The sequence below is a fragment of the Cryptomeria japonica genome, chromosome 1 (assembly GCF_030272615.1).
Source record: "Cryptomeria japonica chromosome 1, Sugi_1.0, whole genome shotgun sequence".
Classification (NCBI taxonomy): domain Eukaryota; kingdom Viridiplantae; phylum Streptophyta; class Pinopsida; order Cupressales; family Cupressaceae; genus Cryptomeria; species Cryptomeria japonica.
Window position 1 is genome coordinate 496,471,103 of NC_081405.1, and position 72,089 is coordinate 496,543,191.

General features: G+C 34.6%; 1 protein-coding gene and 1 long non-coding RNA gene across 2 annotated transcripts; one reads left to right on the top strand and one right to left on the bottom strand.

The window, feature by feature from the left end:
• Positions 1-10,486: 10,486 nt before the first annotated feature.
• Positions 10,487-41,210, bottom strand: LOC131073504 (NADPH:quinone oxidoreductase). The gene is made up of 3 exons (XM_058009947.2): positions 41,005-41,210; positions 40,733-40,924; positions 10,487-10,956 (listed from the first exon to the last, which is right to left on the bottom strand). The coding sequence occupies exons 1-3, from the start codon at positions 41,102-41,104 to the stop codon at positions 10,643-10,645; spliced, it is 606 nt and encodes a 201-aa protein (XP_057865930.2). The 5' UTR covers positions 41,105-41,210; the 3' UTR covers positions 10,487-10,642.
• On the top strand, positions 10,951-35,494 carry LOC131073505 (uncharacterized). The gene is made up of 2 exons (XR_009112886.2): positions 10,951-11,100; positions 34,972-35,494. It is a non-coding gene; the product is annotated as an uncharacterized LOC131073505 (long non-coding RNA).
• Positions 41,211-72,089: the final 30,879 nt, after the last annotated feature.

The window sequence follows — 72,089 nt, forward strand, 5'->3', positions numbered from 1 at the left end:
GATTTAGGTGATTGATCTCATGTTTTTGGTGAATGGGAAGATCCTTAGGAAGCGTGTGATCATACTCTTTTGGTATTGTGCTATGTTTTGTTCGAGATTGAAGCCAACTTGGAGCTACACATTACACTTCTTGAAGCCAATTTGGAGGAGATTATTTTTATGTTAAGACCAGATATATAAGATTGATTTGGTGATTGGTTTTTGGTGTAATACCAATAAGTGGTCATCCATTTTGGTGTGATTGAGTGCAGTTTCACATGTGCATTTGGTTTACAGATAATCCGATAGCTGACTAAGACAGAAATAGAGTATTGGCAGAGCGAGTACAGTCAGAGACTTAGTGCTTAACCGAACTCATTCTTACATTGTCAGATGCTATTTCAGAGTTCATTTCATTGTATTTTATCATTGTAATCAAATTGTAAGTCAGTGAGACTTCCCTGAAGGTCGTAGCCTTCTGGGTCATTGTAATTGAGCAGTGAGCTCTAGGCATTGAGTCTGAATGCAAGTGCATTCCCCATCTATGTAATATTTATGTACTCCTGGCCATAGTATATGAATATTGTGGGTTCCAGCCCCACCATGGTTTTTCCCTTTCCTGGTTTCCATGTAAAAATTTCGGTGTTGTGGATCTGCGGTTTATTTATTGCATGCTTATGTTCTTTTCTGTTATGCATTGCTAATCGATGGTTAAAGAATAAGTTTATGTTATTTTGGTATGTGAATTATAACATCTTTCATTCCCAAAAAGGGATACATAGGCAAGACCATCTTGAATGAACCCTTGAGGATTAGGTCTTAGTCTAGGGATTTTTCATGTTGTGTGATCTTACCTTATTCAATGCAAGATTGCACATTTGTGGTGTAGAGATATTAATCTTGTTATGGTTGAGTAAGCTAATGAAACTAGCTCTTCTAATTGAGAAAATGTTGCTTGGTCAATCATGAGAATATTGAAAGTGTAACAAAATTCACAAAAGGAAAAAATGATAGTAACCAAGAGTATTATATTTTTGTTCCCTCTTTCTCCTCCATTTCATCTTCTTAAGAAACAAGTTCTACAATCTATATTGTCTTTCCTCATCCTAATAGTGAGTCATACTGTATTATCTAAAATATTGATAGAAAATTATGTCTTAAAATGTCTTTAAACCATATATAAAGCTAAGTCCTAATCATTCTCAATTAATTAATCTAAAATAAGAAAAACTCAAATTAAAAAACTCAATGAACATATATATATATATATATTAAGAACAATACAAAACAAGTCAAATATAAAAATATAATTATGCCGAGAGGCGTAACCTACAATGGCATCATATAGGGGTCATCACCAATAACGGTGTAAGAAAAAAGAAGTGCTTTGTATTGCTAGGGATGACTGGGATATTCATGGACATTCTATAACCGATGAAGTCGAAATGATTGGACATTCTATAACCAATGAAATCTAAAAAATTCGAAAAGAAACCTTTCGTATTCTTGTCAGTTACCAACCTTAATTGAATCGGTGATTTTCACCAATGGTGATGTGGAAGACCAACTGGTTCATGTTCATCTTCAATTAAGATGTGACTGAGATGTATCGATTAGTTCTTAATTGAATCAGTGAATTGCACCAACAGTGATGTGGAAGACCAACAGGTTCATGTTCATCTTCAATTAAGATGTGACTGAGATGTATCGATCAGTTATAAAATAAAAAGAGATGCAACTTAAACAATTCGAAAAGGAAGCTCAACACCATTTTCTTTATGCATTGGTCGATGTAAATGAAACCATAATGTTTTCCTTTGTAGCTGAAACATTGGTCACCTCCAACCTGCAAACAAATATGATTTTGCAATATCAACATTGTTGAGAGCATGCCTTAATTTGTGCTCAATCTTATGGTAAGTCACTTCATATTGAGATTTTACTGCTTCATTTTAAATTTGTACTGAATAATTTCTGAGACAACGATAGGATTGGAGGACATAATTAAATTTTGTTTTTGTTTTGGAATCTATTAGTTTTAATATAATCTCACATATTTCTACATATGTTGTTACGGTTTTGCATTCCTTAGTGTTTAGTAGTTTTGTATTTGGTAGTTCTCATGGATTTGTATTTTCATTTAATAGTTTCATGCTTTATTTCATCGTGTTGGCTACCCAGATAGTAGACACTATGTTTTTAATATTTGAGGGTTACAATTCCAGTAAATCATAGATCACGTTTGTAGGTCCTTACATTATTAATTATGCTTTTAATAAACTGACATAAATGTTGTGGATTTCTGCAATTTTGGGGTGTAGCTTCAACTGTGTATTCTCATGGTGGATTACTTTGAGTTGATGTTTCAGTGGACTTAGAGAAAATGATTATGCATGAGAATTTCCTATTGAGTAGGATTAATGAATGGCTGCAAAATTATTATTTTTTCATGCAAAAGATCCTTGATTTACATTTAGTTTGTTGCATTAGTAATTTGTAAATAAAGATCAAATGAATACGTAGATAACCACATCCTTCTCTCCTTCGATACTGCACCACCAAAAGCATTAAGGTTTAGTGTTCAAGTTGAGCCAATAATTGCATGCTCGAGAAGGCCAAAGTGTGTTTTCTGATGGATCTATTGTGCATCTCCAAAAGATAGTTTCCATGTGGTTTATGGCTGGAATGAATTTAGCGTCTATGCATAATAGTGAGTCATGCCTTTTGGAGAATTGATGAAACATTATCTACAGTTTTGTGTATCAAGTGAAGCGAACAAGATAAATAGCTCTCATTAGAGTAATTTTGAGAAAAGAGTTACAACCTTTTTGTTGTCTCAAAGCTATGACCCGAATTATTATTTATTAGCATTATGCATCATTTCGTGAAATTTAGATAGCTATTTTATGCATCTTTTCTAAGGATAACTGTCTTTCTTCATGATTTATGCAAGTTTGAAATATGGAGAAAAAGAATAAATTAAAGAATATGAGTGATAAAATAGTGAATCCTATTCCTTTTTACAATGCATTAAAGATATCGATCATGTGACCTTTATTTATTTTATAGAATCCTTACATGATTACTATTTTAATTGTTGTATTTCTTAGGAGAGGAAGATGACATCTAACCTTTTGCTATGTCTATGATTACACATCTTGCATGCATGTCTATCAGATTATTTCTAACTATAATATCTGATGAAAATCCCCATGCCATTATGCTTTGATGCATCTCCATGCCCTATTCAAAAGCTGCCATTTTCGCACAGGCAATGAGAATGCTGGCAAAGAGTTTGGCTTTATACCTGCAAGTTGCATTTGTCTCAAATATTTGAAAACCTTTTCAACAAATTCATTTTCTTTAATTTTTGCAATCATTGCATTCCAAGTGATGACATCTCTTGAGCCTTTGAGGGATTCTATCAAAAAATTTACATGCACCTGCCATATACGTTTGTCAGACCGTTTTGAATTAAGGACAGTATGTTATTCATAGCCGACATTGCATACTTTATAGGGACTACTCAGGTCAGCCGGTCGGGGAATGAATGGGTTTGAAACAATATCTCAAATATGTGTGTGAATGGGAGAGCGACAATACTATTTCTTGACTTTCTTGCCTTCAAATACCCTACGCCTTGCCTTACATACATATAGTCTTATATTATCCAATATGAATAAAATAAGATGGATGTATGATTGGATGCACTCCCTCCATTGCTTCATTAACTCAGTCTCGTATTCCTCATTGACCCAATCAAGGGAACCACATCATTCAATAAAATATTTTTTAACATTGCACATTAATGTGGTACGCCCAATTACCGTGTCCAAACACATATTTAGATTCATTCCAAAGAATTTCTGCATTCTAATATGCTTGCAGTGCACATCACCATCTCATGTCATATGGTTGATAAAGAATATGAGGCATTTAATACAATTTTAAAGTATTTGTTTAATTAAATATTATTGTTGTTATATTATTTTTAAATGTTAGTTAAGAATTATATTTAATTGTTATCTCACATAAGTTATAGTTTTACCAATGCATAATAGAAGATATTTCACTCTATTTATCTTAAAAGATATTAAAGTCACAATTTTGAATTGATCATGAGATGTCAAACTATTGGATGAAGTGTACTAGGACTAGCTAAAATTTGAAGCATAATTTAAAGCATAGCTCAAACTTAAGTAGCTAAAGAGGTATTAATAGTTGGAATGGAATTACCATTGAAGAGGAAATTGAAGTTCTCAAACTTGTCTTACATTTTTACAGGTAAAACTCACAAAACACATAATCATGATCTATTTACAAAGTACTTGACCTAAGGAAATACCATTGGAAAAAATAATTTATAGTCCTATTCAATTAAATAACTAGAAGCCCTATTGGATCAATATCTCTAAGAGAAATAATATTCTAGGTGTGTGCCCAAATTTGTGGTGATCAGAATATCAACATGGAGATCAAAAGGCCAACATACCAATGAGACTTTTGAGTGAAAATATTTTCTTATCATTATGCTTCGATGAATCTCCATGCCTCATTCAAAAGCTCCCATTTCCGCACAAGTAGGGAGAACGCTGCAAAAGAATTTGGCTTTCTACTAGCCAATCGCATTTGTCTTAAAGTTTCGAAAGTCTTTTCAACTAATCCATTTTCTCTTCATTATATATCAATAATATGCATTTTGAAAAAAGAAACATTTCATTTAAATATAATAATGTACAAAAATAGTGTATTAAAGTGGTTCGTTTCAATTTGATTTCAACAATTTTTCATTTGCATATAATTATAAAATATGACTTAAGTAATTTTGTTATGTAGAATGTTGTTTTTTTTAAATTATTTTTTCTCTATAAAAGTTAAAGAATAGGAATTATAAAAATAGAAACAATATTTTGACAAGTAAAGGAAGGAAAGAATTTTAATTTTCAATTTAGAAATATTAAGAAAGAATTTCCATGTTTCTAAATCTTAAACATAAAAATACAATGTTTCTAAATTTGATAAATAAAAAATAAAATTACATACCAACATAATTATTTAAAAAATAATATATAAATTATTGTTTTCAATTAAGAAAGATCAAATAGAATTTTAATGTTTCTAAATTTCAATCATAAAAATATAATGTTTCTATATTCAAAAAATCAAATTAGGTACCTACAAAAATATTATATATAATATTTAATATGTAAAAATATTTATTATTAAAAGTTTCTAATTTATCATATAGATGTGATATTTCTATTTATATAAATTTCTATGTTAATATTTTAGTCATAAATTCAAATTGGGCTTATAATTTTATTATAATCCTACCAATATGATAGCTTTGGCTATAATGAAGTTAGATTCTATTATAATGTATCTATTATTAAAAGTTTCTAATTTATATGTGATTTTTCTATTTATATTCTATTTATTAGGAGCTAAACAAATATTTTTAAAAATAATATATAATTTTTAATTTTTAGTTTAAAAATATCAATAAGAACTTTATGTTAATAGTTTTAATCATAAATTCAATTTGGGCTTATAATTTTATTATATTAATCCTACCAATATGATAGCTTTGGTTGCATTGATCATGCAAGTTAGATTCTATTATAATGTATCCATTTAAAATAAAATGTATTGGATGTTAATGTTTTGGGTTTCATGATGAATTAAGCAGTGAGTTATTTTTGGTTGAGTTGTATTCGAGTCCTGCATGGGAGGTATACTTTTATTCTAAACTCTTTTTCCTAAATATATTTTCTATTAAACACAACATATTTAATGTACATTTTTTATATATGATGAATTAATATAATAGTTATTAAGGTTATGATCAAATTTTAACACTAACCTTAACCTTAACTAATTGAAATCTAATTGAATTATAATACTAAATAAAATCCTTATTCAACCCTAACCTAAATAATATTCCTAAAAGGCTAACCGTTATTATGATCTAACATAAACCCTAACCCTAATATAATAAGAATTGATTCCTAACAAAAACCTAACCCTAAAATTAATCCTAATCATAATAAAACCCTATATTGAAATTAAATTCTACCCCTAAAAGAACCTTAACCCTAAACTCAACCTAACCTTGATTGTATCCATAGCCTAAACCTAATTTAAAACCCTAACCATAATTAAACCTTTACACTAAAGTAAACTATGCTAACCCTATTTGAATCCTAAAACTAAAGTTCTAAGCTTAATTTAATCATGATTGAATTAAATTATAATATTATCTCTAATCCTAATTGATATTGAAAATAACCTAGAATAGTAACCTTAATCATAGCCTAACCTTAACACTAACCCTAATTGAAGCATGATGTAAACCCCAACCCTTAAGCCTAATCCTAACCCTAAACGTAACCCTAACCCTAACTGTGATGTAAATGATAACCCTAACCCTAACGACTATCTACATTATAACCTTGAAATTAACCCTAACTCATACCCTAAACCATAATTCTAACCCTAAACCTAAGTGTAACCCAAACACTAAACATAACCCTAACCCTAACCATGATGTAAACCCTAACCATAATCCTAATCCTAATGCTAAAACCTAACCCAAACCCTAACCCTAGCCTTAACCATAATTTAAACTCCAACACTATCCATAATCCTAATCCTTAACCCTAAACATAATCTTAACCCTAACCCTAACAATGATGTATATCCTAACCCTAACCATTACCCTAATCATAAACCTAACCATTGTGTAAACCCAAACCATAATCCATACCCTAACCATGACATCAATGCTAACCTTAGCCATAAACCCAAACCCTATGCCTAACCATAACCCTAACCCTAACCATTATGTAAATCCTAACCCTAATCATAATCATATTCCTAACCATAATCCTACAATAATCCTAACTCTGACCCTAACCCTAACCATGACATAAATCCTCACCCTACCCATGATGTAAATCCTAACCATAACCTATCCCTAACCCTAGCCCTAATTTGTACCTTAACCCTTAACCCTATCCCTAAACCTAACCCTATCGCTAGCCATCATGTAAACCCTCACCCTAGCAATAATCCTAACCATTGAACCCTAAGCCTAACCATAATCCTAATCTTAATCATAACCCCAACAATGATGTAAACCATAACCCTAACCCCTAACAATAATCCAAACCCGTCAAAACCTAACTTTAACTCTCGAATTATTGCTAAATATGAGATAAACCCTAACCCTAATCATAACCATAATCCTAACCATAATCCTAACCCTAACCATGATGTAAATCCTGACCCTACCCATGATTTAAATCCTAGCAATAACCTATCCCCAACCCTAACCCTAGCCCTAACCCTAACCCTAACCCTTAACCCTATCATTAACCTTAACCCTATCCCTAGCCATCATGCAAACCATAACCCTAGCCATAATCCTAACCATTAAACCCTGAGCCTAACCATAATCCTAAGCCTAACTATAACCCCAACAATGATGTAATCCATAACCCTAAACCCTAACCTTCATCATAATCCAAACAACAACCCAAACCCGCCAAAATCTAACTTTAACCCTCAAATTATTGCTAAATATGACATAAACCCTAACCTTAATCATAACCATATTCCTCACCATAATCCTACCATAATCCTAACGTTGAACCTAAACCTAACCATGACGTAAATCATGACCCTACCCATGATTTAAATCCTAACCATAACCTATCCCTAACTCTAACCCTAGCGCTAACCCTAACCATAATCCTAGCCCGAACCCTTAACCCTATCCCTTTACCTATCCCTATCCCTAACCCTATTCCTAGCCATCATGTAAACCCTAACCCTAGCCATAATCCTAACCATTAAACCCTAAGCTTAACCATAATCGTAACCCTAAACATAACCCCAACAATGATGTAAACCATAACCCTACACCCTAACACTCATCATAATCCTAACAATAACCCAAACCTACCAAAACCTAACTTTAACCCTCTAATTATCGCTACATATGACATAAACCCTAACCCATAATCCTAACCCTTACCCTCTCTAATTGTAATCTTGACATAAATTGTAACCTTTACCCTAATTATATAATCTTAAACCTAATCCTAAGGCGTAACCCTTTTCATAATCCTAACCCTAAACTTGACCATAATCCCAAATACTAATTCTAACCCTAACTATTAACTTAAACCTAATAATGATGTTGACCCTTACCATAATCTTAACCATAAACCTCAGCCTAACACTAACATATAATTTGAACCTAACAATGTTGTTAACCCTAATCGTAACCTTGATCTTGATGTAAAGCCTTACCCTAACTATAATTATAATCCAAACCCTATACACTTATTATAACCATAAACCAAAACTAAAACTAACCATGCCCTAAACCAAACCCTAACCCTAGCAATATCCCTAGATATGATATAAACCCCAATCTTGACCATATTCCTAACCCTGACTATGAACTCTAACCCTAGATTCCTCATTGAACCTTGGCCCTAACTATAACACTAATTTTAATTGAATACCAACCCTTACCCCAAACATTATCCTAGAATATTAACCTTAATTGTAAGATAACCTTGACCCTAAACTTAATCTTACCACAATTGAAACCTCACTATAACCTAACCTTAAATGTAACTCTAATCCTAGAATTAGACCCTATTAAACTATATGCCTAAACTTAACCCTAACCCTAACTGAAATGTAATTTTAATTGAACTCTAATCCTTGACTAACCCTAACCCTAATCTAGCCCAAAACCTAACTATAATGATGGTTACACTAATAATAAATCCTATCCCTAACCATAAACTTAACATGAACCATAACCCTAACCATAATCCTAAACCTAAAGCAAAACCTAACCTTGATGCTAACCCTATCCATTATCATAACCCTAACCCTAGCAATGTTGTAAACTTTAACCATAGCCATAATACTAACCTTAACCCTAAACCTAGCCCTAACACTACATTGAATAATCATAAATAGAATTATAATCCAAACGCAACCCCATGTTCTAATTATAACCCTAACCCTAACTGTAATTATGGTTACGCTAACCCTAAATTGGATATAAACTTTACACATAACTGAAACAATAATAATAAACCCTAACCCCAACCATCTACTTAACCCTAACACTAAAACCTAACCATAAGAAAAACCCTAACCCTAATTGTATTCCTTAATGCTCACGCTAACGATAATCCTAAAGCTAAACCAAACCTTAACCTTGATCCAAACCCTAACCATGATATAAGCCCCAACCATTATCATAACCTTGACCTTAAAACCTAACCCTAATTATAACTGTAACCCTAACCCTAACAATGATGTAAACCTTAGCCTTGACCATAATAGTAACCTTAACCCTAACCCTAACCATAAACTTAACCCTGACACTAAATCCCAACCCTATCCCTAACCCTAACCCTATCCCTAACCCTAACCCTAAATCAAACCCTAACCTTGATGTGAACCCTAATTGTAGCCCTAACAATGATGTAAACCTTAATTCTAACTATAATACTAGCCTTAACCCTAACTCTATTTGTAACCATAATATTGAGCATTGAATAATGTTTTATACTACCATTAAATAAAGTCTAATATAAATCTTACATTTAGTATATGCTTTAATCTTGCAACACATATATATTTATTAAAAATAATCTAAATGGATATATAAAATTTCATATATCTCCACATAATAATATAATAATATTATAATATAATTCAATTCAAAAGAAAGATACTATATAATTATATATTGCATTTATTTTATGTTTTCCATGTCGCCAAGCGCCACTGCCACTACCATATATATCTTCAATTTTAATTTAATCTATATAAAATACGCCGTGAGATATCCTTCTCGAGGCGCCTAAATCTTCAATTTTAATTTAATCTATATAAAATACGCTGAGAGATATCCTTCTCGAGGTGCCTAAATAGGCGCCTCGAGAAGGATATCTCTCGGAATATTTTATATAGATTAAATTAAAATTGAAGATATATATGCTAGTTTTATAATTAAGTATGGTAAAGGAAAGACATTATATATTTTTTAAAAGTTATATGTAATTGCTATAATATTTAATAAACACATTCTGAAAACAATTGTTTGGTGCATTCAAAATATTTGAGATTGTATGATTTATTTGAGGCGCCTCGAGAAGGATATCTCTCGGCTTAGTTTATATAGATTAAATTAAAATTGAAGATATATATGCTAGTTTTATAATTAAGTATGGTAAAGGAAAGACATTATATATTTTTTAAAAGTTATATGTAATTGCTATAATATTTAATAAACACATTCTGAAAACAATTGTTTGGTGCATTCAAAATATTTGAGATTGTATGATTTATTTGTATTTTTTATATAAAGTACAATCAGATTTTTTTTAAAAAAAATTATCTAATTTTTTATATAAAGTACAATCGGATTTTTTTTAAAAAAATTATCATATAAAAATAGAGATTCCAAACATACTGTCGTAGTCATATAAAATTGTTTTTATAAATATACTCAGTTTATATATAATTTTATTCATAACAAATATGTCTTATTTTCAAATTTAGACCTTAAATGCATTAAATATCCCTAGGGGGAAGATTTTTCCACCTGCCTCGCTTTGTCGCCCTGTTAACTTAGCACTACTCTGTTTTGAATTCTGCGAGTAAATGCAGACAACGATAGCAGAAGTTCTTTCACCTGTTCCTTTACTTTATCATCAACAAGATTTCCATCACCATCAAATTTTGCAGGAAGTTCAAATGCTCTGACACGAAGCTCAGGTTTGTTGATAAAATGTAAATTGAGGAAAACCCCAATTTGCCTCAAATGGTATTGAGCTAGTCCACCGCCAAATCCTCCCCCAGCACTCATTATAGCCGCAGGCTTGTCGGCCCAAACATTGGGAGGTCTGGATGCCCAGTCAATGGCATTCTTCAAAGGACCTGCGAATATGGAGCCATATACAATAAACATAAGATTTTTATAAAGCAAACGCAAAAACAGGGCTAGGAGACGGCAGAGGGTGCTGAACAGAAAACGGAGCTGGATGAGGTTGAGCATAAGAAACAAATTAGTAATTGTTTCAGGTAAATGTATGCTTCATATTTTTTTAGCAATTTGTTAAAAATATGATTGTGAATTACAATACGTAATAATCCTGATGGTACATAATGTTGAAATGCGAAAGAAATGGGGATTCGAGAACATAAAGATGGGAAAAGAAAATGCTAAGCGGGTTGGTTCTAGCATCCTCCTGAATTGTGGGCTGCAGGCAATGGTTAAATTTGATGGTTAGTCCCCTGCCTGTCAAGACTGCTATCTCTTAATCATTGCCCTTCAAATGTTAGGAATGTTCTGAAAAATGAAAAGTCAGAGACCAAATATATGTTATCAACAGTCCTTTAAACCTATTCACAGTCTGCTCAAAATTTCGCTTTTCATTTGATATTGCCTTTAAACAAAATGATTCTCCCACATTCCCACCACTATTGTGTTGAGGAGTTTGCTCATGGATCAGTTAAAATAAAAATTCAGGATCTTCTATTTGCTGTTGTAATGCTCATGGATCAGTTAAAATTCGAATATAGGATCTTCTATTTGCTGCTGTAACGCTCTATCACTTAGTTACTGGCTTCCTTTGTGGTCAGTTTGTTGTTGGTCCAAACATGGCTTATTTCAAACACTCCCTTTCATAAGCCACACTACAGGTGCTTGGGGCGCTTAGCATACCCTGACTCTGATACTTGAGCCATTAACTAGGACTCAAACCCAGGACCTTTCATTTGCTGCTTAAGTGCTGTTACCACTGAGTTACCATCCCCTTTGTGATCAATCCATCCTTGGTCTGAGTGTTTTTTATTTCCAACATATTGTATTGCAGAAGGGTAGCAACCCAAAGGATGTGAAATAGAACCCGCCCCCTCACATTTCTTGCAACATAGGATTCTACAAAGAGCTGATAAATGCTGCTCAATCAACTACATACAAAAAAATATTGACAAAGGTCTGATCAATTAAGATAAATAAAAAATTTGCAAGGTATGAATGGGATTAGAAGTGGGTAACTGACGAAATGCCACATGCTGTCCTCAAGAAGACTGCAATTCTATATTGCAGATTTTTTTCCCAAGGAAATTGCAATATGTAATCATCATCTGAGAACCGTTATGATACATGGCATGCTAAACAAGCATGTAAGTTGGAAATGAGTTTTACATAACTTTGTTGATCTCTATAAACATATCTTTGCCATAAAAACTTGCATCCAAATCATATATTGAGTGTGGCATTAAGCTAGGTGACAAAGGATAGCAATCATAAGACTCACATTAAAACAATCAAATCAGGGGCAAATAAAAATTCACAAGCACATGTGCGAGATTACCCTTTGAAACTTGGGTTTGCAGGTAAAAACTTCAAGCGCTTAAATTCAAATCCTCTAAAATTTGAACCCTTCTAGATACCACTCATTTAATCATAGGAATCCATGTGCGAAATTTAAATTACCTTTCTTGATGAGTAAAAAAGAATCAGTAGTGTTATTTTTCACCATTTTAAGATTAGTTTGGATCATATGTCAATGTAATGTTCCCTTTTGGGATAGCCCTAAATCTTGCCCTAGATTACTATTCTCAATTGATAAGGGAGGGTTAGAGAGAGGGTGCCTTTATCTTCTTAGAGGGAAAACAGTTTGCCAGTCCCTTTATTGTTTTCTGTTCTGCTAAAGTATTCTCCCTTTTAATTCTTTTTTCATTCAGATCAGAGTGTAGATCGAACTTCTGTATATATCTACATATCAATCTTAATGTAAGTGTTTTCTATCTGCATAAGGAATTCACTGGTAATCATACCCAGATGCTGTTATAAGCAATCAGTCAGTTTCGGTGTGGCTTTCTGAAGGTCTATGTCTTTAAGTCTGATCCGCCTGTGACGTTGATGTTGATGTAATTCTGAGTGCAGTCTATTTCTCTCCAACTGATTCATGTGTTATGGGTATATATGAAATTAAGTATGTCTGTCATACATATTGCATTCTATATTAATATTACTACCGAATTGCATAAGAAAATTATCAGGCTTCATATGTTAAGTATATATCCAACCAAGAACAAAGATGTTACTGCCTGTAACTTAATAACAGTTCTGTTCTGATCTGATTGATGGTGATCTCACTGGATGCTTGGATTCCTTTCCTTTATATCTCTCAATGTGAAGGAGGGGTCACACCTCTTCATCATGTATGCCCTTTGGCAAGAGGCACACCCTTTCACCATCAGCACCCTTTGAAAGAGTGCAACTCTTAATTATTTCTGCCCCTTTGAAAGGGACACAACCTTTCACAATCAGATCTGCACTTTTATTTAAATTAGATCTGCACCTCTGATTCCGAAATTATCCCCCTCAAATGAGGTTCTCTTCTCCCTTTTATATCTCATGTTTGAGGGAGTCACAACCTTTCATTTCATGCCTTTGACCATTCATTAACTTAATTAAAATTTAATAAAATTTAATTATATTCTTTTATATTTTAATTTTAATTTTATTATTATCATTTATCATTAAGTTGTATTTCAAAGTGGGGACATTACAGTCAATTACATTTTCTCTTTCAATTAACTATAGCTTTTAATTGAAGGGTGATTCATCAGAATGCATGCATTTGATGCAAGGAAAACTATTATGCGAGAAAATAGTAGTCTATTTTTAAGAATAACATTTTATAAATCCTCAATTTAATGGATTTCATTAGGTAAAAGATGGCTTATATATCATTTGAATTGGACAAAGTTGAGGACGGAAGCATTTATAAATAAATAAAAGTGGATTATCGTCTTGAGCAAAATGAAGCTTAAAACTAGATTCATGAAGAAGAAAAAGATGAGGAAACCCCAGACTTGGATCAAAAAAGCATGAAAAAGGTTGAGGTACTTGGTTGGCAAACAAAAAACTTCAACGTTAGAGAAATATGTATTCATTCAAGAGAAGAATTTCATTATCTCAATAATCCTAGCAGCAGGCATAACTTCATCAACAATGAGTAGGCAATACAACTGACATTTCAAGCAAGGAACATCAAGCAGATATGATTTATAAAGAGAAGGCTCAAATTTTTGAATACTGAAAGCTTACCATGGACAAATATGTTTTGAATTCCAATTTTTGGGCCACAGCTATGGATCGTTTGTATATTGTTCTTGAATATGGTTAGAAACTTCGAGAAAGTTGCCAATCTTGATGTCTACAAGAAGTCATGAGGGAACAGTGGAAGAAAAAGAAATTAACTTTGAAAGACAATTGAAAAAATTAAGTGAGGAGTAGGGCACAGGCATATGGTGAGAACGCTCAATTATGTGAAGGCTTGAAGCTTACTATTGATAAATATGTTTTGTATTTTGATTATTATGGTGTAGATATGGATGGCATAGATATTGTTCTTGGATATCCTTGGTTAAACTTAAAAACTTTTGAGTGCAAAAATTTGTGAGGCTTGGTATTGGAAGAGAAAGTAACCTTGTAGGATATTGCATAACATGAGCAAACAATTAGAGTAGCATTTCATTGAGCAACAAAGAAGCAACAACAATTGACATACACGGTATTAGAAAAGCACAAAGAAAGTAACCTCATTAATATTGCATAAGATGAGCAAACAGTCAAGGTCAAGAAATGCATTTTATGTGATTTGGACACAATTTTGCTCCAACATCCAAAAAATGAAGAGCTTGAGGAATAATAAGAAGAAGAGCATAAGATAGAATCAGAAGAGAGTGTAAGCAGGTCTTGGTTGCTTGTGAAGGAATCTCAAACCCTTCACCAAATCAAATGACAAAAGAACATGTGTAGGAAAAGTTGAAGAGTTAATAAAGGTTGCAGGATATCAATATCCACATCACCATGAATGACAGCAATTAAAGAAGCATGTAATGGAGCAACAGAGAAGCAACAATCATGCATAGATACTTGATACCAAAGGAACAGCTATGGGTATATACAATATCAAATAAACAACAGCAGACATGCACGATATTGGAAGAGCAACAATTATGGCTACTGCAACACCATTGAAGACCGTTGTGTAGGAAGATCTCATATAGATGGATAGACAATCAAGCTTGATAACAATTGTCAACAATTCACAGAAATTGCCAATGTTTAGTTTTTTCAAAGACTTTAATGGCGAACCATGCTAAGGAGGTGGCATGTTAATGTACCTACACCACAAATATTATGGTATACATTGGGTTTATGGAGTGGGTGACATGTGATGTGCATAATCTTTGTCTGGTTATATTAGGTCAAAAAGGTAAGTGGTGGGTTGTAGCTGGTCAAATGGGTTACTTGTGGGTTACGAGTTTATCCTTCTTCAGTATTATTAAATTTAATACAAGAGATTCAAATTGTTTCATTGGGAATGATGTGAAATACTGAGATAATGTATTTGTCTTAGCTCTCATATTTTGAGATATTTTGGGAAGTATTCTTAAAAGGGTGTTCTCTTGAGTACATAGAGTATATCTCTTGCATCAATAACTTAAGGGATTAAATGTATTCTCTTGAGTATATTGAATATTTCTCGTGTGTATTCTTTGTTATTCTAGACACATTTCTAATGTTGATTGCTTAGTTCATTTTTAAAACACATCAACCACATTTACTATGAATTTGACTGAATTCCATATTCTTTTTCTGTTTTGTGTTTTTTTGGGGGGATTAGGGTTTTGGAAGTATGATATTATTTGTTGAGATGCATTTCGGATATTTTTTTACATGTTTGGAAATGGGTTAAGGCATACATTGGTGGAGTTGAATTATGACTTCATTTTTCTGCAACTTCAGTCATGGCCAGCACATTCGCTGTTAGACACATAAAGTGAGGTAAATAACATGACTAGTCAGCATTTATAGTTTTAGTTTTCTTTGTCCCATATATTCCAATGCAGTTCAAATATAAGTATTTTTCAAACAACTTACAGTAATATTTAATGAACTTTGAATGTTTCCATGACTACTTGTAATGCCAATCACCGATTTGAGTGTTCAGCTTGTCCACAAGAGTAGACCACCACAAAACGTTGATTTATAGACCTTATAATGTTGACCATTGTGTTGATGTTATAGCAGCAGGAGATATCTTTCCGCTGACTGCTGTATTAGTTGTTATAATTACTTTATATTACAACTTGTGTTTATTCTAGCTAAACTTTCGGATTAATATCGCACCCCTTGGTTTTGACTTTGAGCCTCCCGATAAGAGTCATGTCTGTTCGTTGTCTTGCCTTAGCCGAGTATATAGTTCCCTTTGATCGGGAGTCTTGGTGGGGGTGGCGTGGTCATAGAATATGCTATGGTTGCATATGCGATACCAGTGGATAAACAACATGGTATCAGAGCAAAATAGATTTTGTGCCTGCTATTTAGTGATAATGACCAGGAGATTGAAAAGTATTAATGAGTTATGAGTATTTGTGTATACTTGATGGTGTACGAGTGTCACTGGAGCATCCACCCAAGTATAGTGTTGCAGATTTACCGTTTTAGAGGCCTGTGATTGCAAGGGAATATTGTGGAATAAACCCACGGGAGTAAGTTGGAGGTCGTGTAAGCTGAAAAATCAGGCACTTCAAGTATTTGCACTCTTCACGTCACTCTCTGCTGTAACCTTAAACTTGTTGAGAACAAATCGTTTCCATGTTATTATTTGCTGATGCAAGGTGAGTTTGTTGAAGTTGATACCTGGCGTGGCATGAGTTTCTTCAGAACTTTCAGGGATATCTCCGATTCATCTGCAGCACTTGTTTTGTTCTCCTAAGCGGTAGCACCAGTATTCATAGTTGAGTGAGATGGTGATGCCAAAGCTTGATTCTTCTGCAGTGAAGGCGTCTAAAGATCGGTCTTAATCTCTCTCTCATTGATCTTCTGTATTTGGAGGTTCATGCTTCTTTTTCAAGCCACGATTTATCACTCGGGATTGCAATCTGGTCTAAGAAGCTAGCCAAACCAGATCTGAATATGAAAAAAAAATAAATTATTTCTTGATTCAACCTGATAGTCGATTCAGAAGAATAAGACGTGCCTTGGCATCATTAGCCAGCCTTGTTTGAGCATAGTTAGCTTGATCATTGATTGATTGGGCATTAATTTTTTGGTGCTTTCTATTGTTTGAGAGATCGTGAATTTGAGGAGTAGTTTGCTACGAGTGAGATAAAAAGAGGATTATAGCATTGTGTGTTTTTTCAAAAGCCATTGTAGTTGCCATTGTTAAGAGAGCGCACTTCGAACTTGGGTTGCCACAGAACCCCGTGCTTCTTGACAATGAGAATGGTAATGAGAAGTGCGTTTTGGAGCGCGAAAATTGCGTGCAAAATGAGGAAAATAAGGTCGTTCCGAACTTCAACGTTATTGTTATTGAGAGCGATGACAATGAGGAAGAGTCGAAAGAGGCAAAAGCCGCCGTGGAAGTCGCTCGGGAAAAGGTCGTTTCTTGTCGCACAAAGAAGAGCTCGATACAATGATTGAAGAATCCCAGTAGCGAAGAGTGAGCCCTAGGCTCTAGACCACCGAAAGGCCTCTGTACTTCCCGCGTCCTTGGATTGTGCAGGCCAAAGCTAAGCAAAATAATAATGATGTTGACTCACGATGATGATGATAGAAAGCAGGGCTCTTGTGAGAAACCTGAAAGGGCCCCTCGAAATGGTGTTACTCAGTACGACAGGGTACTACCACTGGCAAATGGTTTGTAGGAGATATCTTCCGGTGGCTTTGGTCCGCATGCCATGAGACTAAAGGACCAGGATATGCTAATTCCCTTGGTTGCTGCAATCGGCCTAAAGCCAAATGGCAAAGAGGCTACTCAGGCCGAAGGGAAAATCCAGTCAAGCGATGCCCTGTTGGAGGAGTCTCCACTGCAGATAGCATACTTACTCCTGAGGCTGTTGCCATATCAGTGAAGACAAATGGGGGGTCTAAGCACACTAGGCATAATAAGGTTAATAATGTCAACAGTTCAGCTTCCCTGAACCCTTCCAGTAATTCGACACAAGCAAGGAAAGGAAAATCAAGAGAAAATCAAATTGAACAAACAACTTTCGTACTTAGTGGGTAATATCATTGAGATATTGAAGATGAACCTTGAGGAAGAAGCCGATCAACTTCTTCAAAGAGGAAGAACCTATACAAATTGTGATTAGTTTCTTCAAAGAGGCAAAAATTACATTCAGAGGGAGTCTAACAAACCAACAGAAGCAACCTTGGACGAGGAGGTCAGGGGGTTGATGCAATAACTTGGAGCTTCAAAGGGAACCACATCATCATAAAGCCCTTGTTAGTGTATATTTCTCTGAGACGGAGAAGTATGAGGTGAAAGCCCTTGTTAATGTATTTTTCTCTGTGATAGAGAAATTTGAGGTGAAAGCCCTTGTCTTTCCACCCTCTGGGAGTAGCCATGGTGGACGTCATGTTGAGTAACTCCACAACGATGTGTTTCCTTCCACTAATGGGAGTAGCCATTGTGAAATCACATTGAGAGATTTTGTGATGATTCTCTTGTACTTGTGTTTATCCACCCTTTGGGAGTAGCTATGGTGGACGTCATGTTGAGAGACTCTATGACGACATCACGTTGAGTGACTTTGTGATGGACACTTGTGCCCTTCCACTCATGAGAGTAGCCATGGTGGACATCATGTTGAGTGACTCCATGATGATATCACGTTGAGAGACTCCATGATGGGCACTTGTTCGTGTGTTGCATTCCACACATGGGAGTAGCCATGGTGGACGTCATGTTGAGAGACTCCATGACAACATCGTGTTGAGGGACTCCGTAATGAACCTTTGAGCTTTCCACAAATGGGTGTAGCCATTGTGGGTGTCATGTTGAGAGACTCCATGACACAAGTATCTGGAAAGATATCTCCCTAGCTAAGAGGGAGTGTTGATGTTATAGCAACAGGAGATAATATTTCCCTTGACTATTGTATTAGTTGTTATAATTACTTTATATTACAACTTGTGTTTATTCTAGTTAAACTTTCGGATTAATATTGCACCCTTTGGTTTTGACTTTGACCCTCCTGATAAGAGTCATGTTTGTTCGTTGTCTTGCCTTAGCCGAGTATATAGTTCCCTTTGATCGGGAGTCTTTGTGGGGGTGGCATGGTCATAGAATATGCTGTGGTTGCATATGCGATACTTGTGGATAAACAACACATTGAACATACATTTATGGTTTATGTTGTGATGTTTTCACATATTGCCCAATTGCAAATGGGGACCCCTACTTTTTCTTGCTTTCTAGGTTAGTTATCATGGTTTAGTCGTCTAGTGGTGTCTTTAGCTATTAACCTTTTACTTGAGGAGGTGCAATGCCTTAGGTTGTCAGGAAGTAATCAAGTCATTTCTTTCTCTTTAAGTGGAATTAAGGTCAATGTGGCTTTTCAATGCCTTAGCAATGGACAATATATGATGATCATTTATTTTGATCATCATCATCAAAGATGGAAACAATAGGGGTAAGTGTGGAGGTCAGTCATAGGAATTGAGATGTTTGATGAATGCCAATAAAAAAGGAAAAAACTTGGAACCTGGGGGTTTTGGGATTCCAGGGTCAAGAAGGAAAACGGCTTGGAACTTGGGGGTTTCAGGATTGTTGGTTGAAAGTTTTGTACACTTGGGGAAATATACAAAATTGTGGCTTCAACCACATTGTGTGAGTAAAACTCTCCTAATTAAGGGAAGGCTCTCCCTTCTATATCTAATCTAAAACTAAATAGGATGAGACAATAGTCTTTCTTCTTTCTTCAAGAAAGCCAATATCCTTTTCTCTCCACAGAAAAGTGATAGCAAGTTAACTTAGAACAGCAATAACAACTTTTTGAAATAAGATGAGAGAAAGGAAATGAAGTTTCCTGAAAGCTCAAAGACTTCCGTCACTTCCTTCGGGATGAGATAACAATATCAAGCTCAAAGACTTGAATATACGAAGTCTTATCTACCCTTTTCTATGCTAATAATATCAAGAACAAATTATAGCAGCACAAAGTATGAGCTCAAAGACTCACAACTATTTCTTATCGCAAAATCTATTTCTATTCTCTTTCAAGAACAAGTGTAAGCACAAAGTCTTACAACTCTTCCTAGAAGAATGTTTACTCTAATTTATATTAACCTCCAATACTTGCAGCACAAAGATTGCAAATCAAATTCGATTAAGCTCTCAAAGAAACACTTGCAAGAAAGATAATATGGAATACAAACTCAAGAATGTAGCACAAAGACTCAACACTTGAGTAATCTTTTTCTATTTCTTTCAATTCTTCAATTTACACGTAAAAGCTCAAAGTCTTCTTTGCTGCAAATTTGGTAGAGTTTTTGCTTGCTTTCCAAAGATAAAAATTACAATAGACCCCCTCAAGTATTTATAGGGGAGGAGTCTTGAGAAAAAGTTGGGAGGATCCTAACTAACTTGAGAAATTCTCTCAACCACCAAGACTTATTCAATAACTCTTATTCAATAACTAACTATGACTTATTCAAAGTCACAAGTCCTATTCTAAATTGACTTGTAACTCGTCTACATGTAATTACAAAAGCGCAAGTAATGACTTAACTTGCAATTTACAAAATGTTTTTACAAGTAAACATGTTAAAAGAGAAACTACAACTAAGAGATTACAATTCTGAAAAATGCAACTACATGTTGAAAAACACTTAGGTTGCAGCATGTGAAGACATGAATCCTTTGAACTTTTGGATGATCATTTGCAGCTCATTAGGATTTGGTTCATGGGTATTTTTTGCCACGATCATGGTTTTCACAATAACATCGTTGCAAAGAAGGATTGTGGCATTATTCTTCTCAAAGGAAGATTGAATTTCCTGCAAGAAGACTTGATAGGCAACCAAAGCTTGAATAGATGCAGTTGAAAATGGTTCACTCCTCCACTCATGATGAATCTTCAACTGTAGATCTGAGAGAAACCTTTCTTCTGATAATAATTCTCCATTGTGATCCATGGTATTGCAAGAAGCTTTCTCACAACGAGAAACAATATCCTTGAATACTTCCAATCACAGTCTCATAGAATCATCAATGTCTTCAACAAGTGACTTGAGAACAAGGGCTTTGTTCTCCAAGAGCTCCTGGTATTCTAGATACACAACCCTCAAAAGAATAACTCGATGTTCTAGAAGAACACTCAACTTTTGTTGGGGAACCTTGAGCCATGCTGTCAAGCTATCTTCTACCTTTTCCAAGTTCTGTTTGAAAGCGTCAGAAACCTGGTTCAATTGTTTCTCAATGGTCTTCAATTTGACCATCATTTGAAAAACCTCCTGCAAGACCTGTGCACATAAATCATGAAGCTAATCCACCCAAGATTCCAATGCTTGTACCTTTTGAGCAACTCTCTCAACTCCTTGAATTGATTCTTGCGGATCGGAAGAACTTGAAGGATTGCTCCCTTCACTAGCAAATTTGGTGATCTTTTGAATAGCTGCAACAAGTTGCCTATCCTCTTCTAGCTTGTCTTTCTTGGCTAGAAGTTCATCATATCGCTGTACTAGTGAAGCTACGGACTGCTGGGCATCATGTTTGACTACTTCATGTGTTTGCTTACCCAACTCTACCCTTGTGACCTTGTAATCAGCAACTTGCATCTTCTCATGTGGCTTGTCTACAAGAGGTTCAACAATTTCAGCCACCTTCATCTTGTTGTTGTCAATAATTACCCTTGAGATTGTCTTGGCCCTTTTAGCAACCTTAGGCCTAGATTGCTTAAGTTGCTGATAATCAAAGACATCAGGAGAAATTTCTTGCTTCTTTCTCTTGGGAGTGAAAGAACTGAGCCATGGAGGTAAAGCCATTAGCTCTTCTTCAGTAGTAGCTGAAAGCAGAGGAGAAGCAGTTTCTGTTTGAACAATCGTGGTCATCCTGGGGGAAGTATCTGTCTGGATAGCAACCATGGCTTGCTCAGTAACCAAAGGGCATGAAGATTGTTTCATAAACTCCTCAAAGCTGGAAGCAGAGGTATCAATCTCTGACAAATGAATACATGCAGGAGTATCCTCGAAGATTTCCAACAAACTCTCTTGTTGATGATCAAGAGGTGGCTCAACTGCTGAAATGGGAACGACATTCTGAGGAGACTCATCCACTACTGTGTCAGGAGGAGATAAAGGTAGCTTCATGGGGATTGAGGAAGGAACCTCATGAGGTGACTCCGAAGTTAGTGACTTAGGAGCATCATTTGACTGTTGTTCTTCCTCTGGATCTTCAGGATCAATCACATGAATGTGAAGCTGGGATTTCTCCTTCTCACGAACTGCCGCCTCCTTAGGAGGAAGTACCATCGCCTGACTAACCCGCAACTTGATTCTTGTGCCCGAAGATGATGCACCTTCCTTGTTATCTATCTTGATTTCAAACTTGCGTCAGAGGGGTCTTGTAGAATCATCTTCTCTTCCAACCTTGATCTTGATGAGTCTAACACCATTACCTTTGAACCAAGTGTTGGTGTTAGCTAGGATAGGCTGAAATCTCTCAAGAATGGAAGTGCATCCTTTGTGTGACCATTGAATTAATGGAAGTGGAGCTTCATCAACTCTTCGTGAAACATATTTTGGATCAAGCACATTCCCATCATCAATCATTCCTTGTGGAATGTCCATCAAGTTCAAATCAATAATCTGTTCAAGGGTGAGCTTGCAATAATCCATCTTATGAACCTCCTTTTTTGTACGAAGATCCACCCAAATATCCTCTATGCGATGCACATGTATGAAGGGCTTTTTGATTCTCTCCTTCATACCTTGGTAGTCAAAATCTGCTCTTGATTTAAACCTTTTGAGTTCTATCTCCCACATTTTGGTCTCCATAGCTTTGGCTTTGGTGGATGCAACAAGGGAATACCGGCCAATCTTCAATAGGTTAGTTGTAGAAATCCCCATCCCAACCTTATGCTTGACAGATTGATGTGCATGAACAACCATGATATGTCTTCCCAACTCCATAAGAATAATCTTATTAGTTGAGTATCTAGGAGCATGTACGGCTGCCCGCTGTAACATCCAACTCTCATGTAAGTGAAAGTTGGGAGTTGAAGGAACAAGCAAGCATATTCATTCACTCTTTCCCATGCCTCGTTTGATACTCTTCTATTCTTTAGAGTCTTATCAAACCGACACATGAAATAACCAAAGAATGCATCCTGAACCCTTCTGAAATGTAATTTGCTGAGTCTCAAAGGCACCTGATCATAGTACTCCCACACAGGTATAAGCGAGCGATCACCCTTGGTAGAAAGACCAAGGAAATGTCTAAGTGATGCTGCTAAATACACTAAATATGAATTTATATAGAATGTCATGGTAGTAGGGACTGCTGCAAGTTGTTCACACAAGGCATCACTAATAATTTCTCCCCATGAGATGTGATGGGACTGCCTTATGAACATGATAAATTGATACATCAGAATGCTCTAGACCCAACATCTTGCTGAGAAGAGTAATGATGTCTCAAATTTCCCACTTGAAAGTGGTACGTAGCTCATGAATCCACCTGTTAATGTGGCGTTTGCAATCCCTTTCCCTCTTGACATGATAATCAGCTGCACTATCCTTGGAAATCTCCATATACATAGGTGCTGACGGTATTCTGAAAACTTTGTCAATAGTATCCACATCAAGATGGATTATTGCCTCCCCATCATCATTTCTGATAGTTCTTGTCTCATAATCAAAATGATGAGCACAAGCAAGAACAAACTTAGGCTCTAGGGCAGCCATCGAAAAAGAAGAAGCATGGTGAATGTGGCTATCCAACAGCCGTTGCATATTACTATCTTGCGGATCCTCCACCCTTTTGATGAAATTTGACATGTCAACATGCCTATTTCCGTATCCTTGATATGATCCATAGTAGAGGAAACTTGTGAAGGAGAAACCTCATTCTTGTACTTATCAAATTTATATTTCATCTTCTTTGGAACGGAAGATGATGGTAAAACTGACATTGAAGAACAACCTGGTACACTGCGATGAAGACTTAAAAGTGTCAAAGCAACATCAAGGTTAGCTGCAACTATCATCTTCTCTTCTTCAAATGGGAAAAATTTTAACCCTTGCACTTCACAACTTTGTGAGAGGAAGATGGGAAATAAATAAGGATGCTTGAAACTTGGCTTTTGACCAATTTCGGATCTTGGGGAATGTTTTACAAGTATACAAGTGGGAAAAAACAAATGTGCAATCGGACTTTTGAAACTCGAATGCAAGTGTACTTGTAAAAAAGAAAATGAAGAAGTGGGTGAAAAATGAGATTTTGACATTTGGGAAATGGCGGGAATGGTAGGTACGGATGATGGTAATGAGTATGGATGAAAATGGAAAGATTTTGGGAAGATCATCTTTATGAAAATGGGAAGAAGTTTTAACTTGTAATCAGATTTTAAAAACTTGATTTTGAAACGATGAATATTTTCCAACTTAGAAACTTGGAATTTCACCAAAAAAAATGGATAAGATTTTCCAATCAAAGGGGAAGATCAACTATTTTCATCTTATTTGCAATCGGGTTTTTAAATCCCGAATGCAAGTAAAGAGGGAAAATGGGGAAAGACAATGCAATTCACAAATTGCTTTGCAAACTTGGAACAAAGGGGAAAATCTCTCACAAAACCGATTTTAGGCAAGAACTAACAAAACTGACATATATACAAATTGACCAAGGAAATCAAAACAAACCAAAAACAAGAAATGAAAACAAAGAAGAAAGGAAAAGAACATACCTTGATCAATCAAAATGTCCTCCAAGAAGCAAGAAGCAATCCTTGAAAGAAGCACGAAAATCTCTTAAATAGACAATAAACCACACTCCAAACCCTAGCCACGTTTTTGCCAAAATGCCATATGGATCAAAACACCCATCCAAAGCATGAGGAATCGGTCAAGAGAAGTATTCAAACCCCACACCTAAGCAAGACATGCAAAAATGATTTGGAAGAAGTAAGATTCATGGCATTCCAAGGAGCAAAATCGTGGTTTTCTACAAGCACGTGTTTTGCTGTTTGAAGGCATTAAAACCAGCGAACACGTCCTCCAAATGGCATGTAAGGAGTTGAGAAATGCATGAAAGTAGCAAAGAAACCTAAACGCCTTCTTCCTCCTTGAATCTAGCCACAAAAATCATTGGAAATTGTCAACTAAATCCTCCAATATTGTTGGTCGGGTTCTTGAGGAGGAATGACAAGTTTAAAATGCATAGAACAAAAGAAATCGGGTTTCTTTCACCTATTTGCAAGTTAAAAATGTTCACTTTTTCATGCGCAAGGCAAAATTGGGTTTGTGAGAGCAAACAAGAAGTTTAAAATGCATGTAAAAGGGAAATAAAACTCCCTTTACAAGTTTTAAACAACTCAACAAAAAACTAGTAAAGGGAAAATAAAATTCCTTTTACAAGTCACAAAAATAACTTAAAAATAAAACTTGTAATAGGGAAATAAAATCCCTATTACAATTTAAAGTGACTTTATAAAATTTGTAACGGAGTAGAAAAACCCCTACCAGAACTTAAAATCACTTAAATGGAACTTTTTAAATGAATTACAAGTTTTATTTAAACTTTATAGTTTAAAGTTCACTTGTAATATGTCCAAAAAGTTCCTACAATAACTAAAAAGCCAAAAAGCAACAAGGGGGAAATAAAAAGTAAGTTACAAATTCTATTTTTCATAAAGTGCACTTGTAATTAACTAAAAATTTCCTTACAACACTAAAACAAGAGAAATACATAAAACTTGCAACTTAAGGAAAATTTCCCACTTGCAGACATGGAGAAAAAACTTGAAATTGAAGGAAAAACATAGCAAACAAACTCAGAATGCGATGAAATTTGAAACGTGGTTTGAGGATGGATTGAGGATTAGTCCAGTACAAGGGTAAGGCGAAATTATGCATTGGGAAGCATGCCATAGAGTAAAATTTTCATTTTTTGACAAATTTTTTATGTAATGATCCATCATTTTTGAAAACAAAAATGAGGACAACAAGAATTCTGGGGTCTAGAAGGAAAAGGCTTGGAACCTAGGGGTTTCGGGATTCTGGGGTTATGAGGAAAAGGCTTGGAACATGGGGGTTCCGAGATTTTGGGGTCATGAGGAAAAGGCTTGGAACCTGGGGGTTCCACGATTCCGGGGTTATGAGGAAAAGACTTGGAGCTTGGGGGTTCCGGGATTCTGGGGTCAAGAAGGGAAAAGCTTGGAACCTGGCTCACGACAAGACAACACTTAACATTTCAAGATTCCATTGGTTTTGTCCTTGATCAATTGGGGCAACACTAGTCCATGGAACATATCTCTAATCGGTTCTCACTGATGGATCAAGGGTGTCATAAAATGACAACATTTTGGCGACCTCTACGGGATGTTTGCCTGCTAAGCATGGAATCCAGAAGCCTCAAGCATATCCATTGAGCATTGAGTCACCTGAAGGACCCAAAACATGCGTGTGCCAACACTTGGAGGAAAGCTACGAACTAGAGCATACATTCTCTTAAGGAGGATGTAGCAAGTGCAAAAGCACTTACGAGAGCAATACAACCTCTAATCTAATATTTGCATTGCTTTATATGGAAAGCAAATTAAACAAAGCCATTGATTGGCTTATCAAAATAGTTGCCTTTCTTGACCAGCTTTTGATGCTCTTCATGTTTGTTGACAACCAACCAGGAAAAGAAAAATGATAGGCACCCAACACGCTGTTGGGATGCCTCCCAAAGATTGGGAATAAGGAAGCTCACCCACATTTGAACTTTATCTTCTTGAGATGAATGCGCGAACTGAAACTGCTCTCCTTGACGCTCAACTTCATGCTCAAAGGTAAGCATGACTAGGGACGACTTACAGATCTCAATTTGAGCTAGATGCCTGATTGGACACCCTCTTGAAAATTCAAAGTTCAAGCAAAAAACATTGAACTTACTATTGTTCTTAGCTGCCTTGATATCTTGTTGGTTGGCAGGGGCTGGCGTTGATGACTCGTTTGATGACATGTGAATCTCTTGTTGTTGTTGCTCATGGCACTTTTCCAGTTGAGGAGATGATGATCGAATGTGGATGGATGAGCAAAAAACTTCCAACTCATCCCATAATTGATCTTCATCAATCTCCTCCATGTCTCGCTCCATGCTGGGAAACACCCTCACATCACAATAGTCCTTATGATTATTGGGAGAAGTATTAAGCTCCTCCTTTTGGAACGTAGGCTCTGTTGTGACGTTATGCATAGGTTGAGAAACACCCCTATGCATGTCAGCCGTTTCATCTTCCAAGAAAAAACTGTCCTCATGCTCCTCCACCTCGAGTTCAGTCTCATGCTCATGTTGCAGGTCCTCAACGTCCTTGACTTCAATATGCTGATGATCCGAGACCTCATCAGTTGTAGGCACGTCCTCTTCCTCATTCTGAAAGAAGAAAGGAGGCTCATCAAATAAGAGGAATAAATCCTCTTCTTCGTTGTCACTTTTTGCTTGGATAGAGATACCCTACAAGTGATTGTCTTCAATCACCTCATGCAACAAACCTGATGCTACATCGTTGCAAGTGTGTGAGAGCTGACAAATGGCAGGCATCACCTCCCCCTTCCTCTGCTCATTGGCGCAATCAACTCTCCATTTAACAGGTCTGCCCTTGAAGAGCGAAACAAACCTGATGCTACATCCTTGCAAGCGTGTGAGAGCTGACAAATGTCAGGCATCACCTCCCCCTTCCTCTGCTCATTGGCGCGATCAACTCTCCATTTAACAGGTCTACCCTTGAAGAGCGAAATAGTATTTGGACAAATGGGTTGAGTGGGTGAAAAAAATTGCAAGGGAAGCTGAGATGTTTGAATTTCTTGCATAGAAAAAAACCCCTGAGGTGGGCACCTCTATGAGATAGTAGATTGGGAGCCTCTAAATTTTGGGATGTTAATTCTGGAGGTTCAATTGAAGGCTTAGATGGTGAGTGCCCCCTGTCTGAAACTTGAAATTTTAAACTTGGGCACCTTAGGGGTGGATTTTTCTTCCTGCATGAGCTGCCTCTCCCGAGCTACTAATTGTCTAATTTGTTCCTCACGGACAACAACCTGCTTTGCGAGGAATTGCTCATGTTGTTGTTTTTGTGCCTCTTCATGTTGTTGTTGGAGCTGAGCTTGATGATGAGATGTTTGAATTTCTTGCATAGAAAAAAACCCCTGAGGTGGGCACCTCTATGAGATAGTAGATTGGGAGCCTCTAAATTTTGGGATGTTAATTCTGGAGGTTCAATTGAAGGCTTAGATGGTGAGTGCCCCCTGTCTGAAACTTGAAATTTTAAACTTGGGCACCTTAGGGGTGGATTTTTCTTCCTGCATGAGCTGCCTCTCCCGAGCTACTAATTGTCTAATTTGTTCCTCACGGACAACAACCTGCTTTGCGAGGAACTGCTCATGTTGTTGTTTTTGTGCCTCTTCATGTTGTTGTTGGAGCTAAGCTTGATGAGCAAGTTGAACTTGTTGTAGGTAGCTCTCTTGCTCCAGGTCGATGTCCTTGAGTTGTTCTTGGAAGCTCAGCATCATACTTCTAATGTTGATGTCTTTTAAACTTTTCACATTTTGATGTTGGCTACAAGGATCTAGATGTTGAATGGGAGCAAAAGAGGCATCTTGGGGTTATTGATAAGCATATGATGGATGCCAAGAAGGTTGAGTAGGGGTGGCTGGGTGGTAAGTGTTTGAAAACTACCCACTTGTTTTTGTAGCAAGGTTGTTTGGAATGAAACTAGGAGCAGTCCTAGTTTGATATTGCTGGCAAGGAGGCAGATAATAACTTGCATATTCATGAAATGGAGGGGGAAAAGGGCGCTGCTCATAATATCTTTCCATGATAGTGGCATAGAGAAGGCCAAAGCTTATTTAAAAGATGTTGCAAATAAGAGTAACAGGTCTGCTCCAATCAGAGAGCTGGACACATACTAGCAGGGTCACCAATTTTGTTGAACTACAAAGTCGCCAAGTGCTTGAAATTTGCCTCTTGAAGGCTGAGTGTACTGAGAAACGCACCAATTTTTAGCTTGACGAAGAACCTGTCCCATCAAGCGTGCTAGAAACTATTGTCACAAAAGTTTGCACCCTTGCTGAGCTATCAACTTAGCAACCTCGTGAAACATGGAAGCAACCCCAAAGCCTTGTGCAATTGGGTTGAATCTCTAGAGAAGGCCAACTTCCTTCACAATCTAAGTGTAGGTGTTGAAACAACTCAACACTCCAAATTCTACTTCTAAACCTATCCTAACAGCTTGCAGAGGAAAAGAGAAGAAAGAAATGCTAAAATGAAAGGAGGTGATGCACCAAGATAAGAGATGTTCCTCTCCCCACCTTGAAATGACACAAAGAATCAATTGAAATACCCTGGAGATGCACAAACTTCAGTTGCATGAATGATCCCAAACGTATATATGGAGGTTAGAATTTATTGAATGTCAAAAGGGGAGAAGCTTTCCCACAAGTCACACTCAGAAACAAGTTAACTCAACATATACGTAAACATACACTTACAATGAAGGTAAAAAAACATACACAACATGCATAAGTTGAAGGAAGGCAAGAATGATAATTTCAATTCATTCTCAAGCCAATGGCCAAACTTACAGTTGCGAAAATGCAAGAAAATGTATAAATCTTCAAGAGAAGTAAAAGAGAAAAGAGTAGCTCAAGCCAGTAGGAAGAGAACCCTTTACAATGAGGCTTAATAGCCTATATATAGCAAACTGGTTGCAGAGGAGAGACCAATGGTCAAGGAGGGGAAACCTTGACCCTGATGTGCATGGAGGATATCAATTAGGGAAGGCAGGGAAGTGGACAAACTTGACATAGTGTGTGTGCAAGCAACCTGGCCATTCCTTGACAAGGCAATCCCAAGAAGAAAAGTACTTCTAGAAGGTGGATTGTTTGACATTCCAAAGTCAGAGCATGTAGACCTGACATGAAGGCCATCAAGTAACCATGATAAGCATGGCCCTAGACTCCACCTGACGATAATCCTACAAAAAGCATTAAATGCGCCTGTAGCTCCACAAATGAAAGTAGACAAGTTGCAGGGGTTGGTGGAGCATTAAGAACCTTTAGTGTTGATCACATCATTCGAAAGTGTCACAAGTTGTTGGAAGTCAGACGTTAACTCCTGCCACAAGGGGATAGGAGTCAGGAACCTGGGGGTTTCAGGATTTTGGGGTCATTAAGGGAAAAACTTGTAACCCAGGGTTTCTAGTATTCCGGGATCAAGAAGGAAAAGGCTTGGAACTTGGGGGTGTTGGCATTAGATTGTCATTGATGTCAACAACTGAGAAGATGCAGTGTAGAGATCAGACAAATTACAGTGGAGAGATCAGATAAACAGGTTGACAAAAGTGTTGTTGCAGCATCATATAACACACCATGTTATACGCACAAGGAGATTCAGGAGGAATGCATGGAATGTGTCATTGGAGCATGAAAATGGACAAGGAGGACACAGACAATTGTGTTGGAAATATATTGTGAAATCTGGTTTGACTCAAAAAAAGTGTTTCCTTGCCTTGTGAGGTGGATTGAAGTTGAAATGATGAAAAAATGAGCTACAAACAAGAAATTCGCTCCTGACCCTTCCAAAGGGTCCAAAGCGAAAAACACTAAAACCATCCTTTTCTCCAAATTTTGTGCTAAGTCAGGCCTATACTAGGGTGATAGAAGCTATTTAGAATGCCTTGGAAGGATGTTTCACCTTCAAAAATGTGAATTTTGAGCTAAAATTGGAATTTCGCTCCTGACCCTTCCAAAGGGTCCAGAGCGAAATTCATCAAAATCCCTATTTTCTCCTTGTGTCAAGTCAAGACTTTGAGTCCTAAGGCGTAGTTGAGGTTGAAATGATGTTTCTTTGCCCTGTAGGATGAATTGAAGTGAAGGAGATGAGGAATTAAGACCTAAAGCTTGAATTTCGCTCTTGACCCTTCCAAAGGGTTCAGAGCGAAATTCTTAAAACCTCCATTTTTGCCCCAAATTTACATCAAGCTTGGTGTTGGTTGAGAATGAGGACGTCCTTGGGCATGTATCTAAGCAAGTATGATCACAAGGTGAGAAGAATTTGAGCCAGGAATGCAAAATTCGCTCCTGACCCTTCCAAAGGGTCTAGGGTGAAATTCTTATGGAGCCTGTCCTTGGAAAGAATCTTAAGCAAACTTCATTTTGATATCTTCTTGTTGATGATTTAAGGTAGGAAATGCTATGTTGAAATGAATTTATTATGGTCCTTAATCATCTCTTGATTTGTTTTGCAGATGAAAGAAGAGCAGACATCATCAAGGACGGCCTTCTCCAGTCCAGCATCAACAAGGACGACCTTCTCCAGCCCAGCATCAACAAGGACGACCTTCTCTAGCCTAGCCTCATCAAGGACGACCTCTTCCAGTCCAACATTTGAAGGAAAGACAAGGTGGCATCCCGGTCATCACTCCTCCAGTCGGGTTGGTCCACTTCAGCATGTCCAGATTCAATGTACCTGACTCATCAAAGATGGCACTAACTTCGATGTACCTACCTCGGCTATCCATTGGTCGAATATTCCAGAGAAGACATGTGTCCAAATAATGCAATTATTTCATTGGTCAGAATTAAGTTTGTTGTAACAAACCCTAATTAGGGTTTCATTGTAAAATCTCGGCCATTGATCTCAAAGTGATCTGAGCCATTGAATTGTATTGAGGGCGCTATATAAGCCTTGGCTCCTCATTTGTAAAGGCTAATAGTTAGTCAATAATAACTAATAGTTAATAGTTAGTAATAGAGGTCAGAATAGTAGAATAGCAATTAGAGTAGATTAAGAAGAGAAGGCAAGACATTGTTGCCTTAATTGTAAAGACTTCTTTTCATTGAAGATATGGTGGAATATGTTGTTTCTTTGCAATGTGCATGGTCTCTTGTTGAATCTTCATTTTTGATGATAGATGATTAAATTGAGTGAAGAAAATTGTTGAATGCACCTGTGTGGAATCTGTCTAGTCCATACCACTAGCCTCTTACTAATGGTAAGTGCACCCTGCGTGGTCAACTGGCATAAAATGAGCTTAATCTTAAGTCGTTACACGTCTATTGTTCATGCATTATCTTGAATGGTGATCATTGTCAGATGGTGTACGATTTGAACATATTGGAAGCATCCCTTAGAAGATCGCACTGAGTTGGTGTTGAATTGTTCAACCTGATGGTGAGACCCAGCCCAGTAGGACTCCACCTAGTCATTCATCCATTTTCTCGCTTTCTAGGTAGTAGAGTAGACGTCCTGAACCCTGCATCTTTTGTAATTTGTTTGTCTTCCAGTTAGTTAATAGGACTTGTGATTCCAGCAAATTAGACGTTTAGGTCATTGAGTGTAAGTCCCCTTGTGATTCTAGCAAAATCACATCATACCACGAAGAGCTTATCCACGAGTAGAGATCCTACAAAACAGAACCTTGGAGTTGCCTCGACTGATCCTTCGGCGAGATCTTTAGCAGTCGGGAACTTTGTTCAAGAGAGGATAAGGTACCTTTTAGGTATTTTATTCTTTGTTTGGTCGTGTACAAAATACACATCAACAATGCCCTAAAACATATTGTAATCAGTTTTCCATTGTGAGGTTGGATTGGAGCAGTAGACTCCAGCAACATTTCTCACCGAGGTTTTTCCCTATCGTGGGTTTTCCTCGTATATCGTTGTGTTATGTGTCTGCCTCTTGTTTGCAAGTGCTTTAATTTATTTTCTTATTGGCTTGGAACTTGGGGGTTTCGGGGTTCCGAGGTCTAGAAGGAAAAGGCTTGGAACCGGGGGGTTCTAGGATTCCTGGGTCATGAGGAAAAGGCTTGGAACCTGGGGGTTCCAGGATTCTTGGGTCATGAGGAAAAGGCTTTAGAACTTGGGGGTTCTGAGATTCCGGGGTCATGAGGAAAAGGCTTGGAACCTGGGGTTTCTGGGATTCCGAGGTCAAGAAGGGAAAAGCTTGGAACCTAACTCCCGACAAGACAACACTTAACATTTCAAGATTCCATTGGTTTTGTCCTTGATCAATTGGGGCAGCGTTATTCGAGGAACATATCTCTAAGCGGTTATCAAAAATGGACCAAGGGTGTCTTAAAATGACAAGGAGGAAGAATGAAGATTCATTATCGCAAGATCAAAATCAACATCATGAAACAGTAAACACTTGTGATGAGTTACAAGGAGCAAATGGTTAAAATGCACCTAGTCATCACCTACCCTATCACACCATTCAAATTTAAGGTGTCTAGATTCAATGCCCCTGACTCATCCAATAAGGCGGATAACTACCACATGTGGGCACAAGGTTTGATGTACCTACCCTCATCATCTATCGGTTGAAATTCAAAGGAGGAGATGTGTCCTATTTACTTTAATTTTATCATTGGTCAAGCATTAAATGCTATGTAATGGGTGTAACAAACCCTAATTAGGGTTTCCATTTGGTAATCTTGGCCACTGACTGTGAATCAATCTAAGCCACTCATTGTAAAAGCCTATCTATACAAGGCTCAGTTATTTCATTAATAAAGGTTAATAGTGGATCAATAGCAGGTCAATAGTTCAATAGCAGCTAGCAATTAAAAGTAGAGTAGGAGGGGAAGGCAGAAATTGTTGCCAAACTTGTAAATAAACATCCTTTTCATTGGAGATATGGTGGAATGCATTGTTTCTTCTACATAATTGCATGGTTTCTTGTTATATCCTCATGTTAGATGGTGTTGATTAGATGGATGGAAGCTAGAAGCTATTGTGAATGGTTAATGGTAGAATTATTATCTTTATACTACTAGTATTTTGCTTATTGTGAATTATCTTGCATGGTCAACTGAACTCTTTATAAGCTTAACTTCAATTGCTACTTGCTCATTGACATGCATCGTCTTGATGGTGTCTATGTCCTTAGTAGTAATTTGAACATCATACACTTACCTTAGGAGATTGCACTGAACTTTGTGAAGTTTAGTGCAAGGCAAAGTCTAGTTGAATTTCACTAAATCATTCATAGTTTCTTACATTCTTAGGATTAGATTAACTTTCTCGACCCTTTATCCTTTTACCATTTTTTCAAGTCAAGTTAGATTCCATGTTCCAACAGCATTCAAGCATTCAAGTATCAACTTAAGTCCCCTTGTGATTCCAACAAAATCACATCATACACACTGAGTCTATCCAAGACTAAGTCAAGACCTGACATTCGGAACTTTGGAGTCATCCCATTTGATCACACAGTTTAGCACTTGGGAGGATTTTGTTCAAGATATTTTATTTTGTGTTGCATAGTACATAAAACACACATGAAAGTTTCCATTAGGGGGTTATCTCATGGTTAACTTTTTGTGGGAATAAATCAACAAGGATCATTGATTGATTTATAATCAACAATTTTTTGAATGAGATAAAGATTATATGTATATAATTTTTTAGTTGGAAAGAATTTTGAGCAAAAATAGTTTGGCTATTGTTGGTAGTTGTTGTTCTTGGCCATCTCTATATATTTCGGGATTATAGTTTGTTACTATCATTTTAAGAAATATTATATTCAATTATTACTTCTTGCTCTTAACCATTTGTATTTACATAGAGAATGTGATTTGTTATTGCCCTTTTTAAAACTGTTATATTTACTTATGACTAGTGACCATCTTTGTTTACTCAGATGATAGTATGCTATTGACCTTTCAAGAACTGTTATATTCAATTATTACTGCCTTTACCTATTATATCTTGCTTTAAGAGATTGTCACTAATTAGGAATATTTGAAGCATGTAATGCTTTTGAATATTCCAAGATCTCACATATGATGTATCCAATAATCAATGACATATGATGCAATGGTTCAGTGGATTGTAGGAATCTTATTAACGAGCATATGTGAATTTGATGATAATTGCAGATAGTAAGGGATACTTGCCCATCATCATGGCTAGTCCAAATGACTGAGGAAAAAGATGAGACTTGCGGTGTAACATGGGATGCACCAACATTCCCTTCTAGTTGGAATGCACTAAAAGAGTAGGTGTTAATCACTTATAGTGTGTGTGTCAATCAATCACTAGGTATATGTTAGTTAGTCATTGTGTACTTGTGTAAATGGTCTTGAATATTGTGCATGTTGTTATATTGACGTCCTTGCTAGTGATGACATCAAGTAGTATGGGATGCTTGATTGTTGTAATAGATGATGATGGATTGGGAAAGGGATGGGACTCGTAGTGTAGTATGGGATGTATCAACCTTCCTTTTCCAGATGGGATTTGCTTATGAGCTTCTGTCTTAGTGAACTGGGTATTGGAATGATGCATACAATAGGTTGTATCTGCTTCCATGGTGCCGATTGTTCATGTAAATATGTGATGCATGTGTGAATTGTTCACATGGGATATATGTGATGTATGCTTAAGCTAGTTATTATTCTACTTGTGATGTGTGTATGAGCTAGATATTTATGTATTTGTGATGTGTATGAGCTAATCATTTTTGTACTTGGGATTTGTTTATGAGTTAGTTACTCTATGTATAAGTGATGTATGTTTGAGCTAATCACTGTATGAATAGGATTTTGGAATGAAATCAACCATTATGTGGTTTTGTGTGTGCTTGTACACTAATGATTGGTATGGAACCAACATTTGATGACAATTTGTTATCATTCTATTGTAATTGGAGTAAATTGAAATGAAAGCTTACGTGTAATTAATAGTCATGAGTAAAAAACGAGATCATAGATCTCATACAAGAGGAGAGGATGAACTCTTTATCATTGATGTGCGAACTACAAAGCCTTTGATTCCCAAAAAAGCGATACATAGGCAGGGTCATCATTAATGAACCCTCGAGGTTTAAGTTTGGGTCTAAGGATGACCCTATCATTGGGAGCTTACCATGTAATGAACCCTTGCTGGTTCAATTGTTCAACCTGCTGCAATTTGTAATTCTTTTTTTGTATTTTTGATTATTAAAGATGTTCTTTCAGAAATAGACAAAAGTTGCAGAAGGGGTTTCTTAATTTTCAACACATATTGAAAATAATACATGAAATAATCAGCTTAAACAATAAATTGGAGATTTTAGAAGCATACCCGTAGGTCCTTAGCCAATTTATTGAAATGAAAAGTTTAAATCAGCAACTTACAAAGTTCTGATTTTTATTCAGGAAACAATTCAGATATGCTCTTATTTAATAATAAGACGCCCAAACAGTAGAAGATGGCACCAATTTAATGAGCAAGCTGTGTGTTTGGGAAAGGAGGCCTCCAAGCCACAGAAAATTAACAGCAATAACAGTAAATAAGAAAACCTACAACATATCTGCCCTGTAAGAAGCCAAATCTGCCTGCAATCATAACCAATTTGACTTTTGAATGAAGCCAACCACAATTGCAACAATTCAACTGGTCTTTCACAGTCTCACCATTACCATGCACTGAAGAATAGACGTTCTCCAATGAAGAATCCAGTCTGAAACCCTCAAGCTCCAAAACCCAGAGAGGAAGAGATATCAAATGATCAACAAATTAATGAGTTTGATTTCTCAAGGGGGCGACTTTATGCAAAAACCCATGATTTTTAATTAGGGTTGCTTTTAGGGTTTGAAAAATATCATTAAGTGTTAAAACACTTTTAATATGGGTGCCCGACTATGGAAAAAAAAAGTCACTTAAATAAATTTAAGTGAAATATATTATTAAAAAGTCATTAATTAAATATTGCCTGTAATTCACTGAAAAATTAGTATCTCTCTCAACATGACTCCAAAAGATGAACCGTTAGAAGCTGGAGATAAAGCTCCCAAAACCCATGTGACCAGGGGCCTGTCTAAAAATAACCAACTTCCCATCTATAAATAGCCCAAATGCTATAGATAGAAAATCCCTCAAATGGAGTCAGAAACTGCTCAAATGAAGCCTGAATTGAACCCAACCTTGAACTGAAGAACATCATCCTCCATCCACTGTCCCCATGACCCTCTGTCCATACCCTGTTAGCCTACGAGGGTCCAGAAAATAAGCTAACTCATCAACTCTAAAGCCCTGACTAGGATGGGGACATCACATACCACTTTCAAGTGTATGCATATAAGTGGTGGCATTGAGTTTTTGACATCATGGTGATTGGAAAATTGAAGTTAGCACTTCTAAGCTAGATGGAAGATGCTTGGTTGATTAAGTTGGTAGTTGTAGTGAATTTAATTAGAAAAATAAAAAAATTAATAGTAACTGTGGGGTAGTTTTTACAGGTTCTCACTGGCATTTGTTGCTCCACAGAGGTATTCATGGTTCAGATGTCTACCTTATTGAGACATTCTAAGTACTGCTGCAGCACTGCATATTGTCCATGATTGAACAGCAAAATTGTCTCTGAAACAGAGAATGGACTAACTGAAGCACTTGCTGTTCTTTAAATTTTACAGAGAAATGTTTGTAAACCCATTCAAGGTTTTTTTACTTCTGTTTCAAAGGGGAATGTGTGCAGGGATATTGTGTCCTCTTAAAACTTTTTATTGGTTGCATCCTTCAGTTTTAGACTCCTTTATTCAGTTTCCATTCTAATCCTAAGTAGAAATTGAGACAGAATAGATACATTATCGAAAAATAACATTCATCACAAAAGTATTATCGCCTCTTTAGGAGAAAACTCTTCTGCAGAATTATTAGAGATTCCATGTAAATATTGCATCTCTTTACAATTGTTTACACTCTATAAACAGAGGAAGGAATCAAAACAACTCCAGAAATAGTTTTTTATAGCTATGTAGCGGAAGATTCACACCTAACCATCAATTTGAAGATCGGAAAAGAAATAATCACCATGCACAACACTGATTCGGCTGTTTTGTCTAACTTTTTTTGGGTTTCCAGGATTTGAAAATTCAAGCTTGCTTATAGCTGTAGCTTGTTGCTCCTAATTCCTAGTTTTTATTTTCCAATGTATACATGCAACTTAGCTGTTTTTTGAAGTTCTAATTGTGTTTAAGGTCTCCAGTATATGAACTTTGGCAAGTATCTTTCGTTTCTACTTTCTAGTACATCCAGAATGACAAATCCCAATAGAATTACTGAGCTTTGTCACCTCCTTCAGATTTCGGGTTTCAGGAGTTCATGTCAACATTCTAGTACTTTTTCAATGATTTTTTCCATTCTCTGCTTTAGAAAACAGGATTTAGGAAATTTTAATTCATCAGGTTTCATATTTCAAGATTGCATTAGACCAGTATAACTCATAGCTCATCAATTGCATTTCTCAGTTTCCAAATGAGCCTTACATATTCTATATGCTCCAGCTTTCAAGATTTTGTATTCATTGCATCCACATATGTCGTATTCCCCAATTTCCAATCTCCAAACTAGGATTTTTGTGAATTCCTCTTCCTCACCAGGTTTCAGGTTTGAGGATTTTATCCTTAAGGCCTGCATCTCTTTAGCTCATCCACCCTACTTATGAACTCTAAACTCTGATTTGGACTTAACCAGTTTCCCTACTTTGTTTAGAATTTGGTTTTTCAAATTGACATCATATCATCCTCATTGAATACCAATTCCCACCATTCGTCATTCCAAATCTCAAATTCCAAACTGCTTAACCAGTGACTTAGCCGATTCTCCATCTTGAACAGGGTTTGATTTTTAAAAACTAGGACCAACGCAATTTGTATATCATTTTTATTGTATTTTTCAAATTTGAAATCCCAAACTGGCGTCTAGGATTTTTCACTAACTCAGTTCCCTGTCAACTACCAGCTCAAGCTGGTTTACATAACCAAAAGCTAGCTTACTAATAACTAATTTGAGCAGCTTTAAGGGGCATATATAGATAGTTGTGGCACCATTTTCCCACACACAAGCATGTGGGATATATCTCACTGAATTTCAAAAAGTAGAAACCTGCACACACTATTTATTATCTGCAACCTGAAGACCATGAGCTGAAATTGAAATTTACCTTCCAGGTTTCCACAGATTCTTCTGCTGAATCTTTCCTGGACTTCCGGTGGTAGTTAGAATTTTAGTCAAGAGATTAGTTTGTATGGTACACATAAAATCACAGGTTGAAGAAATGCACTTGGAGGGAAGATCTAGAGATTTATGGTGCAAAAGCCTGTACAAAACAATGATCCCGTTTTATATGGGCAATGAATAATGGAAAGTTATAAACAGTGAGAATGCAAAGAGGGCATCAAAGGAGCCATGCCCTTTGTTACATATCAAGTTGTCCCTAAAAGATTGAGGTAGGTAATTGTTAGCATTTCCTAGACTTTCAGTGGTAGTTAAAAATTTAGTCAAGAGATCTGTCTGTATGGTACACATTTATAAAATCAGAGGTTGAAGAAATGCACTTTGGAGGGAAGATGTGGAGATTTATGGTGCAAAAGCCTGTAGAAAAGAATGATCCCGCTTTCTATGGGCAATGAATAATGGAAAGTTATAGATGGTGAGGATGCAAAGAGGGCAATGAAGGAGCCATGCCCTTTGTTACATATAATGTCTTGGGGTTCAACTCTCATCGAGTCAAGAGATTGAGATAGGTAATAGTTAGCATTAATACAAAGCTCCTTTTCTTTCAATTGGATGCATAGAAGTACCCAGTTCCGTAAGTAAAGCAGAATCGGCTTGTGCGGTGAAGGGTGGCAGACAAGATCCCTGGTCTGGCTTATGATCAAAATATTTGTTACAGTAGGATGGTTCCAAGAAGCCAGACTTTTGACAACTTTTGACAACCAGTATTAAGAAACAGAGAACATACCAGAGCACCCAAAGTAGCTAATAAGCATGCCATCAATAACAGGTCAGACCATTTCCCCAAGACTAAGGGGAGGAAGCCATGACGTCACCTTAACAAGAGCAGGCCAATACCAATAACGAGAATAATATTTTTTTTTGTAAAACAATTCACTTTCGGAAGATTTGTTTCAGCAGAGCCATGGTCAAAACTGAAGATTAAAAAGCTGAGACAAGCATTAAGGAAAGTCTGGAAGGAAAACGTGCTAATACCATAGAGCTGGAGGGCCAAAAACATCATGAAAATGGAGTATTAAAAATTTAAATCTTTTGAAGAGGGTATTACTTTAAATTTTAATCAACAAAGATTAAAATTCTTTTCATTTTAATGTTGAAATATATTTTAATTAATATAAAATTATTACTTTTATTTTTGGAAGTCTAAAAAGTAATCCCATTTCTCCACTCCACTGCTGTAGATTCGTTTATCATTTCTGGTAATAGGAAGCAGAGAATCCACAGGAAGTGGTATCATAAACAAAAGAGACTTGCAAAAACTCTTGGAAAACTTTTGTGCAACATTCAGAAACTCCTAGAAATGATAATGGATTCATCTAAGAAGATGAGATAGGCACAGAAAAGCTTCTGGAAAACGAATTAAAATTGGGAGACATGATTGGCCAAAGTTTCCAGCCCCTCACTATGAGTTTCTGATATGCAAAAAAACTTTTGGATACTCGGCTAGGATTACAAACTACTGGAAACTTTGGGAACTATTACAAATGCTTGAATCTTCAATTGCAGAACAGCAACCTCAGTTCCTTAAAATGTTAATAGTTGTCCTGTTTTACATTCACTACTTAAAACATCACTTTATTGAGTAAAACATAATTTAAAAATGGGTTTACTTTGTATGAAGAAGTGATCGAGAAAGCTTACCAGTTACAGAATAATTATACTCTGGAGACGCAAAGAGTATGCAGTCAGCCTGCAGGACCTTGGCCCTGAGCTCCTCCACTGATGGAGGGAAGCTGTTGTCTACTTCCAGGTCGGTATTTACAAATGGAAGATGCCCAATTTCTAAGATCTCAATCTCCATATGTGGTATGATTTCCTTCGCAATCTCAACAGCTTTATACATGAAAACAGCATTCAATCAATACGCAACAACGCCGCCCAGGATTCTGTAATTTAAGCTTGTTTAGACTTACCAGAACGGAGTAAACCCCGATTAAAAGAAGATTTTCTGAGAGATCCGGAAATGGCTGCCACCTTCATGACGGGCTCTGGCAAGCTATCTGCATTTGCCATTGTTGATATCGAATTCAATTTTGTTATTCGTCGTTTTGTATGGATTGAGGCACTTTTGGAGGATAATAGCAGGTCCAGATATAGTGCTCCCTCTATAATTTTTTATTCTTTCCATTTCAATTAATTTATTTATATTTGAGGTTAAATCAGCATCCAGTGCACACATGCTCCGGTCCTAAGTTTCACAGTGGACTTTACTTGTTTATTTGTAATTTTTGTTTGACTTTTTAATCTGTATTTTAAAAAATATTTTAAAATATCAAAATTAATTTATCGTCAATGGGTTTTTGGTCTACTGGTGAAGTTGAATGGCTTCAAATGAGTCCACCACCAGGGATCAAGTCTTGCTGAGTGCAAGGCTCCAACATCACAAGGAGTGAGTGTGAATATGACGGAATGGACCTCCATCAAAAAAAATAAAAAAAAAAATTGAATAATAGTGTGTTAGTGTGATATAAATTTATGGAATCTTTTATTTTTTAATGGTTAGTGCAAATTTATTTTCATGTCATTTTTTTATTCTATTTATTGTTTTAATCAGAATGTTTTTTATTTAAAGAGTTGTAGGTGAATAAATGCACTTTTTTTAAATCAAATTACAATTAATCTTAATTTATTGAAAAAATAAAATTAAAAATTACAATTAAAATAATTGATAATAAAATAAATAAAATTTATGTAAATTAACTTAAAATATTTTAAAAATAAAAATAAATAAATAAAATAAAAAATAATTATAATTTTAAATTTATAATAAGATAAATTTTAAAATAGGAGGAACAACTCAAACCCATTAAAAAATAAGAATTATATAAGAATCAAAATTAAAATGACCACTTAAATTGTTGCTGACGTATATGGTGACGCCCAGTTCACATACTTCTTTGCTGACGTATGTGATGACGTCGTTCTGTGAACAGTCAAATTTGAGTATATTATTTTGGACACGAAATTTGAGGTGCTTTAGAACTCGTTAGGTTTAAAAAGGGACAACTAACTGGTTTAGGATGGTTAATGACAATTATTAATTGTTTTTTTTTGTTTTTTTAAAGTGTTTCATGCACCTAATCTTATATGTTATGTAGTTGTTCATATACATTTAAAATTGTCAGAAAATGATAATTTAGAATCTTTTCTTATTATAATGGAGTAGTTAATGACAATGATTAATTTGTTTTTTCTTTTGAATGTTTATGTACCTAATATCATATTATGTAGTTGCTTAAGTATATTTTTTGTTTGTTTAATTTTACATGTTCTCATGTGAATTTAAAATTTTGAGAAAATGATAATTTAGAATCTTTTCTTATCGTAGTGGAATATTTACTTTTTAGGAATTGAAAATAAGGTATTGAAAAATGGGAGAGAAATGTTATGTGACTCCATAAAAAAATCTCTCTTTTTAGACAATTTGTTTTTACTTTTTCTCAAATTTCAAGTTCACAAATTATTATTAATACTATTCATACAAATTTAAGATTTTTACTTGAAAAAGAGTTAAATATTCATACGGCAACTAGTTCCACAATAATTCCAAAAAAGATGAGCAATAAATAAGCCAAGTAATTGCATGAAGCTTGCCCTAATATAGTTGTATAAACAATTAATTTTATTTAGATGTATTTTTATATGTATGTTTACATTAGTTAGATAAGTATAAACAATTAACTTTATGATTTTTCAAAATCATTTTTCTTTGATATGATTGGTTAAAAATTTGTGTTATAGCAATAGATTTATGAAGTTTTTTTCTTACTATTTTTAACCAATTTTTTAAGAATGTTGTTAGAGAATGCTAAATTTATAATGTATTTGACAATTTCTATGGAATAGACTATTTCAAAATGTTGTTTTTGTATCATAGGAACAGATTTCTCAAATTTAAACAAACTTGTCTTTTGTCTATACTATTAACCTTATCAAGAGAGGGACTTTGATGAACAATAAAACTATGTCATCTCTACGTTACATTTTTTCAGAGATTAGAATGCATCAATTATCATGTGTTTTTGCTTGCTTATTGGTAGAATTTTCAACATCATTAGCTTTATAGTGGAATTATTGATTAAATTTGTATAGGCTTTCTTGTATTTCTTTTTCTTATGTTTGTGTTTAGTTAAATGTGAATTGTTAAAATTGTTTATCATGTTATTAATTAATAAGAGGGTTATAAAAAAATATTATGAGAAAATAGATATATCATATTTTACTTTCGAATAAAAAATATTTTAAAAGGTCTAATAAATATAATAAAAAACTATCTAATGATGCTTATACATTTTAGTAATTTTATTGGTATTTAATATTGTAAATTAATTAACATTTTTTTAAAAACTGTTGGGTCAAATTGAATGAAATTTGCTTAGTGTATTTATAATATGAATACAACAAAAATGAATAAGATGATTTAAAAAAGCAAGATACATAAATCTTTTATCTTTTGTCTTTATTAAGTTATTTCATTTATGCCTATTGAATTTGTTTAAATTCTATCTTTTTTATGAAACATTTAATTTTATAAATTGAAATATTTAATAATTAATTTAAAAAAATTGAAATGAATAATATTAAAAATTATGAAATATTTATAGAGAATCTTTGTATTTTTATTTGCTAATAATTTATTAAAAATTAAACATGTCAATAAATTAAATTATAAGATATATAAGCTAAAATAAGACATTGTTATAACCGAGCAAAAAAAAAAAGATATTCCTATAGAATTTGAAATAAGTTTTTCCTTTGATGTTTTTACAATTTAATTAAAATAAATTTAAGATTATGTCACAAATATTAGATTTCTTTCTTTCTATTGCATATAATCTTTCATAAAATAAGAATAAAATAAAATAATTTAATTTTATAAATAAAAAGTAATAATAATATAATATTAAAAAATTAAAAATATAAACTAACATGATCAATTTAGGAATGTTTTCATATGTGCTAATTGATTTAGGAATGTTTCTAATAGTTATGTGTTTGTAAATAACAAATTTTATTTTCAATTGAAATGCCAATTTCTATTATGAAGGAAAGATTTAAAGCTCAATTAAAAATGCAACTTCAATTTTTAAAGAGATGTTTTCATTTATGAATAATGCCTCGTAGGCAAGTTTTTATATCTAACGCATCCCTTATTGATGGATATGGATACAAAATAAAAATAATTTTTAGAATGGATATGGTGACCTCCTCATTACCCCAATCTAAACAAAAATGCTTCTTTTTGTTGCACTTGTGTGCTTGTTTTGGATGTTCCTTGGGTCTCTTGGAGACAACGGTGTTGGCCCTCTCTTGATTTTAGCCCAAGCCAATATTGTGTTTGGTTTGGGGTGAGGTGTTAAGTCATCCCACTTTTGGTGTGGGTTGTTTGTACTTCTACCAGTGTGTTGTAAGTGACCTTGGTTGGCCTTTGGGGCTATAAGTGGCCTATTTTGGCCTTATTTCTTAGCCCTTAGGGCTTGTGTTGTTTAGGATCAACACCCTATATTGACTTATCTAGTGCTTATTGTTTGATATTTCTTTATGTACAAGGGTTAGGGCTCTTTCAAAAGCTTGCTATGTTAAAAAAAAACAAATTGTCATTTTATAATTAATTATATATTTTTTAATAAATTTAAGTAATATTATATCACATATTTATAATATTGATTAATAAATAAAATTGCATTCTAAATCAATCAATCTACAAAATAAATTTCAACTACACTCTTAATGGCAAATCAAGCAATCAAATATTCAAAAACATTTTATTGACCTAATAAAACTATGCCCTAAATCTTGTAGCTCTACCTTGAATTAAAATCTAATTACTCACCTATTGATTAGCGGACAAATATTATTATTGCAATTCTATTATTATATTACAATACTATAAAGGGAATAAGCATTGAATCAAAGCAATGGGTCAATTATGGATGCCTTTCACTTTGTAAACAAAATGAGTTTGTTTTGTCTTTTATGTCACGCCCCACTATGAGGCCCAAAGGACTTAAACAATAAAAGCAGTGGAAATGTGAATAATTAAAAAAAAAAAAAAAAAAAGTCAACTATAACCATGCATTGAGATATATTCAACAAGATAGATAAAAATACACATTTAAAAACTAGCAATCATCCTCAAGGCCCCATAACGATGTAACTCAAGGAAGAACAATATCCAAATAGACAAACAAGGAACTGCTATAAAAAATCATTCATTTACAAAGGTACAAGATACATATTACATTGCTTGAGAATATATATAAGATCATGAAATAATACAATCTCCAAGAGTCCCATGATGGGACGAATACATAAATTTGGAACATAATGAAAGTCTTCAATCTTCTCACGAGACTCCTCAAACATGATGCAGAAAGAGCCAAAACCCAATGGGTGAGAATAACACTCCACCCAACCATGTGGTACCTTAAGGTCCACCCCCTGTGCTAGTAGGTATCAACCAGACCCACAAGGCAGAAACAAACATACAAGGGTACCGACATGACTCACCAAAGCACCATCAAGACTATACACACAAGAGGCTCACAAGAGAATTCAACCAGACGGAACACACAAGAGGCTCACAAGAGATTTAACCAGACAAAACATACATGAGGCTCACAAGAGATTCAACCAAATAGAACACACATGAGGCTCACAAGAGTAACATCATAGGAGACACAAAAGTGAAACAACCAACTTCCAGAGGCTCAAAGCAATCCACATAAGGATAACAAAACATAAGTTACCACTAGGTAGCAATAGGGAAGAGTGTCATCACTAGGTTGTCATGAGTTACCTTGGTAGGTATTCACTAGGTCCTGATTGCCATCTTGGGTTACCCTGGTGACCTCTCCCAACCCTTGGCCCCCATACAAACACTAGTGGACCACACCAACCATTTGAAGGGACAAGATTGGTGGACGCCATTCCAGGCCTTCTCTACTTACCCCAAACCTATACGAGCATTTGCGGGCAAAAGAGGCAACAATTAATCTTTATTAATGTGAACTAACTACCCACACAAGTTCATTAATTAGGTTTTCACTTGATTACAAAACTCTCATTGAGTTACCTCGGTGACCACTTTGGGTCTTGACCCCCAATGAAACCCACTCCCCCTTGACTTGCACCTAGGAATCTGAAATTCAACATGGGTCTATAACATCCTAAAACATCAAGAGTCTAAACCTCTCCACCATAGCAAGGTTGACTGACTTGCTAAAACTAGTTTACAACAAGGAGGTTCAATACAAAAATATAGATTGATTAGCAATAGAACTCATGCAAGACACCAATCATTACAATCAATGACGAAGAGATAACATACACAGAAAGAAACTCAATCATTGGCCTAGCCTCTAGAATCTAAAAACATTAAAACCACATGACCGATCAACCCACAATGATAGACAAGAATTAAAGCAATATCATGGTCTCATAAAGTCAAATATAAAATAATCTAATCTTAATACAATACCAAGGAGGCCAAATTAATTTCAATACCTCCATTAATTCAAATCTAACTTTAATTTCCCAATAACCCAAATTCAAATCATTAATAATTCATTCTATTCTTATTTACACAATAAAGCTAGCATCTCATTATTCAAAATTTTTTACGATAACATAATACATTAACGTCATTTTACAAATGTGATCTGATCAATAACAAATTAAAGAAAGTATTCAGAGCTCAAGGATAAAGTATATATATATATATATATATATATATATATATATATATATATATATATATATATACATATATATATGCAAATTATCTATACACACACACACATATAATTTAAAAGAGAATCATTTCAAATTTATATCGACTGCCAAACAACATTAATAAAAACATCGCGCAACACATTGTTTACACGACTAAAGGCTTTATGCAAGGCAAGGAATTAGGGGATGTCATGGGGGTTTCACCCACGACTGTGGGTGACACAACCATCCACATTGTGGGTGGCTCCCATGAACATCCACAATTGAAAACAACAACAACCAATAAAAAAAATAGAGCCGCAACACGACAACAAATAATTTGATTCTGATTGCACTAAAAATGATATAAAGATGTATGTATGTATGTATGTACATACATACATACATACATATATACATATGTATACTTATATGTATGTATATATGTACATATGTATGTATGTACATATATGTATATATGTACATATGTATGTACGTATGTATATCTACATATATATGTATGTATATATATACATACATGCATATATGTGTGTATATCTATATGTATGTATATATGTATATCTATATGTATACATACATACATACATACATACATATATATATATGTGTGTGTGTGTCTGTGTGTGTGTGTGTGTACACACACATATATTTGTATATCTATATGTATGTAGTGTATATATGTATATACACACACACACATATATGCATGTATGTATATATGTATATCTATATGTATGTAGTGTATATATGTGTGTGTATATATATATACACATATATATATGTATGTATGTATATATATACATACGTATATATACATACATACATATACATACATACATATAGATATACATATATACATATAATATATACATATATGTATATGTATATATATGTATATGTATATGCATATAGATACATATACATATACATATATACATATAATATATACATATTATATGTATATATATGTATACATACATATATACATATATATATATCTATATATATACATATGTACACACACACAATATATATATATATATATATATATATATATATATATATATATATATATATATATATATATATATATACTTCTTAGATATAGACAACATAATTTTTTTCTAGTACAAGATTTCAAATGCGCATAAATTCAATTAAAATGATCTAACCCCATATTTTCAAATGAATTTAAAATGAAGAACAAATTAAAACTTGCAGAACAAGGGCTTCAAAATAAATATTTCCCAGATATAAATTTGAGTTCCGGGATTAAAATCCAAGAATATAGAAACCCCAAATCCCCCATAAACAGACAATCCCTTTAAATTTCCACATTATAGTAAATCAAACAAGCTATTTCATTCATATTAAAAGGAAATTTAATTTGCAACAAAGAAAAGAACTTGAAAGCCCTACCTCTTTCTGCTAACTGGAAATCACACAGACGAAGAAGCAACAATCCTTAAGAAATCCACGGCTCCACAAGGCACAAATCAGAAATCTCCAATCAAGAAGAATCAATCAAAATCTACCAATTCCCTTCCTCTGTGTTTACTAATCAATTTCCCAAATCCATTATCAAAACCAGATTTTTCCCCCAAATTTTCTTGAACCCCCTCTTCCCCCCCACAATCAGAAAATACAATTGCAGAGAAAACTCATAGAAAGCCCATAAAGAAAAACTCCCCTTTGATTTTTCGAAAAAGCAAGTAGATAACCCCCTTTACAAATGGTAACTCCCACAATTAATTAATTGCAAAGAATCTAAATAATTAATTCCATTATCTACTTTATTTCTTTGTAACTCCCCACACGATATTTTTAATTACAATATTTTCCTTTTTGAATTAATTTTCTTGAGCATGATAAAATTCAATTAATAATTAGTAATTCCCTTTTACTTAAATAAATTACAAAATAAATAATCAAAAGTTTTATAAAAATAATCTTTTCAATATTAAAATAATCTAAATGTTTGAACCCCACCATTTTAATTAATATAACGTTATAATATTTTACTTTAATTTGTTAATTCAATTACTCTTTAAAATACACAAATAGATATTATTGTTAATTCCCTTACTAGAAACCAAAGTAGTTAAATATTTATATTATCCAACTCATTAAATTTAATTTAATAAAAGTTACAATAATTTTCCATTCGTTAATCTATTTAATGAATTAATATTAATTTTCTTCTTAACATAATAAACACCACACTATACTCTGGAATAAGGAACTATGAAACACGAAGACATACTAGACAGGACCGGACACAGGCCAATAAAACAAGGTCACCTCACATAGGTCTCGTTCCATAGGAATGATGGTACAACAAGGTCCGACTGATAACTTTGGTTTTCCACTTTACCATTGGGTCATAAAGCCCGCTCAGACCTAAAGATTCAGGTGGAGTCAATGCTAAGTATTTGCAACTGCATAAAAAAATTGTCGATGTACATATAAACCACATAAAATCATATTGTGAATAGGAAATGGAAGCGACGTAGCTTTCCCGCAAAGAGCAGTGCGATACTTTTCCCTTTCACCCAAGTGGATCAAAATAGAAGCAGTGTACATCAAATCAGTGTGCATCGATAAACACCAAGAAACTCATAACTAATCTAGCACGATAATAAAACTAACCGAACATGAATAACATCTAATAAGTACATCATAAACAACATCATATAATTCCATCATAGACATCAACATATAAATCATCATTCACAATCATATAGCTACATCATGAAATTCATCATTATATCAACGAACCATAGAGCATAGAGTATTAATATCACATGTGAATCCAAAAAGGCATAGTCGAACATCACAACCAAAACCAAAATTGACCGACACCAAAAAGGGTCGAACCACACAGAACTCAAACCACAAAGTGTGACAAGCCAAAAGAGAGAGGGGCACTATATTTTATACACGTGTATTGGAAGGATAGATTGTGTATAACTGGATGATAGTTTTAAATATGTAATGAGCGCTAAAGTAAAGTGTATTCAAATATTAGTAAGTATTGAAATGAGTTTTTTGTTTTTTTGTTCTAATGAATGTGTATGAAAAATAATTTTTTAAGTTAAAATGATAAACCAAATCTAAAATTCAACACTTTGTATTTAATCTTTCTCCTTGTTGTGAACATAATTTAAATAATAAACATACAAAGAATGATTGTAACAAATCAATAACTCTTCCTATGTTTCTTTTGCCATTTATTTTTATGGAAAGCAAAACTTTTACAATTTTAGTTAATATTTGATAACTCTTAATTTTCTATTGCAAATGTTGATAAAGATCTATGCTTGTTTCATTTAGTTTTGGTGGATCTCTTTGTTTGATATTCTACGCTTGTTTGATTATTTGAATGAATTGAAGTTGAATCTAATTTAAAATTTTATTATTGTAGACACCCACTTTTGTCCATTTAATTAAATGAATATTCAATATTTATTTGATTATTTAACCGTCGTTCAACTATTAATTAAATTAATATTTAATAAATTCATCCTAACTATGTTCTTCACCTAATTAAATAAATTATTCAATTTATTTGATTTAACCTTAACCATATTCTAAAAATTAATTAAATAAATAAAACATATTTGTTTAATTAAACCCCCTCTCACAATTAAATAATTTCATATTTATTTAAATCTCTAAAATACCATTTCTCACATTTAAATAAATAAATATTTATTTAAATTCCTAAATCCCTCACCCGCTTGCACTTTCTAGAAAATGCAAGTTGTAAGTTAAACCCTCCTAATTATTTCTAAACTGCTATTATTAGCCTAATAGCCCTCTAAGTGTTTGCACATTCCTAAACCAAGGGAATAGGGAAGAGTCACTTCTCAAAATATCTAAAGGCTCTTACAAAGCATTGAAGGCCTTCTCCCTTCCACAAGCAAATCCACATGGTCTTTGACCAATTTAACCCGCCTTTAACCCTTGCATATTCCCCCAACCCTTGGTTAAAGGCTTATCCATTAACCCAATCATCCATGGTAACCCTCAAGCCTTAAAGGCTTTGACCAATTTCCCCCTTTAATCCTTGCACATTCCTTTAACCCTTGGGTAAAAGCTTTATTCATTAATCTAACCATCCATGGTAGTCTTCATGTCTCTTCAAGCATTTAATGCTTTGTCCCCCTCTCCTCTCAAGCCTTCCCTTGTTGACACTTGTCAACGTGTTATTGGCTTAAAAGAGAACACATGTATTGAGGATCAACACTTCCTTGAGCAATCCTAACCCTTCCTCAATCAATTCAATCTCAACCCTTCATTTGCCCTTTTTCGCTATAAATAGAGCTCATTCCTTCATTGTTAGAGGTCACAAGAGTTATCCATGCATTGTTACTTTGCTTAGATTTTGAATGTTTTGTAGGAAGTATTGTATTATGTTTTAGCTCTTCCACTCATTGGAATTGCTATTTGACATTAATAATCCATTCACATCTTCAAGCATTCAACACTTCACATAATCAGCCATCTCCCATCCTCCATTTGACATCCTTTTGTGCTAGTGCTCAAGCTGAGGGCATACTTCACATAACAGTGGGATCTTGGAGAGGAGGAGGACAAGGAAGTGTCATGGCATAGGGAACATCATGGGGAAGTATTGTGAATGTATGTCTATTAAGAGCTTGTTTTAAATGTTGATGACGCTATCATGACATTTAGATAAATTCTGATCATGGTTCTTTATACATGTTACAAATAAACTATGTTTTGTGCATGTTCTTCAATTTTAATGAAATCTGAAGACTACAATTGAAAAACTACTTTCCTTGTTATCAAATTTGTAAGCATTCCTTTCAAACAAAAAAATGGGGCAGTTATTAGATGCAAATTTTCTTTCCTTCACACTATTATAGCTATATATATATACCATCTATGTTTTATGAGGCACTGTGAAATTATGTACAGGCTGCGATACATGTTTTTAAATTCTTATAAATCTGGCTTTTAGATGCCTGGTCTATGATTGCACGTTTTCCTGCATGTTTACCAAAGTATTTGTGGCTATAATATCTAATAAAGACCCTTCTTCCATTATGCTTTGACGGATGTTCATGCCCAGTCCCAAATCTTCCACTTTGGCGCAAGCTAGAGGATGTTGGTGAAGGCAGCATGATGGTGTAGGTCGTGGCATCTGACTTTACACCAGTCACTTGCATTTGCTTGAAAGTTTCTAAAACCTTCTCAACAAACAACGACACATTGCATATTGCATTTGCTTGAAATTTTTTAAATCCTTTCAACAAATCTACTTTGTGCGTATCATGCAATCAACACATTCCATAAAATGACATCTTTTTTAGACGTTCTGTCAAACGATTAATACATGTAGGTTGTAGAATTCTTTTACTACTGCTAATCACATTTGGTTTACAGTATCTAAAATCCTTTCAACAAAATCCACTTTGCTCATATCTACAACCCACGCATTCCATTAGGTAATATCGTTTTAAGGCATTCTGTTAGATAGTTTGTACAGGTCATGAAATTTGCCTTTTGGTGCAGGGCACCTCTAGGTCCTATTAGGCCTCATATAGGCAAAATGGGAATTTTGTTAAATTTTGTCTTGAATTGTCCTAATAATTTATTCTTAGGTCATTTTAAATTATTTTTTATCATGTTGTCAAGTTGTAAGTCTATTGGCAAAAAGATGCAAAAGTTGCTCAAAAAATTGTAAAAAGTTGTCATGCATTTTTTGTCAAAATTTGGTAAAAGAGGAAAAAATCAAGAAAAGAAGGCGATAAGGCATGAGTGGGTGTGCATTAGTTACTTTTGATAATTTTTTGAATTAAATAATCCTTTTGGGCTCCATTTGTACAGATTGGAGCAAGATTTGAAGTGAACTTTCAATAAAATTTCTCTAGTTTTCTGTTTTTCCGAGTGTAACCAGTTTGATAACAGCTCGTTTTGATTCATTTAATTTTATCCCCATGATTTAATAGTGATTTATTTGATATTTATATGAGTCTACTTTATTTTGGCATTGGTCTCATGTGATTTCATTAAGTTTTGGCTTAGATATAGCAATTTTTGTGTTGGAGGGTTAAAAACCCTACCTAGGGCAACCCGTGAGCTTGTAAAATGTAAAACTTTCATTTGGCATGATGTAAAATGCCCAAATATTGTATTTAGTTCATTTTTATATATTTTTCATTTTCCTATAGGTGCAGGGTGCGAGGAGGAGGTTTACAATGGTTTTGAGATGAAATAGGACTGATATTTCTTAAGTATTAGTCAAAATGGTGAAGGATTTCAGCTTGCATTTGTGAATGGTGAATGAAGATTGAAGGGTATGAATTTGACATCAATGGTGAAGGATTTCAGCTTGCATTTGTGAATGGTGAATGAAGATTGAAGGGTATGAATTTGGGGATGTCAAGGAGGTTGAGTGGGGATCATAACTTCATGTTATTACCTTGAGAGAAGATTTGGTGTGTGTTAAACAAGTCTCTTTTTATGACTATCCCTGTGAAGGTGACTGTGATAGTCATAACAACAACAAATAAAACTTTGAAAAACTCAAGTTTTTATCAATATTATTTACTTGCATGTTCTTGGGGAAGTGTCCTTCGATGGTTGGGGTCCCTAACATCAAGTTTCAACAGTCTCATATCCATTATTTGCATTGGATTTGTTAAATCTTTATGATTGTCCTAAGGAAAGTGCAGTCATAGTTTTAGCTACTTCTATCAAGACCATTAAAGAATTATAAAAAGTGTTATTGTCTTTGTTTGTATGAGTCCATGGGAGACTTTTCTTGATGCATAGAGTCCCCATGCTCCATAACATTGTGATTTTGTACCCTTATTTGAGTTTAGTGGATCAAACTTGTTGACTATCCTAAGAGTATTCATTGTTTCTGTCTTAGGAACAGTCATAGACAAACATTCTCCCATTTAACTTTGAGGTATTGTGTCAAATCAGAAATGCCAAGTTTTTGTTGTTCTTGTAAGTGTTAAACCATTTTAAGACCTATTAGATGGTTGAGAGACTAGAATGTTATTTCATCCTCATCACCATATCTCATAATTGTGAAAAGTGTTTAAACAAGTTTTTCTTAACTTTCAAATCCTATTTGCCCTTACCTTTGCATCACCTTTGCACCTGCAAATTGCATTTGCTTGAAAGTTTTTAAAGCCTTATTCAAATCCATTTTGTGCCTCTCCATCATGACGTTGCATTTGCTTGAAAGTTTTTAAAGCCTTATTTAAATAAGGGGTTAGGTCTATTTTAAAGAATGACGCATAATTTTACTAATCTACCCTATGCTGGTTGTGTGGGGATAAATTTGGGACTACACAAGAACCCAAGGAAGGTGCGAATTAAGGAGTAAGTTTTAGTGATTTGAAGTGAATGCATTATAATTTCATTTGTAATTGGAAGATTATTGAACGCTAGAGACTTCCTACTCCTTGACATATTGTGGACTTCCTCTGGGCACTGGTTTGCAATGATTGGCATGGCTTAAAATACTTGCGAAATCAACTCCTTTTTAAGTATTTGCCTTCTCTTTTGAGCGTGGGACTGTGCTTCTTGGACGTGAAGTCTCTTGTCTTGGTTATGTTCTTCAATGCATGGTTTGTAATGAAGTGTGCCTTTGAACTCTGGTGCTGCTATCATTGGCAAAGTTTGAAGAATGTTCAATGAAATTTGGAGGTTGTTGTGTACCTCTCATTGGTTGTAATTCCACATACTGATTGTCAAATTTTTCATAAACTATGATTGCAAAAAACTATGACTCAAGCACGTACGTAGTAAGGTCTTCAAGATGGGAGGAGATAGACTTCATTTTCCAACGCGTGATATAAGTGTTGAAATATCTGCCTCTTTGAGTCATTTTTTCTTTAAAAAAATTATTTTTGCTAACCATTGTCTAACCAAGGTGCAGTTGCCGAATCTCAAAGAGAAGCTTTAATGAAAAAAAAATTCAGGTTAACACATTTTGTAATGATGGCTTAAAAAGAATCTTCATTCATATGTGACAAAATCCTGCAATTTCACATTTTGCCATCTAGATTTAAAAAAGAACAATTAATTTGTCATTTTCAAAGTTTAAAAAGAAAAATCAATTTGTCATTTTGGGATTTAAAAAAAAAAGAACTCACACTTTTGTCTGACAAATGATAAAAAGAACATGACACTTTTTGTTCTTCATTTCAAGCAAATGACGTTTTTGATTTTATGCTTTCTTACAAACAGTAAAAAGAACAAACACATTTTGAGATGTTGGCATAAAATAAATCTTCATGCATGACTAAAAACTACAAACTCACATTTTGCTATGAAGGACTAAAAAGAACAAGTGCACATTGTGATTGGTGCATTTGCACATTTTGTTAACATAAAAGCCATTTTTCATTTTTTAAAAAGGCCTACCAAGGGACATATCACCCTTGGGACGACCTTAAGCAGTAAATCCTTTGAGCCGCTATAGAAATCAGTGAGAGCTAAAACTGTAACCATAGGTGTATCTATTCATACAGTGTAACTTGCCGAAAGGACGTATGGGCCCCACTGTGAGTTACTAGGCTCTTAAGTGAGTCATTGTAGAATGAACTTACATCTAACGCCATTGAACATTAATAAAACCTTTTTAGTCTAGAGGCCCACCCATTCTATTAATTGAGTCTTGCGGTAGTTTTAGTGCAAGGGCATAGCTAGTCTTGCCCCCAAGATACTCACCATATGTGCTTCCTTGAGAAGAGATAGTGTATACACCTAAAAATGGTCTGAAGATAATTAATTAAATACGCAGTTATTTAATTAATCCCCTTTCCCATTTAATTGGATTCACAAGCAATTTGATTAAATTCCCTATTCATCTACTAGTAAATAAATCTACTTGATTTATTTATATAGTTCATTTCATCTCCCCTTTTGATTAATTAATCTAAATTAATTAATCCTCGCCCCATTTAAATTCATTCTTCTAATCTCATAATTAGTTAAAACAAATCAAATCACAATTTGTTGAAGTTAATTATCTTTTTCTAAATATTTGAATTTCTAAATTCTAATGAGTACATGGCTCCTAACTTTTAACCACCTAACCTAACCATCCCCTAACCTAACCCATTTTATCTAATCCTAGCGTCTAACTAACCCTATCCTCTTGCACATCCTAACCTCTTTTATCCTAACCTCTTATGGGTTGGATATTCTTCCCTTGAAACACATGGCACTTTTGCCATGTCTCCTCCCTTGGACACTTGCCCTCTTATGAGCAAGGCTCCTTGACACTTGTCACCACATAGATGACAAGTGTCCCTTCCTCCAACCTCTTCTCCAACTTCCTCAATCTTGACCCTTGATATCTTCAGATCAAATCTGGACCGTCGATTCTTGCCACCTCAGCTTTGGCCTTGGAATTCCTATAAATACCCCTCGTGTTGGAGCAATACGAATCCCTTGCATTCATAGTTTTAGCATCATTACTCTAGGCATTTTCATTTCAATCATCTAGCATAATTAGCATATTGGATTAATCATGCATAATAATCATGCTTTTCATACCATTTGCATAATCATGAAGTAGCTACTCAACTCTTGAGTTGCCACTTTGGAGGTCATTGCTCTACTGAGAGCCAACAATTCTTCAACCTTGAAGGTCTTCAAGAATAGAGGAAGATGAGACATTTGTTTAGCTTTCTATTTGCTTTGTAATTTCATTATGTTGTCTCATCTATGTGTATGCTTGTTTCATTTAACCACACATATTTTTAGCATCACAGTTAGAAATCTCAGAGTTGTACAAGTTGTTTTCAACTTCCGAAAAGAGGGTGATCGAGTCATCCTTCCAGTCCTGGAGGTCCCTATCTATCCGCTCTCGCAAAGATGAAAATATAACACACTCCTTAAGGTGTTTCTTATTGGATTCGAAGAAGCATCAAGTGTGGGTTTAAGCTACTACAATTGGTCATCCTTAGGGATAAAAGGTGATTGATTTGTCTTTGTTTGTTTAGACTAGTGGAAATTTGGGTTGAATTTGGCCTAAGAACATACACATTTCATCAAATTCATTTCAAATTTACTCTACCAAGAAAAGATGTGTCCATGTCCTTGATGTGTCTTCTTGTCAAAATAAAAACATTCAAAACAAGTACATATCATTAACTGAGCAAAACAAAATCCTCAACCAAGAACAATCTTGCACAAACATCAATGCTTAGGGTTTGTAAATCTATCAAATACATCAAGAAATCTATCTACCTCCATTTTAAGAAGAAGAAGCATAGTTAAAAGAAAGTCCAAAGAAGAAGAAGTTTTGTGTACAAAAACTGTAAGCTCTTGTTGAAACATCGAATATTCATACACCGTTATCAAGACTTTCAAAATGATTTTACAACAGAATTTGAGCTAGAACCTTTGAGGTCACAAGCCTTTTTCCAAAGAAGATCCTTATCACAATCACCCATGCCACAATCCATCCAAAATTCAACATTAACAAGTTTATTCCTTAGTCTCTTATCAGATCTTTCACCTCTTACCAACAGGTCAACTCATTAGTATATCTCTAACATCTAGGATCAATCATCCTAAGAGGTCATACCAGTCATCTATGGTAGGTGAAACTAACTCATGAGCATATCCTCTCATAGTTAGATAGCTTGTGGATGTTAGTCACAACACTTGTTATACCTCACTCAAAGTTGTTGTACACCAAACTAAAGATTTGAAGAGTATTATTGATGAACTCGTGGTCTTGAGAATCATTCATCCACAACAACCAATTCATCCCATTTTAGTCAAACATTGGAGTTATAGAAAGAGGGAGACCATAACATTCATCACAATCCCACTTTCATAAATAATTTTTCACATGGTTGAGACTAGATCCATGAGGCGTAAGCAAGCAGAATCACAACATGACTCAAAGGATGATGAAACTATCAATCCTTTTCACCATAAAGAATTCATAGGAGGAGAAGATTCACAAACTCCTACACAAGAGGAAATAGAAGAAGTGACTAGTAATCCTAGGTTCAACAAGATCTTTGACATGATCCTCAAAGGGAATGCAAACACTCACTTTATCAAACTTGCACAAGAAGGTGCAAAACTCCCCCCTTACTATGATGTTTCCCAAGTAGTAGAAATAAGTGATCAAGTGGAAACTAGTAATTGTTAGAATAAGGATCAAAATTATCATAGGCAACGAAATACCCATAACTATGACAACAATCAATACCTACATGATGACTATGGTTATATCCCAACCCCCAACACAGAGATGGATATCTTACAACAATAGATAAATGATCTCTCCCAACAAATAACAAATTCAGGGAAATCATAGAAAAGGTATTCTCTAGAGGACATATGTCCTTATCCATTTGACATGAGCATAATCATGCCACCTTTTCCTAGGCATTTTGAGGCTCCTAAGTTTGACAAATACAAAGGAAAGGGTGATCCTAGAGATCATGTTCGTGAATTTTACACAACCTGCTTAGAGGTTTCTCATAATGAAACATACTTAATGCGCCTCTTTCCTCAAAGTCTTGGAGGATCAGCTATGCAGTGGTTTTCACAGTTGCTAGGTGGAATCGAGACATTTGATGATTTAGTTCAAAAATTTGTTACTTGTCATGGCTGATTTATGTAACACTAAACAAAAAAATGGAGAGTTATTCTCAACATTATTGCAAAGGTGGAGAATCCTTTGTAGTAAATGTTCCTTCCACATTCTCGAGGAACAATTAGTCGAAATCTTCATTTCAAACTTAAATGAAGAGATGGAACTCCACTTTGAAGTCAAATGTTCAGACTCTTTTGAGGAGGTGATAGCCCAAGGACTCGAAATTGAGGAAGATCTTATAAAAAAGGGTTTGGTGAAAATATTCAAAGACAACAAAGATGGTCCTCGCTCGACTTACAATACTGATAAGCCAAAGTTTTGGTCTAAAAACAAGAACATTGTCAACGATGGTATTGTTGATGCTAGAATTGTGAAAATTGTACAACCTGTTGTGAAATTGTCAGGACCAAACATGAACAAAAAAAATAACCCCACAAACAACCAAGTGAGCAACACTCAATAGGATGTACCTAAGAGCCAGTACACTACATACAAACCAAATCAGACTTACACACCTTTTAATGAACCCATTGAAACAATGTTAAGGAAGCTTGTATCATCAAATCTTATCACACTTTCGATAATGTCCAACTATGAGCCTCAAGTGAAACCTCCCTGGTGGAAGTGGATACCAAATACTATGAATTCCACATTGAAGGAAAAGTCCATAGAATAAACAACTGCCACCATTTTCAGAAGAACATAATCTAAGATCTTATTGATCGAGGAGAGGTAGAAATTGATGGCATCAACCATAAAAGCTCAAATGTTGACCTTACACTTTTTAAAAATCTACCCCCATCATATGACAAGGGAAGAACAATGATAGTAATGCCAATTATACACAAGCATCCTACGATTATATTGTTAATAATATAACTGAAGATACTGAACACATTGCAATGATAACCATCAAAGCCAAGAAACCTGAATAAAATGTTGTTACTCATCGTAGCAAGGTCACACTAGAAGGTGTACCATCAAAAATGACATATGGTCCAAAGTAGTATAACCTTGTTGACCAATTAGAAAAGATGCATACGCTAATTTCCATCCTTAAGCTTTTGTGATTGTCACCATCACATAAAATGGTCGTGGAAAAAGCTCTCCAAGAAGCATCTGTCCCATCCAATATTAATACTGATCAATTTCAAGCCATGGTTGGTAATCTCAAATCATCTCATTGTCTCACTTTCACTAAAAATGACGATTCATCCATACAACAACCACATAATGCTCCACTTCACATTGAAGGTTTCATTAACAAACACAAAGTTAAGCGAGTATTGATAGATGGTGGAGCTGATCTAAACATATGCACATTGCAACTGGTAACAATATTGGGATAGTCATAAAATGAAATGGATGCTAGAAAGAAGATCACCATCAAGGCCTATAATGATGCAAATGATCCTCCAAAGGATGTGTCACTCTACTAGTCAGGACAGGGCCTATGGTGAAGAATGTGGTTTCCCAAGTACTAGATCTACCTCTCCCATATAACCTTCTTCTAGAGAGACCATGGATACATGTCATGCAAGTAGTACCCTCCACCTACCATCAATGCGTCAATCTTTCACATAATGGAGTGGAAATAACAATCTTATGTGATGCTAACCCATTTGCCTTTTGCAGCAATATAAGGCATCAACCTGATACTATTGTGCCTTGCAATAAAGAAGCTACTTCCTCATCATCCTATGTTAACCTTGCTTCTATCACCAGTAATCTAATCCCTACACCAAATAATGCCAAAATGAAGATGAAGGTAAAGGATGAAGTCCCAAAAGATTAGCCAACTTTTCTATGTTGGCCAACTACCTCTTTCACCCTGGAAATATGGCAAACCTCAACCTTGACAATATACATCCACTACAACTAGCACATGTACACTTGAAAGGTTCACCCTGGGAAGAAGCCAAGATGAAGAAAATATTGAAGAAGACTCGACAAAGTGGATCTACAAAGAGGAGTCAGCTAAGGGTAAATGACCTATAAAGATACCAACATAAAACTATGGTAAATGTTTCACAATGATGCAAAAGATGGGTTATGATGGACATGGTGCTTTAGGCTTACAAAAGCAGGGCATGCAAGAACCTTTGCAACCTTCATTACAACCTAGAAATCAACTCAAAGGATTAGGATGTAATCCAAGTCAAGCAAGCACTTCTTGATCAAAATCCACAAATACAAGAAACAAGCAAAAGGGTTATGTTGCACATAAGTCAATCGCTCCAAGTTTAAAGATCTTGTCCACTTTAGATACACAAGTAGCATCAACAAGCTCGTCAGATATGACACCTGTAGTAGCTATCGACAAAACTTTCGCACTTGAAGACATACCTGTATGATACAGTGACAGAGATGTACAAAGTGATTTTGAGACAAATTTACATGAATATGAATGAGATTATTTTGATTCTTTTGAAGATAAAAGAGTCGAAGGAGAGGCATGGATTGAAACTTTCAGAGATCCTATTGAACAAAAGTCACAACATCCTTCTAATAGAGATGTATCGCCTCCTCAGCCTAAATATGAAGAGGAGAGTACCAACATTGACCTTGATACGTGTCTGTCCTAACCTTAAATTTCACATCCTATAATCTTAACTTATTCAATGATGTAATGCCACTTATCCATCCCCAACTCATTGGATGGGACCAACAAGGTCCCCCATGCCTAGATGTATTTTGAAATGATGATGTGATCATTGACTTCCTTGAGCTCTAGAATGACATACCAAGTGGGGATCACAAGGCTAGGTTTTCTATTGAACTCAACAACACAACTTTCTTTGGAGAGAATGCCAAACCTTTCAATCACAAAAATATAACAATCAAGAATGAATCTTCTAGCAAAAACCACATTGTGGCACTTCTAGATCCTCAAAAAGTGAAAATAAAGGACAATCCAATGGTGAAAACCTCTTTGAGGCACTTGAGGATGGAAGGTTTGACATTCTCCCATTCAACAAAAATCTAGAAAATTCATCTATCCTTGTGGAAGAAACAAAAGAAATAAATTTGGGAACAACATAAAATTCCCACATGATACACTTATCAACATCATTGACTCCAACAGAAGATCCTAGCTTTGTAGAATGTTTTTAACAAAGATAGATCAACTTTGCATGGTCCTATGCAAATATACCAGGACTAGATCCAAGTCTGGTAATGCATCACTCAATAGTAGAAGAAGGTGCCAAACCAGTGAAACAAAATCTACAAAAAATGCATCCTCAGATGCACTCTTAGTAAAGGTTGAACTCAAAAATTTGTTAGATGTTGGTTTCATCAGACCAATTGACTTGCCGAATTATCGGTTGAGAGTCACCATAGACTTGTAGGTCCTTCAGGGTCCACCATATAGCCATTTTGAGCCTTGTGATCAAGACTTCATACCCTGAAATGTTGTTTGTGCATGGAAATGTTAGCTTGTATGACTTTGGGATGTTGTCACTTTGAGGAGTGATGAAGATAATGGTCACTCTTAAACCATGTTGAATGTATGATCCATCAAAGTAGAGCTTCCACTGTTGTGTAGATGTTACTGTGAAAATCTCATGCCTTATAAATGTATGGTCAATAGTTTCAAACCAATCTTCACAACTGTCACTTTTGAGCAAATCCCACATGAACAAAACAGAGTTGTAGATGCAATGGCTATGATAGCATCTCTCCTAGATCTACCATAAATTTCTACACACTATGAGTTCTTAGTAGAAGAATTATGGATCCCTGCTTGTGATATCCTAGAATCTGAAATGGTATGTCAAATCATTGGTCCCAATTCCCCTTGGTATGGTGTTTTTTATGCCTACGTCCACGATCAAATCCTTCCACCAGACCTATCAAATAACCAATGTAAGACCTTCATACACCAATCATCCCGATACATAATCATTGTTGATACCCTATATCGACTGTTGGCTTGATGATGATTTTTGTATTTGATGACTTCATGTGTTGTCATTGATGGCACATATATGTTCTAATTGTCATAGTCATCTTAGTATACTAGTTAAGGTAAACTGGTACTATTGAGTCATTGTATTGTTAACCGGTATCATATGTATGAAGAAGTTTAACCGGTATGAAGATGTCTAAACCGGTGTATGTAGATAACTAGTATATGTAGATAAGTCAATCAATTTTGATTAGTTCCAGAGTTACCAGTTTTGAGATGCAGTAGATAAAGTCAAGAAGGAGCGTGTAGACAATCATCCAATATAAATTCAAGTGAATCAGTATGTGAGTATTGAAGTGGTCAACACTTAACCGGTATCAGTGTTCTAACTCGTTTCCCAGTTTGTGTGATGAGTTATCACTGACCAATACTATGGCGGTAATTTGTGTTGTGTTGAGGAAGATTGTCCAGATTCATTTAACCTAGGAAATTGAGTCAAGGTGTAGGAGTCGACATGAAATCGAATATCTATAAAAAGACATTGTGATGAGATATTTGATATAGTAGATACAAGTTATGATATGAGTTGGAGTTGATGCGATTTGTTGAAGGAGTTGCAGAGTATGTCGTTGATACAATAATGTATGCACAAAAAAGGATCTAAACCAACAAAAAGTGCTATTCTTAGATCATTCCCACTATTGTTCTCTAACAACTACAACAGTAAAATCCCTTAACCGGGTAAGCTCTAACAAGCTTCATTGTATAAATCCTCTAACAAGGTGATTCATTAATTTGGATCTAAACCCTCCACTGAGGTTACCTTTAACCAGGTATAGCTCCTAACAGGGCTTGAGATCTCTAATAGGATCTGCTCCTAATAGAGCATTTGTAGACCTTAACCGATCAGTTATCTATTTCTGCAAATAGTTAACTTGTGAATTCCATCTCACCATGGTTTTTCCCAGTTGGGTTTTCCACATATAAATATTTGTGTTATGGTGAATGTTTTGCTTGTGGTGAATGCTTTTATAACACTTTGGATTATATGCAAAGTCATTGCTAAATTGGTTAAATGTTTTTACCGGTTTGCAATTAAAGTGTTACTATTTTTGCTTTCACTGATTCACCCCCCCTCTTAGTGATTTATAAGTTTATCACCGATGAGGTCTCAACGGTACTCATCTACGATGTTTAGAGCAAGGAGAGGTGATAATATCTTTACATGAGGTACATGATGGAATCTGCAGAGCTCACACTAGTGGCCCTTCCTTGGCTAAAAGGATCATGAGAACAAGATACTACTGGCATACAATGGAGATTTAAGACTCATATTATTTTGTCATAAAGTGCAAGGTATTCCAAGTTCACGGAGACCTAATACATGCACTAGCGCAAGAACTACAACCTATTGCAACACCATGGACCTTCTATCAATGGGGACTCAACCTTGTGGGTAAGATACATCCATCATCATCAGGTGGTCATAAATTCATTATCACTGCCACTGAGTACTTCACAAAATGGATAGAATCTATTCCATTAACACAAGTCACTACTAAGAAAATTCCATCATTTATCTTGAATTACATCATATGTCGGTACGGTGTTCCCATATCCATTGTTACAAATAATGATCTTCCATTCAAAAATAAAGATGTTCGTGAACTTTGTGAAAAATTCCATATCCAACACCGATTCTTTACCCCATACTATCCACAAGACAATGGTAAAGCATAAGCTTCAAACAAGAATATCATCAGAATCCTAAAGAAAACAGTCAATGATGGCCCAATCGTGATTGACACATCTGTCTGAATCCTGCACTATGGGTGTACTGAACTAGCATTCAAACCCCTACACATGCAACACCATATTCACTTGTTTATGGAGCAAAAACTATCCTAACTATTGAGGCTGAGTTACCATCCCTACAAGTATCACTGTACAATCTAGTTGATGATGAGGAATACTAGGTCTCACGTCTTCAAGACTTGGAATTGTTAGATGAGAAGTGACAAGCTACCTTCAACCACCTTAAAGCATATCAACAACACATGAGTAGAAGCTATAATCATAGAGTCAAGCATAGAACATTTTAAGTTGGTGATCTTGTCCTCAGAGAAAATCCTCGCAATCGACCAAATAAGGAACATAGAGGAAAATTTGAATCAAACTAGCCAAGTCTCTATGTAGTTACTATGGTCTTTGGATCAGGGGCATATCAGTTGGCTACTCCATAAGGGGAACCACTCTTAGATCCAATAAACAAAATGCATCTCAATAAGTTCCACACATTGTTGTCTAGAGCATCAAGCTCACACATATTTTGAAAATATAAAAAACATTTAGAAAAAGTCTTGAAAAAGTACAAAAAAATTGAAAAACAAGAAAATAGTAAAGAGAAATCATTCATCCAAACGGTGAAAACCACTCAGGTGGTGCCTTGGACAAGTACAATGGTGAAAATATGGCAAACAGGCACCATGTGTAAAGGTTTAGCTCCACCATCTTTCATATTCATTGATCACATCCTTTCATCCACTCACAATGTTTCGTACTTACCATGGTTTGATATTGATCTATCATAAATCTTTTTCCTATAGTCCCACCATCGCACTTAGCACCTACAACTAATTGGGGGCAAATTTCCTTGACATTATGATGGGAGTGGATCTTGCATATCACTGGTTCACAGAACTACTTTACTGTAAATAATCCAAAACATTCAAAAAACATCATGAAATAATCCAAAAATATTCAAAAAATGTCTTGAAATAATCCCAAAACATTAAAAAAAGATTCCTACATAAACCAAAAACATTGGGAAAACTTGAAAAAATAAAAAACATTGGGAAAACTATACAAAACAGTAAAAATCTAAAAATATCACAAAAACCAATCGAAAAAATTGCAATAAACTGATTCTTGTTCACATAAACATTCGATCAGACGCAAAAACAATCTGAGCCTACAAACCAAATACTCAAACAAGACAAACTATCAATTAGTCCATGAATCATCAAATTCCTAGGCTAAACATAACCAATTGTCTTGACAAGGATGCATCCTTCCTTAGAACAAGACATGGTGACACACCTTTTAGCAAGAAGATTCTTTGGTTGTTCGATTGATTGATTGAAACTTTTGTCTTTTATTGATTTATATCACGTTCCTATGCTACTCAAGAATGTCTACAAGTGATTAGAGTGGCCAAGATGGTTCATGGTATCTTTTCTTTGTTTTCTGTCTGTAGATTGTTCCAATGATTTTTTGGGGCAAATACTAATGGTGTCTACATGGGAAGTTCATAAAGCTACGAGATCCTATGCAAAAATACAGATTCATGGATCACTATGGCTTATTGACTACAGTGTATACCTCAACCATCAGTTGGTGAACCAAAATGGAGGGGAATATTCCTTTTCTATAATCTGTCTATTTACAGGTGAAACGCTCAACCTTGGTTTTCGATGCCTTGGTCAAGATCAAAACCAAATAAGCCCAATGATGAAAGAAAGCATTATGAAAAGCACAAGATTCAACCATTTCATTTCATCTAAACATATCCTACCATTGCATTTCGTTGCGTTCCATCCATCCATAAATCCATATCACTGCATATCATTCATGCTTCATCGTTATGACAATGGATACTCTATTTGATCCTCTTCCACATGAATAGGTACTAGGTCCTACATACCTTCTATCTAACATTGACTCCCCCCCTCACCCTCCCCATCTAAGTCATCACTGAATACCTTACATTGTGTTCCATCAAATTTGATCAAGCCAAGTACATCGTAGTCCATCTCTAAATGGAAGGGTTTCATCACCTATGTCATCTAGGTAATCATGTATGCAATATTGTGTCTACCTTTTAAACTCACTTGTCAATTGGTCAACCAATCAAACACAATCCAAACAGACAATTACATCAACTGTCTATCTCAACGAGTAATTTGCTTCAGATACCTTTACTTCATTAGGCAATTACATCAATTGTCTAAGTCGCAACATGTCAATTTGACTCAACTACTCAGAATTTATCCTGTTCAAGTGAACATACATCAACTATCATGCTTTAACTAAAATCGGGGCAATTCAATCAATTGCACCCGATTGCCCAAACAATTGCACCAAAAACTATATTGATCAATTGAACAACATCAATCAAATGCACCAGAACACTCCTTTTGCACAATATCTCCTGCATGACTTAAGGGTACTTATCAGCTTACCTTTCTCCTTCACCATTCAATCCAGAATCCTCCATTCTACCATGCCTAATTTTCTTATAAATTTTTGAGAGATCACCCAATTTTAAAAAATTTCATCCCATCTCTTGAGGGGGCATGCCTAAGAACCAACCTAACGCATGTCGTGGCATGTGCCATGTTGACTTGTTTTTCTTTGAAACAATGCGAGAAACCACACTATCTCAAAGAGGGGCAAATTGAGACACCCATTTCTGTCCACTTAGTTAAATGAATATTTAGTATTTGTTTGATTATTTGACCATCGTTCAACTATGATTTAAATTAATAATTAATTAATTTATCCTAACCATGTTCTTCACCTAATTAAATAAATTATTCAATTTATTTGATTTAACCCACTTAACCATATTCTAACAATTAATTAAATAAGTAAATAATGTTTGTTTAATTAAACCCCCCTCTCACAAATTAATATTTATTTAAATCCCTTATATCCCATTTCTCATATTTAAATAAATAAATATTTATTTAAATTCCTAAATCCCTCACCCACTTGCACTTCCTAGAAAATGCAAGTTGCAATTTAAACCCTCCTTCTAATCATTTCTAAACCCTTATTATTAGCATGATGACCCTCTAAGTGTGTGCACATTCTTAAACCAAGGGATTAGGGAAGAGTCATTTCTCAAAATATCTAAAGGCTCTTACAAAGCATTAAAGGCCTTCTCCCTTCTACACGCAAACCCACATGGGTCTTTGACCAGTCTAACCCACCTTTAACCCTTGCACATTCCCCCAACCCTTGGTTAAAGGCTCATACATTAACCCAACCATCCATGGTAATCCTCTAGTGTCCTCAAGCCTTGAAGACTTTGACCAATTTCCCCCCTCAACCCTTGCACATTCCTTTAACCCTTGGGGAAAAGCTTTATCCATTAACCTAACCATCCATGGTAGCCTTCATGTCTCTTCAAGCCTTTAATGCTTTGTCCCCCTCTCCTCTCAAGCCTTCCCTTGTTGACACTTGTCAACATGTGATTGAATTAAAAAGAGAACACATGGATTAAAGATCAACACTTCCTCAAGAAATCCTAACCCTTCCTCAATCAATTCAATCTCAACCCTTCATTTGTCCATTTTCCTTATAAATAAAGCTCATTCCTTCATTGTTAGAGGTCACAAGAGTTATCCATGCATTGTTACTTTGCTTAGAATTTGAATATTTTGTAGGAAGTCTTTGTATTATGTTTTAGCTCTTCCACTAGTTGGAATTGCTATTTGACATTAATACTCCAGTCATATCTTCAATCATTCAACACTTCACATAATCAACCATCTCCCATCCTCCATTTGACATCCTTTTGTGCTAGTGCTCAAGCTGAGGGCGTACTTCACATAGTAGCAAGATTTTGGAGAGGAGGATGACAATGAAGAGTCATGACATGGGGACAATCATGGGGAAGTATCGTATTGGTTTTGTTTATTTATTTCCTAACTAGCTGCTTGTGCTAATCTTCTTTGATAACACTTTGAATGGATTCGTCTTCATGCAAATGCTTATGGTTGAAAGCTCTTACTAACATGATTTCATATTGATTTTACTAATCTTCATTTTCACAGTGTTTCAATTATAAACCAAAAATAAATTTAACATAGAAAAGAAAACAATAAACATGCAAAGAATGATTGTAACAAATCAATAACTCATCCAATGTTTCTTTTGTCATTTATTTGTATCGAAATATTTTTTTTTACAATTTTAAATAATATGTGGTAACTCTTTTTTCTATTACAAATGTTGACAAAGATTTTATCATTGTTTTATTTATTTCTTGTTGATCTCTTTGTTTGAAAGGAATTGTTGATACATTATGCTTGTTTGATTATTTTAATGAATTGAAATTGAATCCACACCAATAAAAAATGATAATTATAAACTAAATATAAAATTAACATAGAAAAGTAAATTATTTTATTTTTATAATAAGATTTATTGTAGAGCACAATAAAATTTAATAACTATATCATTAAACTAAATTAGAATAACTAATATAAATTATTAAAATAAACAAACTAATCTCGATTAAATAAAAGAAGTGTCAACTTGGGTTATGATATTATCCAAGGCATACAGATCATTGTAGTTGTGGATTGAGATACTGTGAAGAAAACTAGCTAGGCATCCTAAAAATAAAAACTTATATTAAATATGTTACTAGCTAGGCATCTTAAAAATAAACTTATATTAAATATGTTTTTATTTCTAGGCATCCTAAAAATAAAAACTTATATTAAATATGTTACTAGCTAGGCATCTTAAAAATAAAAACTTATATTAAATATGTTTTTATTTAGTTGATCATTTTCAGTGATCTTAATTAGATATATTCAAACCTAATTATTAAGACTCTCTTTTTCATGAGATTATTTAAGTTTTTCATTATTTGCAAATTTTATGATATAAAATTTATTTGTTATCATTTTCTTCTTCAAACCATTTTTCATCTTTATTATTTGCAAAGTTTATGATATAAAATTTATTTGTTATCATTTTCTCTTCAAATAACTTTTTATCTCGTAGTAATTCGTTGTCTTTTATTTACCTCTTTTCTCATCTTTAATTATTATTCTTTGATTTTTAAGCTTTTTTTACCCATTCGTTTTATCATACATACAATTTGTCTTATTTCTTCTTCAACTAATTTTGATATTAATTTGTGATTTTTTTTTTCTTTTTTCTTTTTTTGTTTGTAAATTTATCTCTTTTTATTTTTTTAATTCACCCCCTTTGAAACCACCTTTCACAAACAATTATTTACACCCCTTTTTTTTTTTCTTGATAATGACATCCACATAAGAGTTAATCCAAGAAACTCATTACACTATATTTATTGTGCATTGGTTTCTTTAATGAATATAACCATGACATTATGAAATGTTATTATAGAATGCCTCTTGACCTAACTATATTTATATAACATTATTATATTGATTGTAAACATAGTAGATATTTTAAATTTATCATACATATCAATAAACAATCAATAAATAATATTTATATTTTAAAATTTTGATAATGCAAATTCATTTTAATTTAAAATTTATAATAATATAAATATAACTATAGGAGTGTCCCTTGGGAGCATTCAACCATGAAATCCATTAAAATGGCCACCTTGAAAGTATTGCCATTGTCTTGATGCAGACCACATGTTAAATAGCAATACAAGACAAAAAGTAGCGGCATAGGTGGCCCACGGTCATATTAGAGAAGAAGTTTGAGCCGCTTTAGAATTTGTTAGGTTTTAAAAGGACAATCAATTAACAATTAATTAGTTTAGTATGGTTAATGACAATGATTTGTTAAGATAAGAGGGTGTTAGTTATGGATAATTAAATTTTCTTTTCCACTTAAAGTCTTGGAATAAGGTTCCAAATTATTCAGGTATCTAGTAGAATTGTACATGCAATTAATTTTATTAAGATTTTTTTTTTGATATTAGTCAAATAAATATAAATTTGAAGTATAAAGGTAATAATGAGATAATCAATTTCGATTGTAAAATTATTTTTTTTGATTAATAAAAAATTAATTAATTTGGATAAATAAATATATAATAAAAAAATTAAAATATTATTAGGTTATAGCAATTAAAAGTTGTGTTTATCTTAGGAATAGTACATTAATTAAGAGGAAAGGATAGATTGGAATCTTTTCTTATTTAAGTGGAGCAGTAGGTGCTTAAAACATGTGGCTCTCCAAAAAAAATTCTTTGTTTTTATTTGTTTCCATTTTTTTCTCCACAATTTATGTGACCAATTAGCATTAGATATTTCTTTTAATAATGTTGTAGACACCTAAAAGTTGCACAATCAATTAAGTGAATTTATTCATTTAATTATTCTTAATTCTTCCTATTAATTAAATTAAGATTTAATTAATATACCCTTCTTCTATCTAAGCCATTTAATTAAATTCACATTTAATTAAATACACCCCCCCCCCTCCCCCCCTCTCTGTCATTTTAATTACATTTACATTTAATTAAAAATATCAATTTATCCCCTTTCCCATTTTAATTAAATCTACATTTAATTAAAATCTCATTTGCATTTAAATAAATCTAAATTTGTTTAAAAAATCCCCCCACTTGCAAAATCCTACAAATGCAAGTTGCAACCACAATTGAAATTAATTTAATTTAATTTTAGTTAAATTCTATTTTCCCCACCCATTTGCATTTTCCTACATCTCCCACTTGCCTTCTACACCCCCTTCCTAAATTCTTCTAGATTCTTCTAATCCTAATCAATTAGCCCAAACCCATCCATTATCCCTTTTCCCTAAATTTGAGGAGGCCACTTCTCAAATTTGGAGTAAAGTCTTCAAAATGCATTAAAGCCTTTATCCATTCAACAAGATAATTTGTTGAATGCCCCCAAATTTGGAAGGACTCTTACAAATTTGTCCCCAAAGTCTTCAAAACATTAATGGTTAACTAACCCTTAGTGGCATGGTTAGAGACTTTTTGACTAACTTAACCTCCATCTAACCCAGGGGTCTCATCAAACATTCATTGCTTTTACCATGGTTATACCTTTAACCCTTGCACAAGAGTTTACCCCTTGGGTAAAATCTTTATCCAATGGATAACCTTAACCTAACCTTAACCCTTACCTCCTAAGGTAACCTTCATGTCTTCTCAAGCATTTAATGCTTCTTACATCTCCTCTCAAGTAGTCTCTTATTGACAATTGTCACCATTTCATTGGTGAGAATTGTGAACATGGATTGATTAACTTTTAATCCTGGCCCTTGTTAAGATTATCCAATCTTGACCATCCATTGCTCTATTTTCCCTATAAATAGAGCCCATTCCTTCTTCAAAAAAATCAAGTCTTTGTGCATCAAACTTATAGTCTCATAACATTAAGCATATTATCTCTCTTTGATAGAATAACATGTTAGATCATTTTGATAGCATTATAATTTTAGATATATCATGTTAATCTCATATCATGTTAGCTTCATCTTAGTATCATTTTCATACTAGTTTAAGCTTCATATCAATATCTTGCATCCTATCATCATCCAGTTTCATATCTAAATCATCATTAGGATCTTGGTTGCATTCCATTTAGATCTTAGAATCATTTAAATCTCGTTCTTTAGGTTGTCATCTTAAAAAATCAAGTGCTCTTCCAAGCTGAGAGCCACCTTGAATCTTGAAGATCCTTGGAGATAGAGGAGCATGGAACGATACTAAAGAGTTTAGATTCATTTAACTTGTTTTGATTGATTTCTAACCTCTAATGCCATGTTTCATGTGTGTGTTTGAATCGTTTTCTCCTCTTGCAGGTTGATACCACATTTCTCGCATACATTTTTGGTGCCCACCATGGGGCACATCCCCAAAAATAACATCGTTTTTCATCCAGGTAGAAGACAACAATCACGCCAAAATACCAGAATAGCGCATCCGAAACTTTCTATAGCGCATTTGTGCTAAACTTTAGTGC

Excerpts from the sequence above, each read along its gene's own strand:
- LOC131073504 (XM_058009947.2), bottom strand. The coding sequence starts at position 41,104 with ATGGCAAATGCAGATAGCTTGCCAGAGCCCGTCATGAAGGTGGCAGCC. Across the intron at positions 40,925-41,004 it reads TCGGGGTTTACTCCGTTCTG|CTGTTGAGATTGCGAAGGAA; the intron begins GTAAGTCTAAAC and ends TCATGTATAAAG. Across the intron at positions 10,957-40,732 it reads GTATAATTATTCTGTAACTG|GTCCTTTGAAGAATGCCATT; the intron begins GTAAGCTTTCTC and ends CCATATTCGCAG.